This window comes from Zingiber officinale, chromosome 4B (assembly GCF_018446385.1).
Source record: "Zingiber officinale cultivar Zhangliang chromosome 4B, Zo_v1.1, whole genome shotgun sequence".
NCBI lineage: Eukaryota > Viridiplantae > Streptophyta > Magnoliopsida > Zingiberales > Zingiberaceae > Zingiber > Zingiber officinale.
In genome coordinates this window covers 41163583-41235671 of record NC_055993.1, presented here as the reverse complement: position 1 = coordinate 41235671, position 72089 = coordinate 41163583, and the positions used below count along the sequence as shown (strand labels likewise).

The 72089-nt window shown below is 41.3% G+C and overlaps 1 protein-coding gene and 1 long non-coding RNA gene across 5 annotated transcripts; one reads left to right on the top strand and one right to left on the bottom strand.

Annotated features, from left to right (window-relative positions):
• Positions 1–19823: 19823 nt before the first annotated feature.
• On the top strand, positions 19824–68971 carry LOC121974990. Of its 4 annotated transcripts, XM_042526319.1 has the most exons (6): positions 19824–20147; positions 54771–54872; positions 54973–55060; positions 55426–55588; positions 61276–61331; positions 61405–64632. In XM_042526319.1, the coding sequence occupies exons 2-6, from the start codon at positions 54786–54788 to the stop codon at positions 61428–61430; spliced, it is 420 nt and encodes a 139-aa protein (XP_042382253.1). In that variant the 5' UTR covers positions 19824–20147; positions 54771–54785; the 3' UTR covers positions 61431–64632. The 4 variants fall into 4 exon arrangements, with proteins under 4 accessions (XP_042382253.1, XP_042382252.1, XP_042382251.1 ...); XM_042526318.1 differs by lacking the exon at positions 61276–61331 and having other exon boundaries at positions 54976–55060; positions 61405–64644; XM_042526317.1 differs by lacking the exon at positions 61276–61331 and having other exon boundaries at positions 61405–64630.
• On the bottom strand, positions 68812–69372 carry LOC121974992. Its single transcript, XR_006110181.1, has 2 exons — positions 69331–69372; positions 68812–69226 (listed from the first exon to the last, which is right to left on the bottom strand). It is a non-coding gene; the product is annotated as an uncharacterized LOC121974992 (long non-coding RNA).
• Between the last annotated feature and the right edge of the window lie 2717 nt (positions 69373–72089).

Sequence of the window (72089 nt, the reverse complement as noted above, 5' to 3'; positions counted from 1 at the left end):
CTCTGAAGAAAGGGTCGATTGAGCCCTTAAGAAGTTATATTAACCGCTTTAATCAAGTGGCTCAGGACGTCCCCACTGCCACTTCAGAGATTCTGATGAGCGTCTTCTCTCATGGATTGGGAGAAGGAGAATTCTTCAGAGATCTCATCAAAAATCCTGCCTGGAATTTTGATGAGATGGTGGAAAAGGCTGCTTCCTATATCAAAGTGGAAGAAGCGCAAGCAGCTCGGAGGAAAGCTGAAAGACCACCTTCCTCTGCCAACAAGCAAAAAAGAAGGGTACCTCAACCACCTCCTCAACCTTTGTCGTGAGCCCGGGAGGCCAGACCTGCATTTCACCCCGGGCCGGAAATCCGACCCGCCCCTCGAGTTGCTGCTGTGCATGTTCCCCAACCAGGGCCATGGAATAATCGGTACTGTACCTATCATCGGTCACGTACGCATGATACTAACTGTTGCTTTCAGTTCGCTCGAGACTCCAAGCGGGCTGCCGAGATAGGTTTACCTCCGCCCGAGCTAGCTCCTCAATTGATCAAGATGATGGAGGAACAAAGGGGGGCGACTGGACAGGCCTGGCAATCTCGCCCTGACCTCGCAGGACCAAGTACTCATCAGCCTGGCCGGGGAAAAGAGCCAGAAGGATCACGGGAGGCTGAGAACAGAGGTAATGCTGCTGTCAGAGAGATCGGCATGATCTCTGGAGGGCCAATCGACGGAGATTCAGGGAGAGCACGCAAGTCTCATGTCCGTCGCTTGGAGGTTCATGCCTGATCCGGATGATAGGTGAGGGCATAGAAGGGATTAGGGAGAAGAGAGGGGGCAGAGGCGTCATTTCGAAGGGGGAGGGTTTTAGGGATTTTGGGAGCCGGTTCGTGGAGAGGAAAAAGGAGGGATTTTCTTCGAAAAAGAGCCCGCCGCCACCACCTGCGGTAGCAGGATGTCCTCCACCGCCATGGAGAGGAGCAGCCGGTCTTTCATCATCCATGGCCGCCTCCTTCGAGGATGGCTGCCGACGAGCCACTTCTTCCTCCCTCCTCTCCACTCGTCGACGCCGATGCCATGGAGGATCTATCGTCTCTAGCGGGCGTACCCGCTGCCGCCTTCTCCCGCAATCGTTGCCGCCTCCAGCAAGCGCCAGCTGATGGCATTGCCACCGGCGACCCTTGTCGTCGCCCCAGGCCACCTCCAGTGGCTGCGGATGTCACCGTCGTTGCCACCGGCGACCATTGACACCTCTCCTATACTGCCGGCAGTGAGTGCCTCCGCCGGCCCTGACTTCCAGCGGCCGTCAGCGCCTCCCCCTCCGGTGTCGCCTCTTCCAGCAGCAGCCGGCGTCTCCAGCAGCCGTCGACACCTCCGCCATTGCTGCCTGCACCTCCCGTGATGGGTGCCGGCGATCACGGCGAATACCACCTCCAAACCACAGCCATAGCTGCCTTTGGCAGCCCGCCGATGTGGATCCGGCCATCGTGCCGGTGTATTTCATTCTTCGCACCACTATTATGCTTGTTAGTCATTTGTATTATCCGGCCTGCGTGCCGTGTGCCGGCCTGTGAGCCGCTGTATTGGTCCGGACCGCTACGACTTGATTAGCGACACGACCAGCTCATCCATCCATCCATCCGAGGGCGCCCCCTGGGCCAGGGTACGTCATCGTGCTCGTTCTTATTGCATTTGTTGCACTCTTCTATTATTATTTGGATACTCATATATCTGTGGAATTCGCCTCGAGCACCGAGGTACCAGAGGCCGGGGCAAGCCGGTCGCTGGATACAAGTACAGCTGACCGAAGGAGGACTTTCGACGATCTGGTCAACGCAGCGGACAGCTCATCGACCGGGTCATGGGGATGCGGTCAACCTTCCAGACACGTCATACCGGCAGGTTCGTTTTCTCAGCTTCCAGACAGGATCAAAATGGCGCCGTCTGTGGGAACGCGCCTGATCTAGAACGTGAAGATGAACGACGCCGGATAGTTCTGCCATCCTCATGATCACAGTCAGTTTTTTTGTTATTTGTTCTGTCAGTTATATGATCTGTACTAGCCCCGAAGGCCCCCGAGCCGTTCGGCCGGGAGGTTTATATCCGAGCCACAGGCTCGAAGACGAAGGCCCCCGAGCCGTTCGGCCGGGAGGTTTATATCCGAGCCACAGGCTCGAAGTCGAAGGCCCCCGAGCCGTTCGGCCGGGAGGTTTATATCCGAGCCACGGGCTCGAAGACCGAAGGCCCCCGAGCCGATCGGCCGGGAGGTTATTATCCGAGCCAAGCGCCCGAGCCGTTCAGCCGGGAGGTTTATATCCGAGCCACGGGCTCGATCCCGAAGGCCCCCGAGCTGTTCGGCCGGGAGGTTTATATTCTAGCCACGGGCTCGAAGCCGAAGGCCCCCGAGCCGTTCGGCCGGGAGGTTTATATCCGAGCCACGGGCTCGACCCCGAAGACCCCGAGCCGTTTGGCCGGGCTGTGTATGGGATACGAGCGATGCTTGAAATAGAAGATCCCGAGCCGTTCGGTCGGGAAGGATATCCTGAAGACCCCAGGTCGCTCGGCCGGGCTGTGTATAGAATATAAGCAGCGTTCGAAATCGAAGACCCCGAACCACTAGGCAGGGCTGCTTAGGTGATACGGGCTAGACGCTTGAAATATGAGACCTCAACCATTCGGTTAGGTCAAAATTATCGTAAATATCCCCGAGCCGTTCGGCCGGGCTGCATACTATTATGGCAGGATGGGAAACCAAAACCCTGCGCTGTTCAGGATGATAGAGGGAGGTTATTGCCTTGTATTCTGAAGAGTGTCTTATGTTCTCCTAACTGCACGGGTGTTCGGGAGTAGGGAGCTAATGCAGATCTCCGTTGGTCGCTAGGGAGTGAAGGCCTGAGCCGCTCGGCCAAGTACATTTTAGCTGAGTACTTCCTCAGGGAGCGAAGGCCTGAGCCGCTCGGCCAGGTACATTTTAGCTGAGTACTACCTCAGGGAGCGAAGGCCTGAGCCGCTCGGCCAGGTACATTTTAGCCGAGTACTACCTCAGGAGCGGGCCCGAGCCGGCCAGGTACATTTTAGCTGAGTACTACCTCAGGGAGCGAAGGCCTGAGCCGCTCGGCCAGGTACATTATAGCTGAGTACTACCTCAGGGAGCGAAGGCCTGAGCCGCTCGGCCAGGTACATTTTAGCCGAGACTACCTCGGGGAGGATTATATACGAGCCAAGCGCTCGATGTTAAGGCCCGAGCCGGTCGGCCGGGTATATGGTTTTCCGAGCCAAGCGCTCGACGACGAAGGCCCGAGCCGTTCGGCCGGGTGTGTAGTCTCACTTGGAGACCGACGAGCACCGTCGTTAAAAATCGAGAGTCGGGCCGGCGACTATAAACCTCCCGGGCTGAAGACCTCTGCACGGACCAGCATATCATATATTCTATCTCCCCTGTTCGGGGTCGAGTTATCACCGAAGGCCCCCGAGCTGATCGGCCGGGAGGTTTATATCCGAGCCACAGGCTCGAGGACCGAAGGCCCCCGAGCCGTTCGGCCGGGAGGACCCGTATATCGAACCAGTATATCATACATCTCCCCCGTTTGGGGTCGAGTAGCCGTCGCGAGCATCTATCTCCCCCGTTCGGGGTCGAGCAGTCCTCGCGGCCCGGCATCTCTCTGATCGATCGACGTCACCACGGTCGAACGCGCGGTATCGTCCGCCCAGCATCTATCCGACCGATCGACATTCCGGTCGCACGCGCGGCATCATCCGCCCGGCATTTATCCGACCGATCGACATTCCGGTCGCATGCGCGGTATCGTCCGCCCAGCATCTATCCGACCGATCGACATTCCGGTCGCACGCGCGACATCATCCGCCCGGCATTTATCCGACCGATCGACATTCCGGTCGCACGCGCGGTATCGTTCGCCCAGCATCTATCCATCCGATCGGCATCATTTCGATCGCTCGCACGACAGCGTGTCTAGCATCTATCCATCCGATCAGCATCATTTCGGTTGCTCGCACGACAGCGTCTGTCTAGCATCTATCCATCCGATCGGCATCATTTCGATCGCTCGCACGACAGCGTTCGGCTAGCATCTATCCATCCGATCGATAGCACTTCGATCGTCCGGTCGGTATCTTCGTGGCTGCGCACCCGGCATTGGACCGATTACAAACTTGGTCCGCTTTGTATCGTTACCATCTTCTACGACACCATCATTATAGCGACCGCCCGAGCTACATTATATTATTGGTTTAGCGATTTGGCTTTGACATCGAGAGTGGTTCAACTCTTTGCAATAGACTGTCCAGTCAGTCGGACTCACGCCTCCTTCGACTAGACTTGAAGGGGAGGCTTGTGATCCGGATGATAGGTGAGGGCATAGAAGGGATTAGGGAGAAGAGAGGGGGCAGAGGCGTCATTTCGAAGGGGGAGGGTTTTAGGGATTTTGGGAGCCGGGTCGTGGAGAGGAAAAAGGAGGGATTTTCTTCGAAAAAGAGCCCGCCGCCACCACCTGCGGTAGCAGGATGTCCTCCACCGCCATGGAGAGGAGCAGCCGGTCTTTCATCATCCATGGCCGCCTCCTTCGAGGATGGCTGCCGACGAGCCACTTCTTCCTCCCTCCTCTCCACTCGTCGACGCCGATGCCATGGAGGATCTATCGTCTCTAGCGGGCGTACCCGCTGCCGCCTTCTCCCGCAATCGTTGCCGCCTCCAGCAGGCGCCAGCTGATGGCATTGCCACCGGCGACCCTTGTCGTCGCCCCAGGCCACCTCCAGTGGCTGCGGATGTCACCGCCGTTGCCACCGGCGACCATTGACACCTCTCCTATACTGCCGGCAGTGAGTGCCTCCGCCGGCCCTGACTTCCAGCGGCCGGCCGCCTCCGGCGATTGCCACAGTCGTCGCCGGCGTCTCCAGCAGCCGCCGACACCTCCGCCATTGCTGCCTGCACCTCCCGTGATGGGTGCCGGCGATCACGGCGAATACCACCTCCAAACCATCCATCCGAGGGCGCCCCCCTGGGCCAGGGTACGTCATCGTGCTCGTTCTTATTGCATTTGTTGCACTCTTCTATTATTATTTGGATACTCATATATCTGTGGAATTCGCCTCGAGCACCGAGGTACCAGAGGCCGGGGCAAGCCGGTCGCTGGATACAGGTACAGTTGACCGGAGGAGGACTTCCGACGATCTGGTCAACGCAGCGGACAGCTCATCGACCGGGTCATGGGGATGCGGTCAACCTTCCAGACACGTCATACCGGCAGGTTCGTTTTCTCAGCTTCCAGACAGGATCAATGCCGTTGGGTGCAGTCAGGAGCAAGCTGCTGGCCCTGTTATTAGCTTCGGGCCATTAGACCTGGAGGGCCTAGAGTTGCCTCATGACAATGCACTCATCATCAAGGCCATCATTGCCAATAGCCGAGTGGCTCCGATTTTCGTTGACACTGGGAGCTCGGTCAACATTCTATTCAGGACCGCATTCGAAGAAATGTAAATTGATGCTGTTGAACTCCAGCGGTGGCCACATCTTTATACGGATTTACAGGCAACGAAGTGAAGCCTATGGGTCAGATTAAGCTGGCCATATCTTTGGGCACTGAGCCGTTGGTGCGTACCAGGAGGAGCACTTTCATAGTAGTGGACTCCCCTTCTTCTTATAATGTCATTCTAGGAAGGCCCGCCCTGCACGAATTCAGGGCTGCTGTTTCAACCTTCCATCAAAAAATCAAATTTCCCGTGGGCGAGCAGGTCGGGGAAGTTAAAGGGGAACAGAGGGTTTCTCGCTGGTGCTATATCGACATGGTCCGAGTGGAGGCTCGGAAAAATCAAAGGATGCAAGATGGAGGTGTCCATGTCGTTCAAGAGGAGCCTTTGCCTATGGCCGAAGAACCCATCTCTTGGGAAGAAGTACAATTACATGCCGAGCGACCTGAAAGTTTGACCCAGGTGGCAAGCGAACTTCCCTCTCCCCTCAAAGAAGAGTTAATTCAGTGTCTGATCCGCAACCGGGATGTCTTTGCCTGGTCTACTGAGGAGCTTCCCGGGGTCAAGCCGGAAGTGGCTGAACACAAGCTGCATTTATTACCTGATACCCGGCCTGTAAAGCAAAAGAAAAGGAATTTCTCAGTCGACCAAAATAAAATAATAAGAGCCGAGGTGGATCAGCTCAGGAAGGCAGGACATGTTCGGGAGGTTCAGTTCCCATCCTAGCTCTCCAATGTAGTCTTGGTAAAGAAGCCCAACAATAAATGGAGAGTATGCATAGACTTCCGGGACCTCAACCGGGCAAGCCCTAAAGACTGCTATCCTCTGCCCCGGATTGATCAAATGATGGACTCCACGGCTGGCTGCGAGAGGATATGTATGCTGGACGCCTATCAGGGGTATCATCAGATACCTCTAGCAAGGGAAGATCAAGAAAAGGTTAACTTTATTACGGCTGACGGTACTTTCTGTTATACTGTCATGCCCTTTGGCCTCAGGAACGCCGGAGCCACATACCAACGAATGATGGATAAGATCTTCTGGGAGTAGATCGGGCGAAATATGGAGGTCTATGTAGATGATATACTCATCAAATCCCCGCTGGCCGTGAACTTGATCAAAGATGTGGAAGAAACATGCAGGACTCTCCGGCAATATGGGTTGAAGCTGAATCCCTTGAAATGCTTATTTAGAGCTAAAGGAGGAAAATTCTTGGGTTACCTGGTGACTGAGCGAGGAATAGAAGCCAATCCTGAAAAAGTTCAAGTGCTCAAGGATATGCAGCCTCCTCAAAATTTAAAAGAAGCTCAGAAGCTGGTCGGCAGAATAACAGCTCTTTCAAGATTTATTTCCCGATCTGCAGACCGATCTGCTCATTTCTTCAAGGTGCTAAAGAAGGCCTCCAAATTCCAATGGGATGAAGAATGCACCAGAGCTTTCGAAGAACTGAAGAAGTATCTGGAGACTCTCCCCTCTCTCTTTAAGCCAGTTGTAGGAGAACCCTTATGGGTCTACTTGTCGGCCACCCCTGAGGCTGTAGGGGTTGTGCTCATTAAAGAACATGATAATGTACAATGGCCAGTGTATTTCTTCAGCCATTTATTGAAAGGAGCCGAGTCTAGATACACAGCCCTCGAAAAGTTAGTTTACGGATTGGTCCTTATGGCTCGGTGGCTGAGACTGTATTTTTTATCGCAACCTATCACAGTCCTAACCAATAGCACCATGGGAAGAGCGCTAACTAATGTAGAAGTTGCGGGTCGGCTTATCAAATGGGCCACAGAGTTGGGAGAATATGACACACAGTATCAACCGCGCACTGCCATTAAGGCACAAGCCTTAACAGATTTCTTAACAGAAGTTCACCAGACCAACTCCGAAGAAACTTGGAAGATCTACGTGGATGGATCTGCTAATTATCAGGGAAGCGGAGTTGGGGTTTTGGTAATATCTCCTCAAGGGGATATACTCCAATTGGCAGTACGATTGAATTTCCGAGCTACAAACAATGAAGCAGAATACGAGGCTTTGTTAGCAGGATTGCAAGCAGCCCGACATGTAGGGGTAGCCCGGGTAATCATTTTCTCAGATTCCTAGTTGGTGACTCAGCAAGTAACCGACAATTTTATGATAAATTGTGATAAATTGCAAATGTATCGGGAAGCTTATGAGAAGATGAAGGAAGAATTTACAGAAGTCACTGTAACCAAGATACCCAAGTCGGAAAATGAAAGGGCAGATGAGTTAGCAAAGATGGTCAGTTCCTTAACTACTTGGGTGTTGGATCGGTCAATGGCACAAATATTTCTGATAGCTCAAATAGATCTGCAAAATAATAGAGAAGCGACTATTGATTAGAGGGCGCCTATGATCAACTATCTCAGGCAGAGTATCTTACCAACCGATCCAGAAGAGTCACAGCTGATCAGGAAGCATGCCCATGCTTATGTCATGATTGGGGATCAGCTTTACAAAAGGTCCTTCTCCCGACCCTTACTTAAATGCTCGAGTATGGAGGAGGCAGACCAGACCTTGCAAGAAATACATTTGGGATGTTGTGGCAATCATGTTGGCGGTCGGACATTATCTCGCAAGGTACTCCTGGCTGGGTATTTCTGGCCTACTTTACAGAGGGATGCTCACAAGTTGGTGAACACATGCTTATCCTGCCAGAAACATCAAAATTTGACACATCGACCTACGGCCTTGTTGAGAACTTCTATAGTTTCATGTCCTTTTGATCAATGGGGCATGGATATCGTGAGACCATTTCCGATGGCGCCCGGTCAGAGGCGTTTCTTATTGGTGGCAGTGGACTATTTTTCTAAGTGGGTAGAAGTAGAAGCCTTGGCTCGGATCACAGAAGATGTCGTTATCCAATTCCTATAGAAGAACATTCTTTGCAGATTTGGTATTCCGCACAAGCTGGTGTCTGACAATGGAAGGCAATTTCAAGGACAAAGAATCCAGGCCTAGTGCAAGGGATTTGGTATAACTCAAGTCTTCACTTCAGTAGCGTATCCTCAAAGCAATGGTCAGACCGAAGTAATCAACAGAGAAATAGTACGAGATCTGAAGGTGAAGCTGGATCATGTCAGAATAAATTGGGTGGAAGAGCTGCCAAACATTTTGTGGGCCTATCGTACAACACCTCGGGAAAGCACAGGTCTGACACCATTCCACCTGGTTTATGGCAATGAAGCAGTTGTACCCATAGAAATTGGAGTGTCATCAGTCAGAAGGACATTATATGATGAAGAAAACACAGAACGAAGGTTGGCTGAGCTAGATCTTATTAGTGAAACCCGGGACATAACAGTGGCTCGGCTGGAGGCCTATCGACAAAGAATGAGACAAAACTATAACAGAAGAGTGATTCCTCAGTTCTTTGGAGAAGGAGATCTAGTCTGGAAGTAAATCAAGCTAGTGGGGGATGTGACTAAGCTAGCACCTCAATGGGACGGGCCTTACAAAGTCATTAAAAAATTAGCATCCAGAGCTTATTATTTACAAGATGAACGGGGCAAGAGGCTAGATCGACCCTGGAGCGCTAATTACCTGCGACCTTACCGAGTTTGAAGAAACAGGCCGAGAAGTGTAAGCCGAGTGATAAGCCGGGTTGTCACTTATCTAACAAACCAAGTTAGCAGACCGAGGAAAAGTAGATCGGAGAAAGCAGAAGAAGATGTGAAAGCAGAACTTGTATGTCCTAATACTTTTTATGACAAAGCTAAGCAATTTTAGTAAAAGCGAGCCTTAGAAAGCAAATGAAGAAACAGGGAAGTACTTTACAAGAAATTCTCAAGTCATTATATACAAGTAGCCAAGAAATATCACTCGAAAGGAGCAAAAATTTCATCCGGGATCTCTTTAAGGATCCGGTCATGGTCTAAAAATTCAGGAGGCGGAAGTGACTTTAAGTAGTATTGTTCATGAAGTTGTTACAGAGCCCCGCCCACCCCATAGATAACGGACGTAGAGAAACGTTGTCCAACCTGTATACAGAATTCTGGAGAACGCAGATACATAGCACGGTTCTGTAGACAGCGATCATTCTCTCCATCTTTGTAAATAGCCAGAGCTGTTGATACGCCATCTATGGTGGCCCGAGCCTGAGCCAGTTCATTGCGGGCAGTGGCCAGTTCTGTGGCTTGGAAGGCAATTGGGCCTCTTGAGATTTCAAATGGGCCTCCTGAGATTTTAACTTCTGGTCTTGGTCCTGCGCCAGAGTCTCGGCAGCACGCAGCTTCTGAGCCAATTGGTCCATAGCCCATTGATGCTCTAAAGCTTGTTGATGTATACTCTGCTGGTGTACAATGTCAACCTGACTTTGCTTTTCCTGGAGATCTTTAAGTTCATGGTTGGCTCGCGCTAGGGATACTTCTAGACTGTTCTTCTTTTCGGTCAAATCTTTTATCTTCGCCCGCAAAGCATGGCTGGCCTGGGCAGGATCATTCAATTGCAATTCCAGTTCAGCAACCTGATCCCGCAACACCTTATTCTGATAATGAATAACATGGAAGGAATTGTTCACTGCTTGAGACTCCGCACAAGCCTGGCGCATATAGGAAATATCTGATAAGAGAGGGAAAAACAACAGTTTGAAAAGTTTCAAAGTTTACCTTGACATACAACTCTGCGAATTTGTCCATCTGGGCCAGGGGAGGCAAGGAGTCCATATACTGAATGCTTTCTTCCCATAAAGTGACTAGACGACCTTTCATCTTGAGGGAGCTGGTGGGAACATCTGTTCAGGACCATAACCTCCCCTCAGAAGGGACACTAGTACAGTAACTGTGATAAGTAACCGGGGATGGGTCTGAGGGACCCGCGGCTGAGCCAGGAGGAGCTGAGGGATCAACAGATGAGTCAGAAGGAGCTGAAGAAGGCCCCTGAGGATGTACTACAGGTGAGGTAGCTGAAGGGCGTTCTGAGGGGCCAGCTTCACCGCCCTGAGGTTGCTGCGATGTGGAAGGTTGAGCCAACGGGGGTTCGACCTGAGTATCGGACGAAATAGGGGGATCATTTACATGGCTCGGGATTGGAGGCGGAGTCACACTGGGAGGTGGAGGAAAGGCAGCTGCATTTGGGGGAGGAGAAGGGATAGACGACAGGCCTGAGGTGGATACCGGACGAGGGGCTCGGCGCCGACGTCTCTAAGCTAGCGGCTGGTCATCCGAATCAGAATCATCGGAGGGTGACCGAGCCCTGCGTCTAGAAGGAGAGGGGGCATCCTGGATCAGGCGGTCATTTGTTGCACGGGCCCGACGAGCTGCTTGAGAAGCCTCTCTGAAGGCGGGGCTGGCGAAGAAAACGTTGCCTGTTCCTCCACCAAGGCCCATACGTCTTCCACCAAGGCCCAGACCAGGGATATAAGTGGCTCTGGGAGGACTAACCGATTGGAGGGGTGTTGGGGTAGTAGGCCGAGGTGTACGAGCAGCCAGGGGGTGAGCAGGGGTGGTCGGCCGAGGTGGAAGAGCAGCCCGGGAGCGAGCAGGGGCGGCTGGTCGAGGTGGACGTGCAGTGCGTGGGCGAGTGGGACGAGCTAAGGGAGCAGGGCGGACACCAGAAGACCCTTGCCGAGCAAGTCGGGGCGGAGGATTGGCCCGGGAAGCCCCGCTGATCGAAGTCGAAGACGAGTGGGGGAGGGCTCTCCTCTGCAGGATAACTCGGCCACGCCTCATTATTTCCATATCGCTCAGAGGAAGGGGATGCACCTCTGAAGCATGGGTTAAGACTTCAGCTGCACAAGATAAAGTGGGAGATTAGTTGCCGTAGAAAAAACAAAGTACCCACGAAGTGATATCAGAAAGGAAAGAGAGGCTCACCCAAGGAGCGAGGCGTATCCAAGGTCAGATAACTCAGGCGAAAATAGGACAACAGTTCCTCCGAAGATAATAGTCGTGTCAAGTTTAGTTGTTAGCCGGACAAGCGAGACGAGGCTTCTGTGTAAGAGGAGTCAAGATGAAATTCCCCTAGTTCGGGAGGGGGAGGAAGTGACTGTTGCATCGCAAGGGCCACTCCACCTCGTGGGAAAAGATAATGAAGAAGAATTTGTTCCTCCAGCTCGGGTCAGAAGAAGGCAGGGATGAGAAAAAAGTAGTCCAGAGACGGGGCTAAAAACGGAATGTACCCTCTTCCTGGTGCCGAAGGGTGAAGAAGTAGTGGAATAAGTGGACGGACCAGGATAACTCACACACATCACACAGTACCACAAAGCCACAAAGGATCCTGATGGAGTTGGGTGTTAGTTGCCCCAGGGGAATTCGAAAGTAGTGGCATACGTCGGAGAAGAAAGGGTGGATAGGAAGACGAAGGCCCACTACAAATTGTTCTTTAAAGAAGGTGCTAGAGCTAGCAGGGGGATTGAAGAATTGATGTATTCCAGTGGGGATAATCACTTGCACGTCATCTTCCACTCTGTAGGTGTAGCGTAGGTCATCTCGGTCCAATTCATCGAAGGTGGATGAGCTAGGATAGTGTATCGCCGCCAAAGAAGAAAGAAAGGAGGGGGAGGCCATGGAAAAGAGAAACACAAAGAAGAAAGATCAAGCAGAAAGCTATCGATGTAGAAGCAAGAGGATCAGAAGTAAGGAGGGATTCAAGTAAAAGGAAGAAGAAAAGGACATGAAACGCTTGAAGTCGAAAGTGAGGAGAATATTTATAGTCGCCGAGCAAAAGGGTAATTTCATCAAACTATCATCCATCGGAGCAAAATAATAAGCGGGAACAGCGAGAGCCGAAAGATCTTCCTCGGAAATAACACCTAGGGGCATATTCGGAAAAGTACCGGCACGAAGTACGAAGAGGCGGATCTCGGGAAAAGATACAAACAGTTGTCTTAGAAAAGCGCCCACGCTTTCCCGAGCTGGACTTAATTCTTAAATTCCCCGATCTTCGTTTATACAGACCTGGATCAGGAGGGACCCCGGTCTGTGCATAACTCTTAATGTCCCGGTCTTCGGTTATACAGACCTGTAAACAAGACAAAGGACAGATTGAGGAGCAAGACCGAGGCAGGGGATCAGCAGAGGAGGATAAGGAAGCAGGTCGGGAAAATAGGAAGATCCACGACCAGGGGTAAATGAGACCTAAAATAAGGGGCCAATTTACACACAAGGTCTGGGGACATTTTAGACTGGTTCAGACGGGCAATATACCAGACTACCAATAATAGAGCAACACACTATCAAATGATTAATATGCTAAGAGAAAATCTAGAGCCCGCGATCAGGGAATATCATGAGAAGGATAAACATGCTAAAATGAAGATAAGTCAAGAAATAAGTTGAAAAAGAGTTGGTTAGCTACAGTTTTACATTAAAAAGTGCAATACATGATGCCATCCTAGGGATTATCATCCGCATGGGCAGGATTATCCTCAGCAGGGCCAGCAGGAGGCTCAGGGAGGCAGGAAGTAGAGTCGGCCGGAGGCTCGGGAAGAAGGAAGAAGTCGTCATCATTTTTAAAAGAAGGGAATAACCCATCAGGAATCTCGTTCATGATGCGACCTATATCTAGGAAATCTTCCGAGGGGGCAGCCCGAAGCAAATTCTGTTCAAGCATTTGGCGAGCTCCTCCACTCGTGCCACAACATACCATGAAACTCATCAGATCTCCCATCTTCTTCATGAAGAAAGGGGAGGTAACGTAGGCTCGCTTGTAGGCTCTCAGGCGATCCACTTCCCCCGCCAGGTAATCTTTCAGTGTAGTCTCGGCCTTCTCCTTGTCAACATGGACCAGAGTCAAGGCTTGTTGGCTTTGAGAAATGTCCTCTTGAACTTTCAGAAGGTCGGCCTGCATGGATTTAAGAGTTGCTTGACTGGCCTCCCATTGGCTTTGAAGGGTCCTCTCCCGGTCGGCGCTGGAAGCCAATTGACCCTGGACTTCTGTTATAGTCTTCTGAAGATTCTCCCGGGTTTCTTGCAGGCTCGCCAACTGGGCATCCTTTTTATCTAGCTCAGTTGCTAGTGCCTGACGCTTCTCCACTTCAGAAGCCAATTCCAACTTACTTGCTTGAAGAGCTGCTTCCAAAGCCCTTATCTTGTCAAAAGCCGCATGTGAAATATTACGGGTAGACTCGGCAGATTCCCCAATCAGGCGAAGATAATGTGCTAGGTCTCCAGGAGTCGGGTTGAGAGGATCACGGGGAGTTAGGGGCAGCTCTATTTCCTCCAGACGAGCCTTCAGCACTTCATTTTCCCTCTGTAAGCTGCAGGCATACTGAATGACACTTAGGTTGGCGGAGCAGACCTGCGTTAGATATAGGAAGAAAAATTATGAGAGATTTCAGCAATGGAAAAACTATGAAAGATTTTAGCAGAGGAACATAGAGATAAGAAGACTTACAGAAACCATCTGGCAAGCCGCTTGATCTAGCCCCATCAGCGGGGGATTCTTCCAAAATTTCCGATTACCAGAGCGCCAAGAAGTTGCTAAGTCACCCTCTAACTCAACTAGGGCAATCGAGGGAGGAGCCTCTTCTGCAGTTCCTTGGGCGGCACCAGGCTATGTGGAAGAAGGTAGGCGCCAAGAGTCAGTAAACGTATACTTCTTGCGGAACTTCCGTCGAGAGCGAGAAGTAGATGCCGGAGTGGTTATTGGGAGGTCAGCGGTTAAAGGGGCAGAACCCCCGGGCAGGGTAGTGGCTGGAATAGGGGCCTGCCTAGAAGAGGGAGCAGAGAGGAGGGTTTGCCCAGAAGCTTGATCCAGATCGGGGGTCAGAGCAGATATCCATGGCGACATAACAGGAACCTCTGGCCCCAGACAAAGCTCCTGGTCTGGAGAAGCAGCCCTGGTTTCCAGGGTTTCTAAAGAAGGTAGGGCAGTGGATGAGCGATGGCGGGAAGGGATAGGTGGAGGTGACGCTTGAATAGCTGGAGTCACTCTCTTCCTCTTGCGCTGAAGTTTTAGGCGTTTGGCCGGTCGGGGGGATACAGCTCGCCTTTCCTCAACCTGCTCTTCAGCGGCCTCCCCGACTTGTTCTTCAGTGTCTTCCTTGATCTGTTCTGCAATGGGCAGATCAACCTGTCCTACAGCGACCAGGTCTTCCACTGGAGCCACATCCAGGGGAATGACCGAAGAAGTTCCCTCCTGGGTCATCGCCGGCGGGATAGGTGTTGAAGCGGAAGGAGCGGACTGTGAAGCAGAAGGGTTATATCGGGAAGAAGCTGCCAAACCTTGCTTAAGCTCCTCTCTTAAAGTTTTCAAATAGGAGGTGGATCAGCGCTTCACATCGGAGGAGTACGCTCAGAACATGGCAGCCTCAACGATAAAAGAGAAAGATACCTCAGTTAGCAAAGAGTTGCGAAGAGGAAAACAGGGTCTTACCAAACGGAGCTCCGATGTCTGCCCGAACGGGGCTGAGTCCAAACAAATACAGAAGGCCTTCAAACAGTAATATAGAAAGGTTAACGCTCACGCCTTGTAGTGCTTCTGAGGCGGCGTTACAGGAGGGATGATGCTGATGTACAAGGAGGTTGGAAGGGATATCAGAACACCACCGGGAAGGCCCAACTAGGGGCTCGGGGGACCTAATAAAAAAGAAACGAGATTTCCACCCCTTATTGGAAAGGCATGTCCTTAAAAAATTTATAACCCGACCTCGCCTGTACCATGAACACTCCCGATTCCGAGCATTTAAAAGAGTAGAAATGGTGAAACAGTTGGACTGTCAGTGGAAGTCGGTACACACAACATAAAATGATAGTGCCGCAAACTGCTCTGAAAAAGTTGGGAGCAAATTGAGATATGCAGACGCCAAAATATTGGCTCAGGGCAGAAATAAAAGGATGGATAGGAAAACAGAGGCCCCCCGTCAGTTGATCCCGAAAAATGGTCATAAAGCCTTCCGGAGGAGACGAAGGATGCTCAGTGGGTGTGGGGATGCGAAGTATGTATTCTTTGCCAAACTCCAAGTCAGACCGAATCATGGATAGGTCGTGTTGGTCTATGTCGGAAAGGAAACACGAATACCAAAATGTAGCCTTACCATCAGCCATTATCAGAATAAAGAAGGTTACAGAAGAGATCAGTCCGGGGGGGGGGGGGGAGAAGAACACCAGATGGGAAGAGCCTAGAAGGGGAAGAGTGGAGAAGCCGGAGCAGTCGAAACAATAGAAAGAGGAAGGCAGTCGAAAGGCGCAAGGTAATGACTGCGGACTGCCTTTAGGGTTTTTAAAGGGGGTTCTCCTAGTGAATATCGAAAAGAGATGTCGAGTATCTTTTTGGGTGAAGCGCCTGAAGTCGTTCGATCGTCGAGGGACATATTTTTGTGGGGAAGCGTGTACAAAAAGGAGTGGCGTAGGCAGCGTCATCCTGTATAAGCAATAAAGGCATGGAACAAGTGTCGATCCCCTAAGAGCCGTATTAATGATGGACGTGATAAGGAAATCATTAGATAAAGCGGGAGTACGGAAATGCTTACCCAGCGATTTTCTCGGGAACCGTCAAAGAAAAGTAGCGGGAAAAGAATTCAAATGTAGCTAGGCCAAGGATGAGTAAGATTTTAATATGGTTATCCTCACAGCATCACTAATGATATATTTCTTGATGACAGACGAAGTCGAAGCTCTTCAAGCAATTCCTGGCCGGGAGATCGACCCCCAGGTCGGCAGTATATGTCCTGGTCGGGAGATTAACCCCCAGGTCGACAGCATATATCCTGGTCGGGAGATTGACCCTCGGGTCGGCAGCATATATCAAGATCAGGAGATCGAGACCCAGGTCAGCAACATCTATCTTGGCCAGGAGGTTACTCTCCAGGTTGGTAATATATATCTTGGTCGGGATGTATCTTCTCGGTCGGTTGTCCCAGACTCTCGCCCCAGCGCGAGTTATAAGTGAGCATGACTCACACCACGCTTCCAGACTCTCGCCCCAGCTGAGTTATAAGTGAGCATGACTCTTGACCAACGACCTTGGCCGACTCTCGTCGGCAGTGAGAGTTATAAGTATCCTGCACCTTCCCTCTCGGTGAGTTATAAGTGAGCAGACTCTCACGACCAACGATCTCGCCTCAGTACGAGTTATAAGTGAGCAAGGCTCTCACGCCCAACGACCTTCCCGATTCAAGTTATAAGTGAGCATGACTCTCACGCCCAACGACGACTCTCGCCCCAGCGCGAGTTATAAGTGAGCATGACTCTCACGCCCAATGACCTTCCCGGTCGGCTGTCCCAGACTCTCTCCCCAGTGCGAATTATAAGTGAGCATGACTCTCACGCTCAACGACCTTCCCGGTCGGCTGTCCCAGACTCTCTCCCCAGTGTGAGTTATAAGTGAGCATGACTCTCACGCCCAACGACCTTCCCGGTCGTCTATCCCAGACTCTCGCCTCAGTGCGAGTTATAAGTGAGCAAGGCTCTCACGCCCAACAACCTTCCGGGTCGGTTGTCTCAGACTCTCACGCTGGCAATAGATCATCTATTGAAGGGTTTTGATAAAAGTGAGAAGGTGTAAGCACAGTCGCAAGCCATAGACACATCTCAAGCGTTTCACTTGCCGCGTCTAAATACTCATAAGTTATGAGGTGACGTAAAAAGGGGTAAGCCCAATGTTTTTATTGTGTTGATTACTTTTTTAGAAATGTTATAGAAATGCAGGAGTTCTATAAAAATACAAGAACACATGAACAATGTAAGGGGGACAATAATGAAAGTGGAAAGCAGAAGACAAGTTTTTATTTCGGTAACATCAAAGGTACATTCAGTAAAGGTCTCAATTACTGTCAGATACAAAAGCTGGCCCCTTTTCTCTCAAAAAGGCCTCTGCTTGAGTCAGTTCTTCCTGGACACTTTCAAGAGCGTGCCTCAATTGGCAGATGGTCTCGTCCTTTAGCCGGCTCTCTTCCTTCAGCAAGGCCAGTTCATCCTCATGTTTTATCTTCAAATACATGATATAATGAATTTGACTCTGAAAATCCGCCTGAGCTTTCATCTTGAGGGCTATTTCAGCCCTGGTCTTGTATTTGGCGGCTTGCCAGAGCTCCTCCATTTCGCGGCGAAGGGGAGTATGTAGATCCTTACTCAGGGTCATGTCATACAGAGCTTTTTCCTTAAGAGCTAGTTGATGGCGCAAGGAAGATAGCTCAGTTGGCTCCATGGGTTATACAGGGATTGCAGGGAAATAGAAAAGATAGAGATAGGGGTGTTGTTGCAGAGAGGCAAACTTTTTATAAGGAAGGAGAAGGTGAAGGAGTTTCCTCGGAACTTGAGGCGGTGCTCGGAAAACAGCATAACATTTATGGGAAGAAAGTGCGCCCAGAAGTTGAGGAGTCCTTATGAGTTTAGAAGGAGATTGTTCCTCTCTCAAAATGCAAGGAAACTTTACAGCATAGAGATAAAAGACAGGTCGGCAAAGGAAGCGGGAACCAGGTCAGTTAACACAAAGAGTGGGGGTCTAGTCAGTCGGACCAGAGCCTCCTTCGACTAGACTTGAGGGGGAGGCTTGTGATACGGTGCATGTTTCGTGGGGTCGGTAGGATGATGTGGTTACGAGTCAAAGTCGCAAGAGGGTCAGAAGTCAAGCCTTCGTAGACGGTCAACAGTTAAGCTGACGTGGAGGGCAGGAAGGTCAGAAGTCAAGCCTTCGTGGTCGGTCAACAGTCAAATTGACGTGGAGGTCAGGAAGGTCAGAAATCAAGCTTACGTGGCCAAAGTCAAAGTCGCAGCTGACAAGGCAGTCGAAGGAGGGAGTTATAGGCTGGACAATCGGTCAAGGACCGGGCCCACGGGCCAGGTATAGCTAAGGACGGGGACTACAAACAAACAGGTCTGGTACAGACCCCGCGCGCAGGTCGGGACATCCAATCCAAGGATCACAGGTCTGGTTACAGACCACGCGTGCAGGTCGAGACATCCAATCCAAGGATCATAGGGATGGTTACAGACCCAGCGTGCAGGTCGGGACATTCAAGCCAAGGAGTAGAGGTCTGGTTACAGACCCCGCGTGCAGGTCGGGACATCCAATCCAAGGATCACAGGTCTGGTTATAGACCCTGCGTGCAGGTCAGGACATCCAAGCCAAGGATCACAGGTCAGGACATTCAAGGCAAGAATCACAGGTCTGGCTACCGACCTAAAGTGCAGGTCGGGACATCCAATCCAAGGATCACAAGTCTGGTTACAGACCTGGCGTGCAAGTCGGGACATCCAAGTCAAGGGGCAGAAGGTTAGACAGACCCAACATACAGGTCAGGACGTATAAGCTAAGGATAGCCGTGAGCAGGAGACGAGTCTGGATACGGACCCAGAGTGCAGATCGAGATATGCAGATCGGAGGTAGCAGATGACAAAGGCAGATCTGGATACGAGCTTAATACAGAACGGGACATGCAAGTCAAGGGCAACAGTATATAAAAAACAGGACGGGTCCAGATCTCGGATTACAGACTCGTTGCCCATACACTACCAGACAAACAAGCCAAGGAATCGTAACCACCTATCCGAGAATGTCAGAGAATAATCAGTGTCAGGGAATATGCTAACAGCCATGGAAGAGACGCGTGTCAATCACCACCAGACAAAGCCGTCCGACATTCTCTGATACCCGTTGGACCCAGAAACTTTCATTGCAGTATAAAAAGGGATGCCTTGTCCCTTATGCAGGTACGCCCACTCGTCATTTTTCACTAGTCCTTTACTTCTCGTCCTTTTTTCTGCGATTTCTGGAGAAAAAGTACCTGACTTGAGCGTCGGAGGGCCTGACCCGGGGACCTTTTCCCTGGTTTCTGGTCTCTAACGACAGGGGACTCGTCTGAGTGTGTGCAGAGCTACAATATCAGCGTTAGGGTCACCTCTCTCCGCCGGCCGCCCGTGCGAACCTTTCTAAGGGGGTACCAGGTAGATTCATCGCTTCAACGACTCTCCGTCAATTTTCTGCACAACAAGGCCCATCTTCATTCGACTCAGCTTTCGAACAAGATCAATACTAATAATCAGTAGTCATCTGTTATTTATCTCTTTATGTTAATTTAAAGACAGAGTAACGGAGACGTTGAACGAATGAATTTACTTTTTTTTAATCACATGAATAATTCTAGATGCCCCTATGAACCGGCGTATATAATTTATATAGGATATTGTTACATGTAAATTTGAAGTCGATTTTCACCTGATTTAAAATGTCATGTTTATTAAGATAATATGGCGCCGGAGGAACGTCAAAGTGACAGTTTATTTTTATTGATTTATTTTTACCCGAACTAAAATTCGCCAAACACTTTATTACCGTAGATCCCATCAAGCTTAAAGACTGTAGCAGGAGACACCTTCCTTTTAATAAGGTGCCTTTGCCGGTCAAATATTCCTACACGACTATAAAAATGATGATGGTATTCATGGGCACGTCAGGAATAGTCCAAAAAGGTTCAGGTGGGATCGGGACAACCAATTTCCCTTCCTTCACCTCTCTCTCTCTCTCTCTCTCTACTCGGAAGACGTCGCAAAACAAACTACACGAATTACAATCTTTAATGCAAAAAAAAAAAAAACAATTCAATTGTTAGGAGTCATCGTAGTATCTTGTGTATTTTGTTTTGGAAGAAGAGCTAAAGGCAGCTACAGCTCGGTCGGAGCGACGAGGCCTCGGAAGAGACACCAGCGCAGCGAGGAGAGAGAGCCAGAGCTAAGGAACGTCCGCCCTCGACGCCTGGTTCGACTACTCTCTGGAGAAAAAGAGGTACGGTTTCGATCAGCATTGTGTACTTTTTTACCCTGGCTTAGGAAGGAAGAAAGGAAGCGGAAGTGTGTTGAACTCGAGGCCTCTCTGAGTCTCTTGGATTGGGTCTGGTATATTTACCCTAAATTTTTTTAGTTTGGTCGAAAGGGAAGCTTCTTTTCCTTGATTTGTGATGGAAAAAAGTTAATTGTTCAAGCGAGAGCTGGATTGGATTATTTCTCGATTCTGTTTTCTTGATTAGGGTAGGGTTCTCATCATAGATAGCAGAACTTGAGAATATAAATCGGGGTTGAAACTTCAAAGCAACACTCAACAGCAGTAGATTAAAGTCCTTTTTTATACGTCTACATAGAACCTAGAGAATTTGTAACCATATTTCAAAGTTGGTTGTGCAGTGTAGTTCTTGACAAAAAGAAAAATATGCATTTTTTTTTAAAACACTATCAGATAAGGACGGTGTCATTTTTGAGAGATCAATTTGAATACGCAGGTAGACCCAGAGAAAATCATGTTTCTTTCTTATCCATGTCTGGACCACTTTGCTTGATCACAAAGATTAAAGGCCCTTGTTAAGCATTGGGCCCCAAAGCTACATTGTTTATTAATGTGAGAGATTTTTATGTTTAAATTTGCAATTAAAAAATTCAGAAGCTGGTAATGCTTTGCTAGGGAGTGTTCTGGTTTATGCCTCCTGCATTATAGGCACCAGTTTCTTAGATCTATACTGGTCTTTGTACTTCATTTTGAGTAGCACAGGCAAACAGTAGTTCTATATAATGGATGACAATGGCAGGGAAGATTCTCTTACATCGAAGTTAATAGGTATTGATTTTTTTTTCTTGCATCCTATTTTACCAATATAGAAATTTAGGTAAGTTTTTAAATAACACATGTAGCAAAAGAACATATCCCTCTCATGCTTCAAATAACAAGACTGCCAAAGTGACGAAACACCTCACAAAAGTAATCTTAGCCATAGAGGAAACGGTGCCCATACAACCCACTCTATAGATAAGAGTTTTTCCCTTAGCCACTAATCAAACCTTTAGCTGATCCACAATGCTTGTAGGAGATGTGTTTGTTCACTATGAATAACTGTTGAAATGCTCCTGTAAGGGTTTTACACTTGATGTGATCAAAAAGATATCTCGGAGATCAAGAGTTATGGCTTGGGGTTGTTGAATATGTGTGGTGATCTCTATGTCAGATAATACAACTGAAAGAGATTACTAATCACTTCATAAGTTCATAACATATACCCATGTATAGATCTCTAGCATGCGTTCAAGTCTCACAGCACGAAAAGAATCACAGGAAATGCCTGTGAGGGTCAATTAGCCACCAAAGAAGAGCAAGCAACTATGCGTTGATAGTTCCCATGAACCTTTGATAAGCTCTTTGATATCGGTAGCTCCATTTGTCTTAACCCATGAGTCAAACATGAATTATTGGACTCTACAAAGCATAATTCTTCCCATTAAATTTTTTTTGTGGTAATATATATGGATTGTGATTCAAGGAAGCAGTAGATCTAACATGTGATAACGTGGTTGATAACGACGAGTGCACACACTAGAAGAGCAAGGCCTAGATGTGGCAATTGGGTAAGGTTGTTTGCGACCTAGTGCGATTCGGTTTGGGTTGTGCCTGGCATGAATTGATAAGGGCTAGGCTATATGGAGCATGGCCTACCTTAGTCCACGAGTCGAGTAGAGGTGGCTATATGAGTCAATTTGGTAGTTCACTATAGATGTTCTTGCCCATGACCTTGAGTCGACTAAAGAGTAATTCAATTAGAGTGATTTGAGTTAAATGGGTAGTTGACTGTCAAAAACAACTCACTCTATGTTTGAATGAGTTGATTAAGGAAAGTATCTGTCGAAGGATAAGGTTGCAACAAGAGTCATATTTAGCTAACTGGCACGTGTTGATTTAAGTTGATTAAATATGACTGGAATCACAATCATTTGGAAGATAGCCATGCAATTTTATCCAATTGAGTCGACTATCAGGTGTTGAGTCGACTGGATAATTATTAAGTTGACTAAATACAATAGTTGGCCGATAGGTCTTTTGTGATCAATGCTTTAGTTGACAAGTGAGGTTCTAAATCAACTGGAATTAAATAGAATAGTTGCATGAAGCTTAGCCAAGCTCATTTTGCTCACTCTAAATAGAGGAGCAAAGAGATCTTGACTAACTATGATCAAGAGATGATTCTACCACCACTCCACTTCTCAAAAGATCTTTTGTTGTCTTTATTTATAGTATTGTTTTATAAGAGCTAAAGGCCTTTATTTTCAAGCTTTACAAGTTTTCTTATAGACATTCTTTACAATTTTTTTGCTTATGTGTAAGAAAAGATAACTTGTGTGAGGTTTCTCCGCCTCCCTCTAGAAGGAGAACAAATCAAGTAGGTCATGGGTATGACTAGGAAATTTGAACTACGTTAAATGATTTGTGTTAGAATTACTTGATATGTTTTTATTCATCATGTTTTCAATACTTATCTTTAATTTTGACTAACATAAATGTTCAATCCTTGCATTTGCAAGAACATCAAAAAGAATCTATGATTCACATGTCCGCACCGCGCCTATTCAATCCCCTTGTAGTTGTGCCACCAATTCTAACACAGGCTACATTGGTGGAATTTGTAGAAATAGGTATAATAGAAAGTCTATACATCATAATTAACATAATGATTTGAATGATCTAATTTAGGATGATATGATTTTTATTGACTTGATAAATCAAGCAAAAATTTATTGGTTTCTCTAACAATGAGTTTGTAAGAAATGAAGTCCAAAGGATGTGTTGGAATACATCTGAACTAACTAAGTTTCCAGATAATGTAATCTCAACTTGATCCATGAAAATCTCATATTTTGAGTTTAATGAGTGACAATACATCTAAAGCTAAACCAAGGTCCAAATTTACTGTCATCCGAAGATAATGCCACTTGGGTGATGATAGGATAAAGATAGGTTGAGCTAATTGTTGGTTCTTAAGTTGTGATTGAGCTTAATCATATACTTTAATTGACAATAAGTTTAACATAGATAGTGTTAGTATTAGCCCTAAGAGCTAATTATGAGACGATTAAGCTTATTGGGTTAATGACTAATCTAATATACTAATCCAACCCATTAAGAGGTTAATGAAGATTAATAGAGATTAATTTATCATTAATCACAGAAGACCAAGAGACACAAGAGGGTTAATGTCCATTAATAGAGATTAATGGATAATTAATCAAAGGAAGACTAAAATCCAAATGACTTTGGTATTCCTTGGATGAGTACAAAAGGTTTGTCTCATTCATTTTCGTGTAAGAGAATGTCTTCTTCCTCCTCCTTCCTCTTTGGCCGAACCACTCTTGCTTGCTAGCACAAGAAGGTGGTTCTTCTTCGAAGCCGTGTTCGTGTGACAGACAGAACGTGTTCGTGTGGATACCGTAGAGACACGAACGCTTGATCACGTTGAGATCTGCATCCAAAGAAAAGTTAATGTTGGGATTGCGAAGGGCACGCAATAAAGGTATAACTCCCTTTAACAAAATTAGTATATGGTTTTTCCTTCGCATGAATCTTCTGGAAAGGATCTAGTCAGTTTTTCCGCTGCCCTTTCTGCTTGTTTAGCGCTCTACATCCTTACAGATAGTTCAAACTAATTATTTTGTCATGGATTTGTAGTTATCATAGGTCATCAGATCAATGCAACTTGATTAAAGCATTTAAAAACAAGTGTGAAGTGACTTAGAGTTTCCATCTCTATAAAAGTGTCAAGCTTTATGTCAATAAGAAGATTTGTGTGTATTATAATTTTGCTTTTTGGGTAGATTGTTGCAAGAGTAGTGCTAAGCATCTAAATAGAGGTAGGTTGCCTAGGGAGCTTCATCATAAAGCAATTTGGCACCTATTAATGTGTTTGGGTGGAGTTCCATATTTTTTTCAAAGCAAGTATAGAAAATTACTTGCTTTTGGTGTATGGATTTCTAGATTGAGGCTCGAATAAATAGAATGCTAAACCATAAGGTGTCCTAGAATATGTAGGAGACTTAGATGTGTCAAAATGTCTTTTAGGTTTTTTAACGTGACCTATAAGCTTTGGCTGGTTGACCTAAGGGGCATACTTAGTTTTGGTGACTTGAGTTTGTTTTGCGTGACCACAGTTTACCTTGTATTCGAAGGATAGTTGAACAATCTGTTGGTCCCGGTGCGACCGGCAGGGGGGGGGGTGAATTGCCTAAAATTATAAAAACATCCTTCTCGGAACTTTCGTCTAAAGTTAATACAAACACTTTTAATAAACGAAACTAAAATGCATACAAAAAAGTATGAGACAAAAATATTTACTTGATTTGCAACTGGGGACATTACTAATCCAAGGCAAGTGAAGCTCAACTAACAGACTCCTTCGACACAAGTTGGAGGCGGAGAAGCCTCGTACAAGACGTTGAAAGCACAAAATTTGAAAAACAGAATAGAAATTCGATTACAGGGTTGTGTTGAATGAAGAAGACCAGTGCTCTTTTTATAGCTCACTGGTTGAAACTAGTCGTTTACTGACGTAACAACTCTGGGTGCTTGGACTCTCTCCGAGCGCTTAGCGAGGCAAACTCTATCATCACGTAATGACTTCGTGATTGAATTTTGTTCATGTCGGGCGCTTGGACCATATTCAGGTGCTCGGACCGTTGTTGACGTGAACCCGAAAGTGATCCACAGCAATGACACTGCGACGAGGTGCCTGGGAGGCGCCTTGGTGGTCCTGGCGCCGGGACGGTTGTAGCGCCCGGACGGTCCTGGCGCCTGGACGGTCTTAGCGCCCCGACGGTCCGGGCGCTCGGATGGTCCAAGCGCTCGGAGCAGTCAACCTCAGGCTGACCGTTCGGCACCTTCTCCAGTTGTTGGCTCCTTCTCTTGTCGCTTGGGTGATCCTCCAGCCTTCCAGAGTTGAGTTCATGCGAACCCAACTCCGACCTTCTCCTTGAGTCGTCTTTCACTGGCTTCTCGTCCCTTGCAAGTGCCGTGCATGTATTTCTCGCTCCACCGGTGTACTCTTTTGCAACTTCTAGTCTCTCAGATGCACCGAGCCAGTCGACTCAATTCTCGTGCCATCCTTTTCGTCCACTATGTCTTCCACTCGACTTCTAGTGTTCGTAAGCTCCTGCACACTTAGACACAAGGATTAAACACAACAGGACCTAACTTAACGGTTGACCACATCAAAACTAACCCGGAGTACTTACAATCTCCCCTTTTTGATGTGCATCAATCAAAGTTAAGTTAGGGTTAAACCAAAATAGTAAAGTAAATAAATATGCAAAAACTAAATGCAATAAATAAATATAGATGCAATGTAAATAAATCTTCCCCCTAGACTTAATCTATTATTTCTCCCCCTTTGAGCACATTAAAAATAGGGGTAAAAATATCAAACAATAAATTTTGAGATAAATTCTAAGGGTTGCAGATACATTTACTAAACTTAGAAAAATTTTGAGAATTATTTTTCGAAAAGTTGAATTTTTATGATTTTAAAACCAGTTTTAGAAGAAATAATTTTAAAATTATTTATAATCATTGAAAAATTCTGAAATTTTTTTCCATGATTAGGCATATTTAGCAAAAATAGTGACAAAATATTCATGAATAAGCAAAATTAATATAAGCAGTAGTAATTTATTTTATTCAGAGAGATATAATTTTTCAAAAAAAATTTGTTAAAAAATATATTTCGAGCTTAAAAAAACTTGTAACTTTTCCTATGTAAAGCAGAAAGTATATCTGTAGAAAAATTAAATTTTCGAAGAATATCTTTTTGTGAGTTTTTAATATTAAAAACTGATATTTTGGTAAAAAATTTGTAGAAAATTCATCAGGTCAAAATATTTTCAAAATTTTCCTATTGATAAGTAATAAAATTCTTTTTGACGAAAAAATTAAGATCTAATTAATTTCGAACAGAGAGGATATGAAACAATTTATTTGAAAATTTTGACAAATTTAAACATGCAAATAAAATATTAAGGCAAATAAAAATGAGCACATGCATGAAAATTTAACCTAAGCATGATTTTGGAACCAATATAGGTTTCTACCTACTGAATTAATTAGAAATTTTCTTGGTATATAATTTCTTGTTATTTTTCTAATTTGTCCCTTATAAAATCTATAATACCAATTTAGTCCTTGAAAATTTCTAAGTTTGTGGGAACCTGCATTATCCTTTTCCAATTGATCTAATTTTTCTTTTAACTTAGCATTTTCAATTTGTCAAAATCCTCTAATAAACATGATTTTGGTAAGATTATTTTATTTCTAAATTTTCCTTTTTCAATTTTTCATTTTTTGTTTTCAATTTACACATTGATTTAGACATGGACTTCATTCTAAAATATAATTGATCAGGAGGTAAGAGACATACCTCACTTATCATGTCGGATCTGAAACTAGATTCTCCCCCTGCATCGTTTGATTCATCTGATGTGACTCCCCCTTCATCGATGCTAGTTTTCGAGTTGCTTGGTTCTTCGTGACTAGCCATTAGTACCAGTTCAACATAGGCTTCTATTTCAAATTCGGATGAAGAACTTTCATCCCAAGTGGTCTTGAGATTTTTATGCTTGGTTCGTCGTGACCCTTTGTCTTTCTCCTTCTTGAGCTCTGGGCAGTCATCCTTTATGTGTCCTTCTTTCTGACAATTGTAGCATCGAACCTTTCTTTTGCTCCTTGGATTTTTCCTAGTCTGCATTTCTTTAAACTTATTAGATTTAAAAAACATTTTAAATATCCTTACCATATATGCTTCTTGGTTTGCATCAAGATATGAGTTCGACTCTGGCTCGTTCTTCTCATTGGCTTTTAGTGCTAGGTTCTGACTTAGCTCTTTTCTTGTACTTGCACATCTAGATTCATGTAATTCTAAAGTCGAAAAAAGTTCTTCTAAGGTTTACCTCCAAGTCCGTAGATATATAGTAGGCGTCTATTATTGAGGCCCACTTTGGAGTTCTGGGAAAGACGAACATATTGAGCAGTCTCGATGAATTATTTCTCCAATAACACTTATCATTGAATTGTTTTATCTTCACGTGTAGTTGAGCCATCGTCTCACCTTTTTCTAAGCGGAGGTTTGTTAACTTACTCTGAAGAATATCCTATCTTGCAAGCTTCGCTTCGGATGTGCCTTTATGAAGCTCCAGGAATTTCTCCCAGAGTTCTTTGGCCGAGGAGTATCTTCCGATGTGGTTGACTTCTTGAGGCGGTAATACACTTAACAAGTGGTATTCCGCTCTACTTTTGGCTACGAAGTCACTTTGTTTCTTATTCGTCAAAAGGTTTTCTTCTTTATCTTCTCCTTGTTGATCCTTGGGAACTACAAAACTATACTTGATTATTAAAATCATTTCAAAATCAGTTTTTAGGAATACCTCCATTCGGCGTTTTCCATGTGTGAACTCCTCAAATTTTGGCCGATTGAGGCTTGGTCCGACCATCGATTTCTTTATTTCAGTTGACGGTTAGTCTTTCTGAAGCGTCCTCGTTCTGATGCCAATTGTTGGTCACGGTGCGACCGACAAGAGGGGGTGAATTGTCTGAAATTACAAAAACACCCTTCTCAGAACTTTTGACTAAAGTTAATACAAACACTTTTAATTAATGAAACTAAAATGCATACAAATAAGTATAAGACAAAAGTGTTTACTTGGTTTGCAACCGGGGAGGTTGCTAATCTAAGGCAAGTGAAGCTCAACTAGCAGACTCCTTCTTCGACACAAGTCGGAGGTGGAGAAGCCTCATACAAGACGTTGAAAGTGCAGAACTTGAAGAATAGAATAGAAATTCAATTACAATAAGTGTTGTGTTGAATGAAAAAGACCAGGGCTCTATTTATAGCCCATCGGTCAAAACTAGTCGTTTGTTGACGTGGCAACTCCGGGCGCCCAGCGAGGCAAACTCTATCTCCACGCAACGACTTCGAGATTGAATTTTTTCATGTTCGGGCGCTTGGACCATGTCCGACCGCTCGGACCGTTGCTAACGTGAACCTGAAAGTGATCCACAGCAATGACACTGCGACGAGGCGCCTGGGAGGCGCCTTGGTGGTCCAGGTGCGCGGAGCAGTCAACCTTAGGTTGACCGTCCGACGACTTCTCCGGTCACTGGCTCCTTCTTCGATTGCTTGGGTGATCTTCCGGCCTTCTAAAGTTGAGCTCACCCGAATCCAACTTCGGTCTTCTCCTCAAGCAGCCTTCCGCTCCAACTTCTCATCCCTTGGAATCGTTGCGCGCGTCCTTCTCGCTTCACCAGTGTACTCTTCCACAACTTCTCGTCCCTCAGATGCATCGAGCCTGGCAACTTGATTCCCGCGCCATCCTTCTCGTCCGCTACGTATTCCACTTAATTTCTTGTGTTCCTAAGCTCTTGCACACTTAGACACAAGGATTAAACACAATATAACAGAATTTAACTTAACCTAGTTGACCACATAAAATTAACCCGGGACACTTACACAATCATCTTATGTTAGTCAACCAAATGTGATGCACTCAAAACCTTAGTATTGAAGTTTTCCTTTTGTTTGAAGGTGGGCCAACCAATATTTCTTCAACCAAATTTCTTCCAAAGAGAGGTTAGTGTTGGTTGCTACTCGGAAAATCTAATGGTTCCACTGTACAAAAATTTTGTACAAAGGTCTGAACCTTTTCCTAGCTACCATGTGTTCTTTTAAATTAAACTTGGATCGCCTGCGGAACTTAACACGTTTGATCCTAAGTTTAATTTATTTGTTCTTTTAGGTTTAGACTTGGACTCGATCTCTGCGGAACTTAACACGTTCGATCCAAATCACCTAGGTTATTAATTCCATTAAATATTAATTTCCAAAATTGGCTTCGAGGCTGCATGGCGAGGCACGACCTTCTTGGATATGCACCGCCTAAACAAAGCCTTTTAAGAAAGCTAATATTTAATTTCCTTAAATAACTTTAGTCAACCAAAAGAACAATCAAATCACAAGGAAAAGAAAACAAAAGAAAAACACGAAAACAAATTGAAATACTATGTCATGCTGCCTCTTGTATTTGGTATTTTTACATGGAGATAAAACTAACATGATGCGGAAAACTATATTAGTTATACCTTACTTAGTAGATAATGACCTCTTGATCTTCTACCGTATTCCTCTCCTGGACGTTGTGTGGCGGCGACCTTGAGATAAGAAACAGGCACCTTCTTCTTCAGTTTACTTCTCGATCAAACTTCTCCTAGGATGAAGAGGTTCCACCACCACTGCTCCAAGGGATGCTAGAAACCAAGCTTTCTTTCTCTCCTTCTTCTTCTTCTTCTAAACGATTCGTACCATGAATCTCATGAGAAGGATGAGGTTCGGCCGTGAAGAAGAGGGAGGATGGTACGCAAGGAAGAAGAAAAGAGAAAATAGAATAGAGTTCTTGTGAAGCCTTCTCTACTTTTATAATCCTTGATCTTGGCAAATAAGGAATTTTAATAAAAACTTCCTTAATTCCTTTGCCATGAAAAATAAATTTAATTGTTATAAAATCAATTTCTCTTTTATTAATCAACATGGCCGGCCATAATAATCTAAGCAAAGGAAATTTAATTGATCAAGAATTAAAACCTTCCTAATTTGTTTTCGGAAATTTTAAAATAAAATTTCTCAATAATTTTATCCCTTATTGGTTTATAAAAGGAAATTTAATAAATTAAAATCTTTCTTTTAGTATAAATAAAAGTTATCTCTAAAATTAAAATCTCTTTTAATCTAAATAAGGAAAGATATAAAATCTTTTCTTAATCTCTTGTAGAAACTTATAAAGAGAATATTTAATTTTAAACTCTCTTTAAATCATGAATATTGTTAAAAGGAAAGTTTTCTTAAAATTTAAAATCCACCTTTTTAATAATAAGGAAAGATTTAATTTTAAACTCTCTTTAAACATGTAGATGATTTCTGAATAAGGAAAGTTTTACCAAAATTAAACCTTTTAATCTCAAATAAGGAAGAGATTAATCTCTTCTCGTAATCTTTGTGAAAGCTATAAAAGAAATTTTAATTTTAAACTCTCTTTAAAACCATGATATCCATAAGAAATAATTTTAATAAAATCCTTTTAATATTCTAGTGGTAAGCACCTAAACTTGGGACCTGCTTTGGCGGCCACCAACTACTTCATTTCTGGGCCGACCACAGCTTGGGTTCCGAGTTAGCTTGGCAGCCACTATTGGATGGGGGAAGAATGGTATGTAGTGGGTATAAATCTACATATCTGAGGCTACGATAGGACCGAGAGGAGGAATTGGTTTTGGTCTCCGTGAAATTAAGCGTCCGGTGCTTGAACACTGACTTAATTTCATCGATAATAATTCATTCCATAAAGAATTTTATTGACTACCGCATCGATTCAATTACATTGGGCTCCTTATTGAGTGTGTTGAGTCTCCTTGTGTTTAAGATAACAATGCACTAATTAAGTAAATTCTTGACACCGTAATTAATAATTCTAGCTCTAATTGCTCAACTCTATTCTGTAGTATCGACTAAGTCCTATTGAACTGCAATAAACCTCTGGGAGGACTCGGACTGATTACTAGGACTCGGGTTCCTTACATATCACCAACCTATAAGTGATATCGTTTCCGACTTATCGGAGCTTATTGATTTATCGAACTAAATCTCACCCGTTGATAAATTAAAGAAATAAATATCGAATATATGTGCTTGTTATTTAGTAGGATTAAAGCACACACCGTAAGTAATAGCGGTCTTTTTCTTTTATAAAGTCGATATAAAAGCGACCTCTAATAGTCTACTCGATACACTCTAAGTGTCTAGTGTAATTATATAGTTAAGATAAACTAATACCTAATTACACTGCGACCTTCCGATGGTTTGTTCCTTTCCGTTTTTGTGTAGCTCACTAATTATAATAATAACTGCTCGTGATCCTGTGTGTGACACCACCGTATTATCTGATATAAATTAATTGAACAACTCATTTATCGTAAATGTAGACATTTGACGATGTGATTCTTATTTTTAGATAAATGTTTATACAGCTAGGCTTTTAGTATACATCTAATAATCTCATACTAAAGACTAGTTGTATCTGTTGCGCCATACATCGATTCGACCCTTGATGACGTATGTGAAAGCTCTTGCCTTAAGGACCTTAGTGAAAGGATCATAGGTCGTCACGATGCGATCTAAAGTGACAATGACTTTTCCTCGTTTATGATTTCTCGTTTTGGTGGTACTTGCACTCTATTATGTTTACTTGCCTTATAGACTTATGGTTTCTTGATTCATCCTATTATTATAATAATTTTTTTTGGGGCGAAAAGGATGAGTCTATCTATCTTAGTATCGGAGCCGTCTGACCCATGGCTACCTTCGAGGCTGCCGTATACTCGACACATGAGTCGGCACCTATGCTTATCAATCTTCCGTAGTTATGACTTTACCTCCAAAATAAACACGAAAACCCGAGGGTTGACTTCTATGTCCTATCAGGTTGGAAGTCGAAATCAACAACGGGTGACATCTAGCGTATAATCTATAGTGCCTAAGGTACTTGATGTATCTCTTTGATCGATGTCCATTGTCTAGGGTTACTTTGATGTCTGCTTATGCCCTGGAAAGCAATTTCGATCTCGTGCATGCATCATTAGGCTTCCGACAGTAAGCGTAAAGCTGCCATTCCTCTATCTTCTTTGATGTCTACGGCATTTCTTTAGATAAAGTTACTCCGTCTAAAAGGTAAGAAACCTTTCTTGGAGTTCTGCAAGCGAAGATTTTTTCGATATATGAAGCTTGGGATAAGTAAAATATTCTTTTCTTGCGATCCCTTATTACTTTGATCCCAAGAATATATACATTCTCCCAATTCCTTCATATCGAATTGTTTGAACAACCATACTTCTGACAACGTTTTGATATTGTTTCAACTACGAAAATGTTATCTCTACGTATAATCAAGAAATACCACACCGTTTCCATCACTTTTGTATACAAGACTTATCCGATTACTAAATAAATCCATAGGTGCGGATTATTTTGATAAAGCGGATGTTCCAAGACCTTGAAGCTTTGCCTCATCCATAGGCTGATTGAGCTTGCATACAGATGCTCTTTGCCCTTTGAATGAACTCTTACGGTTACTTTATATGGATGCTTTCTTGAGACTTCCATTAAGGAATCTTGTCTTGACATCCACTTGCGAATAGATAAGAGAATCCGGATAGACTTAAGCGTGACTACCGGTGAAAAAGTTTCCTTTTTCGTCAACCTTCTTTGAAAGTTTCCACCTTCACTGTCATCCGTCTTTTCCTATTGTAGACTATTTTTACCCATGACTTTTACACCATCGGTGGTTCTCTGACTTCCATTTTATTAGAATTCGATACGTCTGTTGCTCTTTGCCGGATCTTTGCGTCTTTATCTTGAAGTGCCGTTATATGTCAGGGATCGGACTCGTGTTCGTTTGGGATCAGTCAACTCTCGAGCAGAATCTTTTAGGTTTTGTAATGACCCTCCCTCTGATGAGCCCAGTTTGTGTGTATCGTTTATGATCGTGTTGCGATTCTTGTGATATTTCATCTTATACAGTTGGTACTAGATTAGACGTATCCTTTATTATTTCCTTAAGAACAATTTACTTATGAGCACGTGATTTATTCGTAGTCCTTTTTTAAAAATCGGTCATTGATACTCTTCTGATTTTAAGACTATAAACCTACTTTCGTTTCTCTAGGACAAACAAGTGAATTCTATCTAACTTATCATTGTCTCTCTTCTTGGTATGTCTGGACTACCGAATCCGAATATGCTTGAAATAGGCTTACGTCTATATAAGTAGAGAGTTCGACTTTGGAAGGTATTATGTTCACTTTCTTTTCGAGTATATCCTTAAAGCGAACTTGGTATTTTGAATAACTCATCATCAATCTAATTATTTATAAAGTCGTATACCTTCTTCTCTACACCGTTATTGGGGTGTACGAGTGCGATTAGTTGGGATTGAATCCTACTTTTGATAAGTAACTCTAAATTGTCCAAAGGTACTTGCCACTCTGATCTTACCATAGTGACTTGATACTTTTACTTTAACGTTTCTGCGTTAGTGTTGTTCTCTTTGAACTAAAAGCACTTAGTCTTGGCGAGTAAATGTATTTGTATCTTGAATATTTGATACTATTAAATAGTCATAATATTCATACAAATCAGAATGAACCAATTCAACGTATCTTTGGCTCCATACCCTTAGACTTAAAAGCTTCTTGGTTATTTTTCCTTCAAGACGACTATGAGGAAAGATTTCACTACTAATAAACCAGTTAAATTTCTCGATGAATCCTACTCGAGTTAATATAACCTAGCCTTAGATGCGAAGATATAATTGGTTCGTTTCAAGGTTGCTTTCTCTTAAAGTTAGAAGATGTATTTTGTTGCGTCGTGGGAGTTAATGGATTATAAATTGTCAACCAACGTACCGGAATAGATAACTTCCTATTTTCTTGATAACAACTTTATTATCAAAAGAGACACAATATCTATTCTATAATAGTTTAGAAGCTGAAATCGGGTTCTAAACTTAGTATGTAAAAACAATTTCTAAAATCCATATTTTATTCCTATTAGAATAAACCTCTCCCTCTGCAACAGCTGCTACTTATGTAGTGCCCGTGTGGACGGTGTTTTATTTTCATTTAGTTGTCGGGTTTCTGGAACGATGATGAATTATGATTAATGATACATGTATCTACATTTCGAGGTTACGGTAGATACACCTGGGCATAGTACATACATATTGTTCTTAGTTAAGAAGGCGATCTACCTTAATGTCAGTCTTATTTCAATCATTCTGATTGGACTACTAAGTCTACTAGTATAACAACTGGGGATTGTGAACATTTTAAATCTAAGTCAATATTTGGTCGAGATCGACTCTTAAAATTCCATGAATTTTGTATGCTACGATAGTGTGAGATGTATACAAAATCAAGAGGATATTTTATCCATTAATTTTATTATCTTCGTCTTTACTTTATGAATAAAATTAATAGTTGATTTGTCTTTGATCGAATATTTCAAAACTTTTAATTTAAAATAACATTGATTCCTCAAACAATATTATTTTAACACCTCAAACACAGTGAATTTTGCATGCCGCGATAGTGTGGACGTATTTAAACATTTGTAAGAGGAGGGTTTTACCCATTAATTATCTTGTCGATAAATCTCTTTATGATGAAATAAAATTACCTCGAACAAGTGAATTTTGTATGCCGCGATAGTGTGGACGATATCTAATCAAACATTTGTAAGAGGAGTTTTAATTTTATTATCTTGTCGACTATTTATGTTATGAATTATTGATTTTTTTCTTGATACACAAATAATATGATGACTCATGGGGAGGATCTTGTAGGCGTGCTAGTGTATACCGTTTGACACAAGTCCGTTAATAAGATTGTGCCCTTGGGTGGGGAAGATCACGCTCTTAATTAACTCATAGTCGTCGAAATGGAAGTTTAATCTAGTGATCATGAACAGCTCGTATGGAACTCGAAGGCACCGACGAATTGTTGCATCACTTAAACCCGGTAATGGAGCCAGTGGAATTTATTTAAAATAAATCCCTCTCACTTAGTTATTTAAAGTGAGGAATTTTGACTATCTAGCTCTAACATGCGTAACAGCAACCCTAACGGTAGAAAGCGATAAATAGAAAACTAATTTCAACTATTATGACTTACTATCTTGTTGTCCTCGTAGGTGTGCCCCTATTTGCCATCTTTAGCCCGCACTCATCTATTATCGCGTCCGTCTTGCTCCTTGTTCCATTGCGCCTCGATCCTCGAAAGGTTCCAGCCTTGAATTCGATCCATGACGTAAATAGAATTTTTTTTCGATCCTATATTCCTCGAAGGAATATACATGTATCTAGATCAAAAATAAAATCCTAATAAAACTAAATCGACTCTGTTGTAGTTTATAATCTGATCGTTGTCGCATGATAAAATGCCCTTATTGTATCCGATGGTCGATCGTACACAATATCTATAAGCCGTAATGGTTGGATCTGCGTCCAAATTGTTAGCACGTCTATTATCTTTAATGTATGGCGTATGCATGTAATTAAACTAATACCAATCTGTGCGAAGGAAACAGCTCAGCTCGATGCGATTGTTGGTTCTACTCGGAAAACCTAATGGTTCCACTGTACAAAAATTTTTGAACAAGTCCCTAGCTACCTGCGTTCTTTAAATTAAACTTGGATCGGCTGCGGAACTTAACACGTTTGATCTAAGTTTAATTTGTTCTTTAGGTTTAGACTTGGATCTCTGCGGAACTTAACACGTTCGATCCGAATCACCTAGGTTATTAATTCCATTAAATATTAATTTCCAAATTGGCTTCGGAATTGCGTGGCCAGGCACGACCTTCTTGGATATGGGAAACAACCACCACTAAGCAAGCCTTTTAAGGAAGCTAATATTTAATTTTCTTAAATAACTTTCGACCGACGAAAGACAATCAAATCAAGGAAAAGCAACCTCGAATGAAATACTAGAATCGCGTGCCTCTTGTATTTGGTATTTTACGTGGAGATAAAACTAACATGATGCGGAAACTATATTAGTTATACCTTACTTAGTAGATAATGACCTCTTGATCTTCTACGTATTCTCTTCTTACGGGCGTTGTGGGCGACCTTCGAGATAAAGAACAGGCACCCTTCTTCTGCTTTGCGAGTTTCGCCATGAAAACTTCTCCTAGGATGAAGAGTTCGCCCCACCACCGTGCTCGAGGGATGCTAGCAAGCTTTCTTTCTCTTCTTCTCTTAAACTTGGGCCACATGGAATCTCCCGAAGGATGAGGTTCGGCGTGAAGAAGAGGAGAGGATATGACCTGCAGGAAGAAAAGAGGAGAAAATAGAATAGAGTTCTTGTCGTGAAGGCCCCCTCTTTTATAATCCTTGGTCTTGCAAATGAAATTTTAATAAAACTTCCTTAATTCCTTTGCCATGAAAAATAAATTTAATTGTTATAAAATCGATTTCTCTTTTATTAATCAACGTGGTCGGCCACGATAATCTAAGCAAAGGAAATTTAATTGATCGAAATTAAAACCTTATTTGTTTCCGAAATTTTAAAAATAAAATTTCTCTAATAATTTTATCCCTTCATGATTGGTTTATAAAAATTTAATAAATTAAAATCTCTTTTAAACATGGATAAAGAAAGTTATTGTTGGGCCGATCTGGCAGGGTAGAAGGGGTTGAATAATACGAAAAATCAAACACAACCCTTTCCGTAATTAAGCTAACACATAAAAATAGATTAAGCGAAAATAAAGCATAAAAGCGAGGCCAAGATTTGACTTGTTACTGTTGGGAGGTTGTTAATCCGAGATGAAGATGTACTAAGAGCTCCTTGATGGAGAAGCCTCGTTTGATTACAGTGAAAGACTAATCTAAGCGGTGGAAGCACGAGTGTTGTTCTGATTTACGGCGATGAAGAGCTTACGGGTATATTTATAGCCTTGGTGAAGCGCTGGAAGGTTAAGGAGAAAAGTTTATCCCCAGCGTTGGATCAGCGTCGTCGCGATCTTGGTGATCGGTCAGCGGCATGTGCGAAAAAGTCTGGTTGACTTTTGTCGGGTTTCTCCAAGTTCAAGTCTCGGTCGGGTCTGCTGGGATCCGCTTGATAGGTGATCTCGACATGGAATAGGGCTATCTGGGAACCGTCTTCAGTCTCTCGCTGCTTCTCAGCTTCTCGTCCCTCGGAATACGTGTCCTTCTAGTCCACCCGTCCTCGTCATGAGACTTAGGTCCCTCGATCGCTTTGCACCGCTTGCCGACCTTATCTGCGTCTCTTGCTCCCGACGATCTTCCGCTCAGGCTTTCGTACCTCGGAACCGTGGGTGCGCCACTTCCTTCTCGTTCGTGGGTGTACTCTTAGTGGCGCCGCCTCGTCCCTCGGCGGACGTCTTGATCCTTCCATGATTGCGTCTTTCACCTCAGTACCCTGTGCTCTAAGCTCCCTTAGGCGAGGTTGAAAACAACATACCTAACCAACTTGATGCTGACCCCCTTGGGGTTCAACAATCTCCCCTTTTTGGTGTGATCCAAGTTAAGCTAGGGTTAACTAGATAAAAAATAAACTAACTAAATTTACAATTTAGTGCACAAAGATAGAAAAAAATAGTTTTAGGCTACCTCCCCCTAGACTTATACTTATTCTTCTCCCCCTTTGATCACAAAAAAATGAGGTTCCAAGAAAAAATCTAAGGGTTAAAGACTTAGAAAAAGTATTTTAAAAAAATCTAAGTTTTTAAGAAAGTTAGAAAATTTTTCTAAGTATATAAATAAAATCCAAAAAAAATTCTAAGTAGGTAAATTGAAATAAAATGTTTTGAATAACCTTTTTCAAGCACTAATTAATTCTTGTATTAATGCTTCATTAGTAAGTTAATTAAACATTTATTTCAATATTTTGGCTTCCAGGTCGTGGCGAGGCACTAGGCCTTCTTGGTTATTGGAGCAACAACCACTTCCTTAGACAAAGCCTCATAAAGAAATTCTTTATTTAATTTTCTCACTTAAAGCGCTAATTTTACTTTTAAAATTAATTTAAGCATGATTTAGGAACCCAATATAGGTTCCAACCTACTGGATTAACTAAAAAGTTTTTAGGGACATATTTTCTAGAGATATTTTTAATTTGTCCCTGGTGATATCTATAATACCAATTCAAATTATTGAACCTTCTAAAATTAGATGAGCAAGCAGAGTTTTTCAAGTTTTCTACTTGAATTTTTAAATTTTGAATTTCTAATTTTAATTTTTCATTTTCTAAATTTGATTTATCTAGCATTTCTAACGGACAAGATGTAGCTAATATTGCTTTTAAATCTTTATTTTCATTTTCTAATTTGCAGCAATCTTTTGTTAAAATTTTAATGAATTTAAACATTTTATTAGGAGGAAGATCGTACCTCGCTTACCTTGTCGATCTTGTCGGTTTCTCCTGAGCTGCTGCTCTCTTCGGACGTGGCTCCCCGCCGTTGATGCTTCGATGCTCGTTTCGGAAGAGCTTGATTCGCGATCGTCGTCTTGATGACTCGCCGTTATGACAGGAGAACTCCTTGACTTCTTGAAGACGACGTATCGTCCGCCGCTTTAGGGCCTTGCGATTTTGGATAGGCTTCTTACCCTTGTCCTTCCGTTGTTCTTGATTTAGGGCGATTGTCCGTGCCCTTCTTCTTATCGTATGATAGTAGCGGATGGTTCTTTTCTTTCTTCCTGCGGATGGTTAGATTTCCTAGATTTACAAATATTTTTAAATCGTCTTACCATCATTACCGTTTCATCGTCGAGAGAAGATTTTGACTCGGGTTCGTCTCTCGAAGCTTTAACGTTATTCTTGGGCTCTTGGACACCTCGCGTCTTGACTCATGCCACTTGAAAGTTGAAAATTGATCTAATGAAATTTTTCTAGATCTTTTGAAATGTAAAACGTCTACTAGTGATGCCCGTTTGAGTTCTAGGAAAGGAATTTAGGGCGTACCTTAGCGAATCTCGCTTACCTCTTCTCAGGATTAAGTGCAGTGATGAGTTCACAGATCCTCAGTGTAGATCAGATTGTTTCACCTTCTTGTCGGAGGTTTGTAAAGGTGATTCTGGTAAATCCGTCTTACGAGTTTGGCGGATGTTCCTTCGTGTAACTCGAGAATTTCTCCCAGCTCCTTTGTTGAGTTGTGAGGTACCGACTCGATTGACTTCTTGTGTTGGAAGTACACTTAGCGGATGAAATTCCTTTCTTGTTTGTCACGTGGTCAGACTGCTCCTTCTTTGACCATTGATTTCTTGCTTTGCCCTCTGGTGCTTCATGCCAAATTCCGTTGTTAGTAATAAATCATAATCTGTTTAGAAATACCTCCGTTCGCTTTTTCCAGCTAGCGAAGTCCCTTGAATTTTGGTGCGTGGATGTTGGATCCGGCCGTCTTGTTTTGCCGGTTAGGTTCGTAGTCCTCCTCACTCTCTGATTGTTGCGATCTTGGGGGTAGAGGGGTTGAATACTGAAAATCGACCACGCCTGATTAAGCTAACACGTAAAAATAGATTAAGCGGAAAATAAAGCGTAAAAGCGAGGCAGAATTTGACTTGGTTCTGTCCGGGAGGTTGTTAATCGAGATGAAGATATGTTAGAGCTCCTTGGTGGCCTCGTTCTGAGTGTAAGCGCGAGGCGCGAAGCTAATCTAAGCGGTGGAAGCTGAGTGTTGTTCTGATTTACAGGCGATGAAAGACGGACAGGTATATTTATAGCGGTGGAAGCGCTGAAGGGTTAAGGCCTTGTGGGATAAGTTTTATCCCCAGCGTTCGAATCCGTCGTCGCGATCTTGTGGTCAGGGGGGGCCCGATCGGCTGCGGTTGACTTTTTGTCGGGACCACTTCCGTTAAGTCCCGTCTCGGTCCTCTATGTACCTCGGATCCCTTGATTAGGTGATCTCGGCGTCAGGAATAGGGCTCTTAGAACCCGTCTCATCTTCGGCTTCCTTCGAACCTGGTCCCCGGGTGGTGTCCTAATCACCAGGCTCGTCCGTCGCGGACTTCCCCTCTGGCGTGCTTTTGGCTTCAGCCTTGCTTGCGTCTCTTGCTCCCGCGATCTTCGCTCGACTCACCTCGGAACCGTGGCGCGCTTCCTCGTCATGTATGTGCTTCATAGCCCTCCCTCGGATTGCACGTCTTGATCCTTCTCAAATTGCTGCGTCTTCGGCTCAGTACTGTGCTCTAGCTCCTGCGACTTAGGACAGGTTAGAAAACAGATGAACCTAACCAACTTGTTGATCGCTTTAAACCAACCTTGGGGTTCATAGTTATCTCAAATTAAAATCTCTTTTAATCTACAAAAGGAAAGATATAAAATCTTTTCTTAATCTCTTGTTTATAAAGAGAATATTTAATTTTAAACTCTCTTTAAATCATGAACATGAAAAAGAAAGTTTTTAAAATTTAAAATCCACCTTTTAATCAAATAAGGAAAGATTTGAATTTTAAACTCTCTTTTAAACATGTAGATGATTCTGAATAAGGAAAGTTTTTACTAAAAATTAAAACCGTCCTTTTAATCTAGGAAAGAGATTAATCTCTTCTCTTAATCTTTTGTAGAAAGCTAAAAGGAAATTTTAATTTTAAACTCTCTTTAAAACATGATATAAGAAATAATTTTAATAAAAATCCTTTTAATATTCTAGGTAGGCCACTAAACTTGGGAAGGCCCGACCCGACTCGTCCATTGGTCTTGGCCAGGCCTTAGCAGCTTGGAAGCTGGCTGGCCCGACCTGAATGGGTAGAAGGTGGGTATAGTGGGTATAAATCTCTATATACAGGCTACGATAGGGACCGAGGAGGAATTGGTTTTGGTCTCCCGATGAAATTAAGCGTCCGTGTTGCTTGGAACACACTACATATTAATTTCATCAATTCATTCACTAAAGAATTATTATTGAACTACCTGCAATTCCAATTACATTTGGGCTCTTGTATTGGTGTGTTAGTCTCCTTGTTTTTAAGATATGATGTCCACTAATTAAGTAAGTTTCTGACAACCCACTTAATATCTAGCTCAAGTACTACTCGACTTTATTGTCGACTAAGTCCACGAGGGTTCTTTGATCCTTATAAGCTCCTCTTGGGGACGTTCTCGAACCTAGATTACTAGGGACAGGTTTCTTCTATAATCAACAATCACTATAAGTGATATCGTTTCCCAACTTATCGGGCTTATTGATTTATTGAACTAAATCTCATCTATTGATAAATTAAAGAAATAAATATCAAATATATGTGCTTGTTATTATATTAGGATTAAGAGCACACATAATCGAGGTCTTTGTTTCTTTATAAAGTCGGTATAAAAGCGACCTCTAATGGTCCTACTCAATACACTCTAAGTGTACTAGTGTAATTATATAGTTAAGATAAACTAATAATTACACCTTCCAATGGTTTGTTCCTTTCCGTCTTGGTCGTGACTACTGTTTATAATTTATAGTGCGATAACATGATCCTCTGTGTGTGACACCACACATCATGTTATCTACAATATAAATTAATTGAACAACTATATTTATCATAAATGTAGACATTTGACCAATGTGATTCTTATTTCTAGATAAATGTTTATACCAAAAGCTAGGCTTTTAGTATACATCCTAACAGTTAGTCAATTATGGTCTCTTGGTTAGTCAACGAGATTTTGAATATTGGCTTGCAACAGTATTAATGATCAACTTTGGTTGATTATGATGCTTTTGTTGGTTGCTTAAGCGTTTGGTGTAACCATTTGAATTAGATTTTCAACCATATCCGAGGATGATTTTCCATATGATTTGTAGTTCTTAACACACTCTAACATCATTTGAATTTTATCATCATGGGAAATTCTTTGCGTCTCATAGATGTAAATCTTCAGATCAAGACTTCATTCTTGATTGATAAATCTTGTTTAGTAGCCTTTTTCTCACCTGCGTTTACTATTCTATTCTCTATGGTGAGATTGGGTTTATTCTCTCTTTGTACTTATTTCTCACTCTTTTAAAAGAGTTGTTAATTCTATAGATACTCTCAAAGAGTTCTCTTTGTTGTTAAGAGGTTCTTGAGGAATTTTCTAGATCTGCCCTCTCTAGGATGTTTTGTAGATGTTTACTCTATCGGCTTTTGAGGAGTGATTTTAGAAATTTTTATTCGGGGGAAGTCACACCATACGTGATGAGCCATGGAATAGGAATTCAAAGCTCTACATCATTTTAAATCTTTATGTTAGCTCTTTGTTGCATTTATTATTTCTTATTTATTTCTGCTGCTTATCATTACGATCTTGATAAATGATACACATATTTCTAACTATTTTGTAAGTTTGTATATTTGTGAGAAAAATACTTGATTGCATATTCACCCCCCTCCAGTAGCCATTAATCAATAATTGCTCTTAATAAACTTGAGACTTAAATGCTGAGTATCAGGATTGGTTTACCTATATAATTTTTAGAGTGAAACCATTCTAAGTGATTAATGGGATAAATACTAAACATCATGAAAGGATATGAATTATGAACATACAACCATATCATTGCCAGCATTTAATGATTTGATTTGAAGGATGTTCTTTGCATAAGTTGTCTCTAATGAGATATATGAAATAACTAGTTCAAAATTTAACTATTATGTTATTTTGTCTAACTTTGAGATGCCTTGGTAAATTATATATTCTAGTAATTAAAAAGATATCTACACTTATGCTAAATGTAGTTGGAACTTACCAAATGTCTCTAAGCATAATTTTATTACTGTTTTTGTTTAAAAAAGTCATGGAAGATTTTCATATAAAATGGTTTCTAAAAGACTTTCTACAAACGACAAAGAAGGAAGAAGGGAGCTCTAGTGGGAGTTTAGAGAATAAAGACATACAAGTAAAGCTACACCTATAAAGAGATTTTAAAATGGAGCTTTTTGGTTGAGCTACATGGTGGAACCATGTATGCCAGTTGCAAAGCATATGTGGGCTTATGTGCAATGCACATTAGTAGTGTGCATGGGCATAGAAGTGAAATTATACCCATAAAATAGTGAGTTAAAAAGGAAACCTATATGGTAAAGCCATATGGTGAAACAATGTGGGTTAGTGAAATTCACATTGGTTTGCTCAAGTGCAATGCCCATGAGCACTGTGCATGTGTGGGCTTATTTGCAACACATTGCTAAGTGCGAGTGCATGCAGAACGGATGCTCACATGTTGGCCACATGGGCACATGTGGATCACACGAGCACAATGTGATGTTTTATGAAATGGCACAACCCAACCAGTTTGAGCAAATCAGTGTAGTAACTGTTTAGTTGTGTTGATTACTTGATTGTATCTCAAGGCCAAATTAGACTCAAATGGGTGCAATCCAACAAAAACAACCTATTGAGGGTGAACCAAATTCTCTAATAGATCAAGGGTTAGGCTAAGTAGGCGCACTCAAATTAAGTAGATAAATCTTAGATTCTAGCAGCCTTCTCTCTCTTTCTGCAATCAGTCTTCTTCCTCCCTATTATCGTACTCCAACCATTAGATAGGCAAACTCTAAAGGGCAGATTCTGGTGATCTTGTTTTTGATCAGGTGGTTTGCTGACTCCTCGGTCAAGTAAGGACATCAATTTGTTTGTATCTTAGAAATTTCACTGGATTCAGTTATACCATTGCAAGGGACAAATCAAACCTTAAGGAGTGTGACTAGTGTCCAGATTGGTGATTAATATATTGTAACTACCTCTTATTCTGATCTACCGACAGTATCACATCCATTAAGCTAAGGTTATCATGATATATCCTATTGTAGATCGCAAATGAACATAGGATTAAATAATATGATTCTTGCTCAATTCAAATCTTAAGAATTTAGATCACTTCAGTCAATGTGGTTTGTAGGGTCATAAGTGTAGTGCCAGATTTTTTATTTATTTATTTTTTTTAATGTTATTTAATTGATTTTAAGGTCATCATAAATATATATATTAAAGGGGTCCGAACAACTAATATGTTAAGTAATGAATTAATGAACTTGACCCAATTAGCTAGCCAACTAACCTTTCCTACCCTTTTAAATATATTTCATTGAGAGAGGATATTTTTTTATTTCCCCTCTCATATTGTTGCCGCCGCCCCTTCCGCTTTCCCCCCTACCCTTAGCAACCCTAGCGGAAATTGAGGAAGAATAGTGTCGGATTGGCTCACGTCATTCTGCAATATATGGATCATATTATGTATGTTTTGATGTTTGATGCATGTTTTATTGTTAACTGTTAAGAAGAGAAATCAGTGTATTAGACACCACGGAATTATTGGCTTATATAGAGAAGGATATACAACATAATTACAATAATACCCCTAGTTATGTTACAATATTCCAACACTCCCCCTCAAGTTGGAGAATATAAATCATATGCACCAAGCTTATTACATATGTAGTCAATTCGGGGATCTCTTAGTGAATATATGTACCAAGCTTATTACATATGTAGTGAATATATCTGCTTGTTGATCATGTGAGTTGACAAAACTAATAGATATTTCTCTCGATATGACCTTCTCTCTAATAAAGTGACAGTCAACTTCAATATGCTTTGTCCTCTCATGAAAAACTGGGTTCGAGGCAATATGCATGGTGGCCTGGTTGTCAGACATTTGTGTAACCTCCCCAAACCTGAGTTCCTAAAGCAACCGTTTTAGCCATATAAGCTCTTGACTAGTTATGGTCATAGCTCAATACTCTATGCACTGGATCTTGCCACAACATTATGCTTTTTGCTTTTCCAAGAAACAAGGTTACCTCCGACAAATATACAAAACCCAGAAGTGGACCTTATCGGGAGATCCTCGCTACAACGTCTCGTGAGTCCTCACTGTATGTCCTTTTGCAGATCTAAAGATCCTTTCTGGTGCGCGCCCGATATATCGAATGAGTCACATCCCAATGTTCTTTGCGACGGAGAGTTGAGAAATTACTTACTACACTTCGCATGAATGAGATATCCGGACGAGTAATAGTAAGGTAGCTTAGTTTCCTACTAATTGCCCTATTCTTGGATCTTGAAGAGGCTCGATTGACATGAGCTTGCCATTATGATCCATAGGGTTGTCATTGTCTTTGAGTTTAACATTCTATTTTTCCAAAATATCCATTCGTATTTCCTTTGGGATATGATGATTCCTGTTTAAGTGTCTTACTCCTCGAGAAGTATTTGAGTTTACAGATCCTTTGTCGGAAATGTTTGAAAAGATGTTTCACTTGTGAAATCAAGATGATCATTACCGTGATGACAATATCATCAACATAAACCACTACGTAGATGACGACCCGTAGATGGAGTAGTGATAAAAGAAAGAATGGTCGAGGTCGTCATGCCTAACAGATACTGACTGATCGATTAAATCTACGAAACCACTACTGGGTGATTGCTCGAGGCTATATAAAGATTTCCGATGATACAAGAGACTTCCCCAAGCAACAACAACACTGGAGGTTGCTCGTGTAGACTTCTCTAGATCACCATTAAGAATGCATTTTTATGTCCAGTGATAAAGGCGAGGCAGCCACAACCGATGATACGCGTCAGGATATCTTCGCGTGTCCCCATAATCTAATCCGAAGATCTGAGTATAGCGTTTAGCGACGAGACGAGCCTTAAGTCTATCGATCATACCGTCTGGACCAACCTTCACTGTATACACCCATCAACAACCAACAACTGACTTCCCAGGTGGTAGAGGAACGAGGTCCCAAGTCTCACTACTCTGTAAAGCACAAATTTCATCGAGCATAGCCTGTTTCCATCCTGGATGGGAAAATGCATCACCTGCAGTCTTTGGAAGAGAAATAGACGACAAGAAAGAAAGACAAGAATAATAGGAAGGAGAAAAGACGATGATAACTCAAAGAAACATAGTGAGGAGAAGGATTACGAGTGGAACACATACCCTTTCGAAGTGCAATGGGAATATCAGAGTCAGGAGATGGGACCGGAGGAAACGGTGAAGGACTTGGCTCCAAAGATATGTCCACGGCAGTGCCAATGTTGGGCGGTGGCAAAGCAGGAGAAACCTCGGACTGGGACGTGGGAGGTCCAAAAAATGAAACCGAATCAAAGAATGTGACATCAGCAGAGATGAAGTACCGACGAAGAGTAGGGGAACAACACTTGTACCCTTTCTGAGACTGTGGGTACCTAAGGAAAACACACTTATGAGACCGGGGAGAGAGTTTATTAATGTCAGGATCAAGATCATGATCAAAACATATAGAACCAAAGACCTGAGGTGGTAAAGGATGAAGAGGATGATGAGGGTAAAGGATATGATGAGGTATTTTATCCTAGAAAGTGGAGGAAGGCATGCGAACGATGAGATAACACGCAGTAAGTACAACATCACCCCAAAACTGATGAGGAACATGAGAATGGAGAAGAGTCCGAGTGCTCTCAAGGAAATGATGATTCTTCCGTTCTGCAACCCCATTCTATTGAGGGGTATGGGGGCAAGACATGCGATGCAGCACACCATGAGATGCCAAGAAGGAACGAAACTGAGTAGAAAGATACTCACGTGCATTATCACTTTGCAAAGTTCGAAGAGAAATACTAAACTGAGTTTTGATTTCATGAAAAAAAGATTGAAAAATAGAAAACAATTCTGAACGTTTCTTCATCAGATATAACTATGTACAACGCGAATAATCGTCTATAAAAGTAATAAGATATCGTGATCCCAATGTAGAAGAAACACGACTCGGATCCCAAACATCAGAATGAACCAAAGCAAAGGGGGTCGTAGCCCAACTTACAATGCGAGGAGAAAAAGAACTACGAACATGCTTACCTAACTGACACGACTCACAAGACAAAGACTCTAAGTGAGAAAGACTAGGATGTAATTGTTTCAACTTATCAAGACCTGGATGTCCCAACTGAGCATGAATAAGAAGTGGAGATGCTGGTGCCGAACCAACAAGAGAGGATTGTTGAAGCCGATAAAGGCCATGAGACACATCCGAAGCCAATCATCCTCCCCGTACTCCGGTCCTATAAGGAAACAGACGCTCTAGTAAAAAAAATGACACAATTAAGAGACCGAGTAAGTTGACTTATTGACAATAAATTAAAGGGAGCTCCGGAAACATAAAGAACATTATGAATAGAAAGAGACGGAGAATGATGAACAATACCAATACCCTTGGACTGAGTTTGAGAACCATTGGCCATGGTGACAATTGGTAAATAACCAGAAGTAGTGAGAGAAGAAAATAGGGATTTATTACCAGTGATATGATCGATCGCCTCAGAATTAAGAACCCAAGGACCTGAAGAGCGAGATATGCCAGCAAAGGAATTACCGTGTGCAACAGTAGTGTAATCAGAAGCCTGACGATCCTCAAACCATTTCAGAAAGTTATTATAGGAAAATGGTGGGGTCGGATCCGGTGTTAACTATGAAATGGAAGCTGAAGAAGCAACAGAACTCTGAACGATCTGAGCAGCGCGAGGAGGTCGACCATGCAAACTCCAGCACTTATTAATCGTGTGGCCCGGGCGGTGGCAATGATCACACCAAGGATGACCTTTGCCACCCTTGCGAAGCGGAGGTCTGTTGTTGTGTTGAGAGACCAAAGCTGACGAGTCAACAGGAACGGAAGGAGGACCTTGGCTAGGACACGGAGGAGAGTCGCCCAAGTATTGCCCATGGTAGCTTTGGGGCTGCCCAGGATCTGATCACGAACATGAAAATAATCTGTGGGCAAACCATATAAAGCCAAGGACATAAAAAATTTCTTCCAATTTTCAAGCTCTTCAACAGGACTGGCAACAGGCGGTAACAGTTCATTGAAGTCACAAAGAAGGCTAGAGATCGAACCCAGGTAAGTTGACATTGAATCTTTAATCTGATGGGCACTGAGGATGGTCATGAGATCTTCATAAACTTAATAGAGTTGTCGAGAGGTGTTTGTAAAGAGTTGTTAAGCCTATGCCCAAACAACTTTGCAGGTTTTGTGAGTACGGAAGACATTCCTAAGAGATGGATGGATGGTAGCTCGGATAATACAACACAACTGAGGGTCAACCTTCTTCCATAGAGGACGATCGACGACTTGAACATCTTCTTTAGTTTGAGTGAGATGTGTCTTATAACTTTGTCCAACAAGCCAAAGCTTAATGTGAGATGCCCAAGAGATGTAATTTTTACCATCCAACTGTTCGGAAGAGAGGGGTGCAGTGATATGGTTAATGAAGATTGAGGTATCTGACTTTGGGACGCCGGATGTAGCCATTGATTAGTTTGGAAAGAACTATGAAGAAAGGCTCCCGACTGTCTAAGAAAATAGTGCCGGAGAAGACGAGGGTCATGGTTGCACCCGAGTCTCCGGTGAACAGGATGTGGCTAGTACGTGGATTCACGTCTTTAAGCCGCCTCGTGAGACACGAACACGCGCGCAAGAGGGAAAACTAGGAGGCGTGAAGTTGTCTTCTCGAGGAGGCCGAAGATGGGGTTGCAGGCAAAGGAGTGCTGGTACGGTAGAGCTCTGGAACCGAAGGTCCATCTTGAAGTCCTGGGCAATCTCATGGGCAAGACGCTGGAACGGGAGCTTGCGGATCAGAAGCTCTGTGCTCTTCTGGTACTTGCGAATCTCCCGCAGTGCCACCGTGCTAGGACAGGTTTGCTTTGTCCGAGCTATTGCGTTAGATTTCGAATCAGCAGGAGGAAGAGAGAACTAGGGTGTCGTCGATCCTCGGTGACGGTGGTGCGCGCAAGGACAACATAGCAGTGACGCCTGTTATGCGTGCGAGGAATAGCAGCTGCAGAACAGCGAAGGTGTGTCTGCGTGCGAAGAACGTTGGAGGAGGACTGCTACTTCGCGGCGAACGACATTGTGCGTGCGTGAGAGAGGAACGACGATGCAGGAAATTAGGGTTTTGGCTCTGATACCATGTTAAGAAGAGAAATCCGTATATTAGACACCACAGAGTTATTGACTTATATAGAGGAGGATATACAATATAATTACAATAATACCCCTAGTTATGTTACAATATTCCAACATTAACGAATACATTTTTCAATTGTTACGACGATTTGACGAAGTTCTAATGACTCTTTGTTGATGTTGGAATTTTCGAGATTTACTGCTGCCATGAGGACATTGGAAGGGGGTTTGAGGGGCTGAGGAGATGTGGTTATGTTGAGGGAAAATGTTGGTGTATGTAGCATTAAAAAAAACCCGGTTCACTTAAATGAACCAAGAGTTATGAGTTAAGCAATTAATATATTAATAGATGAGCAAACCCGGCCCGGGGCAAACCCGGAGGTGTGGCCTGTGGTCAGCTCGTTGGAGGAGGTGCATGGAAGAGTTGCAGTTTGTTTTGGTTCGGACATTTTCAGCAAGTTTCGGTGGCAGATGGCTGCAAAAACTCTAAATGGTTCTTTGTCGGTGTTGACCACAAAGTGCGCTAGTGAGGAGGGCTATCCTTGCTTTATTTGTGCAGCCGGTGCTTTGAGGAGTTGGCTGGACAATTTCAGTTTTTCTGACGGTCGACGTGGCGAAAGGAGGTGCCAGAGAAGACAAAGGAGAAGCTCCACCTTGGGGGCACTTGGGGAGGGAGCCAAGTTTGGAGGGGATTTCAAATTTTCAAATTTCAAAGGGAAAACAGTGGGCGGCAGATTTCAGATGGCTTCAAAATTCAAATGGTTCATTCAAATTTTGAATTTCAAAGCTTTGGGCAGTGATTCCAGTTCAAGGTGAATTTCAAATTCAAGTGGATTCAAAGTCAAACGTGGATTTAAATTCCAACATGGATTTCAAATTCAAAGTGGGCTTCAAATTCTACGTGGTTTCAAATTCAAGCTTTGGGCGGAAAATTCAACGTGAACTTCAACTTTACGGTGGATTCAAATTCAACTTGGATTTCAAATTTGAAAACTCCCCCTCTTTTGGTCCTTTGAGAGGGAAGCTCTAGTGATACCGGGTTTAGGTTGTGGAGCTCCACTTAAACCACAACCTATACCCACTAACCAAGGCTTACCTCATCACTGGTGGAGATCCTTGCTACACTCCGGCGCCGGCAGCAAAGCAGTTCCGGCGGTGGACTTCACAGCTTGGTGGACCAACAGATTGTCTTTCCCAGCTGGTGTGGAGAAATTGGAGGCCAAGCATGAAGCATAGGACCACCTTACGAGGATTGTATTTGCCCAACATAGTGGTGGCAGCGAGCTGGGGTGGCCGACCACCAAAGGGGCACGGTGGTGGAGGGGAGGTGGCGGAAGGAGGGGACTGCAGGTAGGAGTCGATGCGGTGGCTGCAAGGGGCTGTTTGAACCAATTTTCCTTCGTTGCATCACAAGGGGTCTCAATGGACAATCGTTGGAGATCCGTCGTGACCGAAGGAGGAGTCGCATGAAGGGTCGGAGCGTGGATGGAATGCCGGAGTTCCGTGGAATCACATAGCAGTGAGAGAACTTAGATTTGGAACGCACGTTGGATCCCCATACTGATTTGGCATCGAGGATTGACACCAAATCGTCGTGGATGGTTGGAGACATGGGCGGATGCACGGATTGTGGACTGCGGTTGTGAGACGCCTTGACTGACGATAGCACGGACAATGACAGAGTACATTGATGTGAGAGGTTGTCATGAGAAATGTATGATTATGATTGTATGTGTGATAGTCGAGATTGTGATAGTGTTGACAGTGATGTAGGTTGGTGTATTCGCGCGTACACCAACCTTATACGGTACTCGAGTTCCCGCAACTGATCCAGCATTTGCCTGGAAGTGACGTATTGGGATCGTTCGTACCTTCGGCGTGTACGCGCTTTTTTTCGATGATCTATTTACCTATTCATCAAAAAAAGTGAAAGAGCTCTCAATTGTCCTCTCGGGACGGTGCGGTGGTTAAAATATGGGGTGTTGCCACATGAGGTCTTAGGTTCGAAACTCGGCCCGTCCGACCATGCCTCCCCCATGTCTTGGCCACTTGTACTAATGACTAGTAGCCACCCGTGATTTACCTCCTCCGTGTTGGCCTAGGGACGAGTTGACGGAGGCATTGGGTTGAGTGAATTGCCTTTTGCCACACGTGAAAGAGCTCTCAATCTGTCAATCCTTGCTATATATATCTAAACCTGGTAAGTTTCCCCGTGTTGAGTCAAATTAAGCCGCAGGCTCCACTCCTGGTGGTGCCCTTCCGTCAATTCCTTTAAGTTTCAGCCTTGCGACCATACTCCCCCCGGAACCCAAAGACTTTGATTTCTCATAAGGTGCCGGCGGAGTCCTAAGAGCAACATCCGCCGATCCCTGGTCGGCATCGTTTATGGTTGAGACTAGGACGATATCTGATCATTTTCGAGCCCCTAACTTTCGTTCTTGATTAATGAAAACATTGTTGGTGCGGGAAGCATCCGACGATCGAACCTAGGTTTTGATTATGTCAAAGGGTCCAAAGTTAAGTTGTCTTGTTATCTAACAAGGTTGATTGAGCTTGCAAGAAAAGTCCTAAGTGTTCTTAGGCAAAAGTTCTAGTGGATTCTAGGCAAGTGGAAAACCCTAGGGCGTGGTAACCCTAGGTCCTAGGGGGCGGTAACTTAGGTGAGGAAAAGTCTTAGCTGCGGTTAAGCAGGTGGAAAACCCTAGGGGATGGTAACCCTAGGTCCTAGGGGGTGGTAACCCTAGGTGGAAAGTCTTGGTGGGTCGAGTGCTTCAGGCAAAATCCTAGAGTCGGGGACTCTAGGTTGAAATCCTGGTGGTAGCGAACCGGGTGGAAGTCTGGGCGGGTCGTGGAGCGGACGTCTAGCATGAAGACCGGAAGCATCAGACGCTGAGCAAAAGTCTAGTCGGTCTGGAGGACCGGTCTGGCAACAGGTAACTTCTCCTGAGAGGAGTAGGTGAGGACGCGCTCCCTTGTGAGGGAAGCACCGGTTCGACCTAGGGTTTCCGGAGGAAATCCGAAGTCAGAACTGGACAGTCCGAAGGCTGTCAAAGTTATTTATTTACATATTATCTGCTATGTGTTAACTCTGTTTTGCAGGAAGACTAATGATTCTGCAGGTTGATGTTCAGCTTGGATCGGTCGACCGAACCTCCAAGCAAACATAGCAGAGTTCCACTAGTGGACCAGGTTCGACCGAGGGATCGGTCGACCGAACCGGGGATAAGCGGTGACATGGCCGAGCCGAATTGATCGGACCAGATGTGCTGGGGATCGATCGACCGAACGGCGGGATCGGTCGATCGAACGAAGAAAGTATATCCGAACAGAAGAACTAGAAGGCCGACCGATTCAGGCGAGATCGGTTGACCGATTCAGGCGAGATCGGTTGACCGATCAGGAGGATCGATCAACCGATCGACAGCGAGTCAAACTTGATCCCGAGATCAAGCTTGGCTATAAAAGGAGGGCTCGACCAAGTGCTTCGACAACAATTCTTGAAGAACAACTTGAGCTCTTGCATGCACTCTGAAAACGTCTAAACGCTGCTCCGACGACGATCAAGCTAGAAGTTCTATTTCTCCAAGACGTTGGTAATAAGTTTAATTTTGTGCAATACTTGTAAGCTGCATATTTGTACTTGTACTCAATTTTCAAATCTATAGTGATCGCTCAACGAAAGTGATCAACAATCGCGGGCCTTGGAGTAGAAGTCGCCACAGGCTCCGAACCAAGTAAAAGAAAGCTTGTTAGCGTTGCTTGTCTTTTCATTGTTTATTCCGTTGCATTTTCTGTGTGTTTTCCAAAATCAAAATGAGTGAAAAAGCAATGCGTAATATTCAAACCCCCCCCGATCCTACAAACATCCTTAGCAAATGCTTTTGCAGTTGTTCGTCTTTCATAAATCTAAAAATTTCACCTGACTATGAAATAAGAATGCCCCCGATTGCCCCTCTTAATCATTACTCCAATTCCCAAGGCCAATACAATAGGAACGAAATCCTGTGATGTTATCCCATGCTAATATATCCAGAGCGTAGATTTGCTTTGAGCACTCTAATTTCTTCAAATTAATAGCGCCACAGGCACGACCCGATCAACTAAGGCTAGGCACGCATCATTGGCAGAAGGGATGAGACGACCAATGCACACAACAAGGTGGATTGATCGACTCAACCCAAGGTCCAACTACGAGCTTTTTAATTGTAACAACTTAAATATACGCTATTAGAGTTGGAATTACCGCAGCTGCTGGCACCAAACTTGCCCTCCAATGGATCCTCGTTAAGGGATTTAGATTGTACTCATTCCAATTACCAAACTTAAAGAGCTCGATATTATTATTTATTGTCACTACCTCCCCGTGTCAGGATTAGGTAATTTGCGTGTATGCTACCTTCCTTAGATGTGGTAGCTGTTTCTCAGGCTCCCTCTCCGGAATTGAACCCCTAATTCTCCGTTACCCGTCACCACCATGGTAGGCAACTATCCTACCATCGAAAGTTGATAGGGTAGATATTTGAATGATGCATCGCCAGCACGAGGGTCGGTGCGATCTGTCGAGTTTACCATGGTTGCGTTGTTTTGACTAAAGTTCTATCGACTTTGAAATTTCGGAAATTTGCTACAGCCTTGAGAATCCTGGAAGGGGTTGAGGGGCTGATTGGGAGTGCTACCAGGTCGCGGAATAAGGGGCTAGAGTTGAGGGAGGAAGGAGGGTGGATAGTGCGTTGGAGGGGGGTGTAGGGGCTAGGAAGATGGGTGAGGAGGTGTGACAGTGTTCCTTAAAACAACATCTGTATTTATAGTATTTTTGTTTAATATTTATGTCTAAGCACCTTTAATTCTTTTATCATAACTTTTAGTAAGTTTTTCGATGCATGAAAAATTAACGGTATGTTTTAGCATACAAAGTAAAATTATCATATTTTTTATATGACTATCAATGCATGAAAGGTAAGCTATTTTTCTTGTTGATGAATGTGGCAATGTGACGAGTAAAGGAGTTCGGCTGGAGAATACCATAATCCTTCATCAAATCAGAGGAAAAAAGGGGATGTGGGATCCAACTTAGAGGATGCTAGAATCCTTACCCAAGGCAAGTGGAACCTGACTTAGAGGATACCGGGAAACCCTACCAAACCTAGTATTATGGTAAGGATCCGGCTTAGAGGATACCTGAAACCTTACCAAAGCTTGTGGAACCGGGCTTAGAGGATACCGAGGAACGCTATCAAGCCTAGTACTAGGGTAAAAGTTTGGCCAAATGAACAGATGTTGAGGAAAAGAAAAAAAGGGACTACATTCAATGATATAAACTCACTTAAATATTTTGATGTTGAAAGTTAAAGTTTGATATTATTTTATTAAAGTTGGAAGGTCCATGGTACTAAAGGTCAGTGAGATGTTTGAACTTGCTAGACTCACTAGATCCATATGATATAGGTAACGAGGAAATAAAGGGTCTTGATGGATGAGCTAGCTCGCACCAAGCAATGCACACTCGAGGGTCTTGTCCTTTCTTCTATTTGTTTATATTATTGTTTTTTCTTCATAGTTGGGATGTTGAGGTTCCTTTTCTGAGTCGATGATGTAATTGCTGGTAGATATATGAGATTCCTTATTTTGGTTGGTTGAACATTCGAGTCTTTAAGTTTTTTTTTATTCACACTGTTGATTCTGATGTCCAAATAGTTTTAACTACTTTCTAGTTGAACATATTTGAGATGCACTACATCGGAGTGGATTTATTTAAATAAGTTTTAGGAGAAAGGTTCTGTACAACATGTTTTGAAAGCTATAAGGGGATAAAGTTTTAGGTCATTTCAATAAGAACAAGGTCTAAAGGATAACATTGACAACTAATAAGAACGGCAAGACTTGTCAAACTTGTGGGATTATTCAAAGTTGATCCCTCTCTCTCTCTCTCTCTCTCTCACTCACAATCCTAACTGTTGTCGCCCCCACGGGCTGGATCAGCTGGAAGGGTGCCTGACGCTTGCAACAATCCTAACTGTTGTCAGCATCATAGTGATTTCCTGTTGAATCCGTTTTCGTCATTTCTATGCAGAACTAGATCATAACAATGGATAAAGTGGGCATTGCAATTGTGGATGTTGAATCTCTCAAGCAACCACCTGATGTTGGTTGCTCTGGAAGTTCAAAGATGACTGTAAGTGGATTAATTGATATTAGTGTTTGCAGCCTCTGCAGGTTAATTTATGAAACTTATTCTAGCCGAAGTATGAGATTTGGGTCTTTTCTATTCATAGAAGTCTCTCTCTCGCAAGGGTTCAATGGATGTGGAGAGATGTATTGATGAGGAGCTAGATGCTGATGAATCGTTGCTAGTTGTTAAAGGTATGGGATATTTTATTTTCCTGTTGTCATCATTTAAGTTTTGGACATGTATGATAACCACAATTATGTGGCTGCTTCAACAGTTGCCTTTTATGGATTAAACAAAAATTCTGACAAAAAGGAAACTGTTTGTCAAGATTACTTTCTTTCTCATAAAACTATTTGTTAAGCTTACATGTAGTTTGACCAGTGGTTATTAATGATATAAAGTTGAGTTTTACCATGTTTGCGGTAGTAATTCTGAGATTTAAGCCGTTGTAGCCTGCTTCCATGCATGTTGTTTCTTTCTCATAAAACTTGATTTTCTTCTTCAGTAAATTTATTTGCATTTGACTTTGTTATTTTTGTATATGTACCCTCTCTAGTGGAGAACTTGAGGCGTTCCCTTGTGCCATTCAAAACTCTTCATGCTGTGTTGCCAACACCTAATAATACCGTCTTTCAAAATTTGGGAGAAGGAAGGAACAAAAGATTAAATCGCCTACGCTTCATCCACCCAAGGAAGGTTCTTCTATTCTTTGCAGCCATGTAAGTGCTAATGAAGCCGCTTGTTGTTTCATCCCATTTTGAATCTTATCAGAATATTAAAGCTTTTTTCCAACTTTCAGCAAAGGCAGGGAAAAGAATTATCATACTCTACAATTCAATCTACTTAAAGTCATTGCTTTCATTTCGAAGATTGTAGACTAAGATTTTGTATCTACAAATATTCATTTATTTAGTAAATAAGATAAACACTTCTAACCATGGATTGAGGTGCCAAGCTGTGGCAGTCGACGTGGAATTTATTGTTCCCCTTGCCAATTGACACGAAGAAGCTTCGACATCAACATCGGAGCAATGACTCGTGGAAATAGAGAGGAAGAGAGGCTTGTAGTGGAAACAAAAAGAGCAAGAGAAGAGTACCGAGGGAGAGAAAGTACTTGGTAAAAATGGGCGGTGAGTATGACAGACTATAACACGCAATGGGTGCACAACAACTTGCATAGTGGTGCGAGATAGATGCAATTGCTGGCAATGGGAGCAACGGTAAGTGTGGCAATAGGTAGGATAGGTTGTGAGGGGGAGGAAGGTCACGAGGAGAGGTGAGTGCTAGGAGAGAAAAGAAAATTAAATATAATTTGCAATTTTTAAAAGTACCTATTATTCAAATTAAATAACATTAGAGGGGCCTATTCTATTCATAAACTAAACTTTGTTGAATTGTAAACAAGCTAAAGTAAACACAAATCGAGTTTGGTTTAAACCCATAATTACCATGAGCTCAACCTAACTCGAAATTGACTTGCACTTGACCCTAAAGCTCAAAATATTAATTTTATTTAATTTAATTAGTTATCTAAGAATTTTTTTAAAAAATAAAATGCAAAAATTTAACTAGGGTAATTTTTGATGTCTAACAAATGAATATATTTTTTTTCATGCTCTAGTTTCTATGATGTCAAGAGAGATGGAGAGATTGTGTGAGCAAGCAAAAGAAAATTAGGATTAGATAAGATTGTGTCGAGGTTCTCCTCCAATTGCTTTGTGTTTCTCTCAACTTTAGTTTGAGAGTCAAGAAACAATTATGGTTCAATATAACATTTTGATTAAATGAAAATTTCTTAATTTAGTTAAAAAGGTAATTTATTTATTATTTTACTTATTTCTTTCATTGTATTGAAATATAATTGAAAATACAATATAATTGTAATAGTGTGGATTGAATCATATCAAATTAATTTTTTTCAATAAAAAATATTAGTTTAATTTGAAAGGATGAAACCTTTTCAAATTTGAATTAATTTTATCAAAATAATCTATATTCCAAAATTTTTATCAAACAAAATACAATAAATAAAGTGATATTTAACATATTAATTTTATAAAATGCCTATGAATACACTTATAAAAACTAAGAAAACATATCCATTAATTAAAAAAATACATTCTTAATAATGAAAGTCTCACATCTTTAAATTTAAAATTGTTTTAATGCTTCAAAATTCAAAAACAAAGCATGCAACTTATAAAAAATTATACATTAATTTTAAACAAATTTACATTCCTAATAATGAATGTCTTTTGCATCTTTAAATTTGAAATTGCTTCAATGTTGTAGAATTCGAAAACAAAGCATGCTTTAGTTTATAGAAAATTTGAGAAAAATCTCATTTTCTAATTGCTTTATTCCAATATTTCACCTACAAAAATTGAATAGGTTATAAATGTAAATCATTATAAAATAAAGAAAGGTTACAATTTACTAAAGCTAAAAATTAAATTTAAATTGGTTGCAAACTTTTTAATTCTAAAGATCGAGATGATCAAATTAATTAACAAATATACATTATGCATTATTAATATGTAAATAATTAATTATATATATAAAAAAAGACAGCCTGGTGCACGAAGCTCCCGCCATGCGAGGTCTCGGGGAAGGATCCATTGTACGCAGCCTTACCCTGCTCTTTGCAAGAGGCTGTTTCCAGAATTCGAACCCGTGACCAAAATTTATTAAAATTATAACTTGTAAGATTAATTATGTTATTATTAATAATTCAACTAAATAAGTACCAAAACTTTATCGACATAGCACGATATGTATAACATAAAATACATTATTCCTACGAAAAATTAAAACTGTGACACGACTCGAGAATTAAAACTTTGCTTCCTACAATAGTGTCATATGTTCTATGTATAACCTAGGGGTAAACTAAACTTTATAAACTTCTCCATTATGAGAAAAATCTTTTATTTGTTTGTATTATCGGTTTAGTAGATATTGTGGAAACTATTTTTGGATTCATAACCTATGCTCAATGGGTCGGTTACCCATTGACTCGATTACACTAGCCTAAATTTGAATCGTCCCAGTTGGAGCCGAGCCAGTTCAAGCCCAAAATAACCATGGACCAATGGTTTGGATCGTCGATTCAATGTGTGTTTTTTTTTAATTTTTTAGTTTAACATTGGAATCGACTATTCCAACTGTTGTTTTTTTTAAATGATTGAGATTATTTGATTAACTACGATTTAGTGTTCATTATTCTCCAAATTCTAAAGATAGGCAGTTCATTTCATTATTTCCACGCCATCTTATTTACTCTCTTCTCTAAATTATGAAATCTCGATTGTTTTCAACTTCAATTCTCCAATTCTAAAAGAAGGAGTTTCATCATCTTGGTCTTGGAAGGACAAGAAAATAAATCCAAATGTGGATTTCGACGACATTCAATTTATCAATGATGAGCTAGAGCAAGTTCTGACACTCAAGACACAAGGAAGTATAGATACTTCTAAGGTTCAAGATACTCCATTTTTAAAATTGTCTATTTTTACTAAACATTTTGAGAAAGTCACTCTTCGTTTGGAGAATTGTGTGTAAAATGTAAGTATTGCAAAGCCTCCTACAAATTCCAATGAGCAGCGACAATGGGTCATTGAAGTGACATGTCAAAATGAAGCACCCGATGAAATTTGAAATCGTTCTCAAAAGCAATCGTCCAAATTTTCCTCAACTAGTGGAGGTACTAATTCAAATTTATTTAAATATTATGATAATAAATTAAGATAATCATTAGTATTTATTTATGTAGAACAAGTTTCTTTTAGTTTTAGATCAAAATGCACATTTGAAGATTTTTTGTCAAGAATCACTATTCCCATTTGCTAAACGTGTTCCTCAATCTACACTTGTACAATTAAAAAATTAGTAAGGGAAGGAAAAAAAGATTTAATTGAAGAATTTAGTAATTAAAGAATAATTTTTTAGATATGATATTTGGAGTGATCATTGGAAAACTCATTCATATGTGAGTGTGACTTGCCATTATATGGATAACTGATGAATAATTCGAAAAAATTTATTAGCCTATAGAGTTTCTTTTTTATGAAGTACACATTGCTCACAACATATCTTAATATGCTTAATTTTAGAAGAATATGTATTAACTTCTAAAATATTTTCAATATGATTTGATAATACTAGTTCTAATATTGCAAGTATTGATGAACTTTTATTAGTGGTTTATTTTTTTATATTCGTTGCATATGCTATATTTTAAATTTATGTGTTCAAGATGGATTAAAAATTTTAAAAATCAAATTAGCCAATTAAAATTATAATTCTTATTTATGGTCGCATTCTACTATAGTGAAACAATGAAGTAGATTTTATAAAGTTAATGGAATAAGTTCTAAAAAATTTCATATGATGTACCAACACGTTGAAATTTAGCATATCAATTTTACCATTTTCATTTGAATATAGAGAATTATTATATTCATTTTTTTTACAAAATACGAATAATACCAATGTATATTTATTTTCACACCGATATAATATATGTAGTAGTATTTGTGAAATTTTAAAAATATTTAATGATGCAATCAAACAACTCTCTAGTGTTTATTATTTTACTTCTTATTTAGTTATGGTGAATTTTTATAGTATAGTTTTAATTTTAAATGAATATACTACGAATGAATTTTTATCTCCTTGCGTATTAGTAATGAAAGAAAAATGGAAAATATATTTTTATTATATTTTTTATATTTATTTAGTTGTATTTTCTTTAGATCCTAGATTTAATTAGATATTTTACACAAAATATTAATTTCGGATTATGATGCATTAATTCCATTTAAAGATTTTTCTTCTTATGATCCTGCTAATATTATACAAAATATTAGAAATAATTTATATGAAATTTATAAAGATTAGAGTTTAAAAAATGGATTAGAAATATTTGAAACACAATATCAGTAGCAGTAGTAATTTAAAACTTACAAAATCATAACTTTAATTAAGAGAACGAACGAACGTCCACGAGTTTCCTCAACTTCAAGACAGGAATTTGAGAATTATTTTATGATTTTTTTTTAAATTTTAATGAATCAAAAAGCCAGTCATATTTTAATATTCTTCGATGGTGGTTGCAAAAGGCTCAAAATTTTTCCATCCTCGGTCATCGCAAAAGAAATTCTAGCTTGTTCTATATCAATTGTTGTCATAGAAGAGACGTTTAGTTTCAGAGGTAATATATTGGATGAACGATTTACTTTGTCTCCCGACTTTTTGGTAGCACAAGCATTACTTGATGATTGGATGAGAGCTGCAAAAAGAATACAAGGAATGCAACATACAGATGATGAAGTAGAAGACTTTGATATCGAAGGAACTAACACTATGGGAATGAGAAATGGAAATGAATAATAACTCCACTTCCTAAGATAAAAAGGGTAAAATGATAACCGAACTACATGGATTTTGATTCCCCTATATCCTAAGAGAATGTGTAGGCAATTTAAATAAATGCAAGCTCTTTTTTATTTTTATTTTTAAAAGATAATAATAATAATCTTGAACCATTGCAAACCATGAACCGAACCATAACTGACGAACTGTCTTGGACAATTAAGGTTGACATTCCATGAGCTGTTGGTTCCGAACCATGGTCGGGTTTATATGTACCATCTTACTTTGTAGAGACCATAAAAAAAGTGTGTTGAAGCTATAATTTCCATTGTATTCATGTATATTTATCATTCACATCAACTGCAATTTAATTCAAAATATAATCATCTTCATAAATTTCTCCAGCAGGAGAAAGATCTTTGATTTTCTTGTATTATTAGTTTAATAGAGATCATCCTTGTGGAAAAATATTTTTGGATTCACAGCCAAAGTACCATCTCACTTTCAAGAGACCACAGAAAGGAGTGTGTTGGAAGTAATATTTTCTATTGTATTCATGGATATTTATCATTCACATTAACAACTATAATGTAATTTGCAATATAATCATCCCTTATAAGTATCCACTTCCACAAGATAATCATCTGATGCCATATTTTCTCTATCTGTAAGCTTAATGTAATATAGTCTATCAATGTGCATCACAATAACCTAACGTAAAATACATCAAATAGAGTCCAAAAGGGTAATGACAAACACTACATCACAATAGCCTAGATGACAAGAATAAAACTGCACCATCAACCAAAGTCACCACACATGAGTCAACATATATATAAGGATAATGACAACAGTTAATAACAACACATAATTAACATGCTAGTACATCTCAAATAACTAGCACATGTATCAACATATGAAACCATCTAACATGAAGCTCATCCAACAAAAACAATTATTGTCCAAAAGGGTAATATGAACGATACAAGCAAAAGCGATAACAAGGTAATATTTGCTCCTTTGGGATATACAGATGGTGGACGTGGACATTCTTATGGCAACCGACCAGTTCATGCACCTCAATCCATGGTTAGGCTGTAAGATAACAAGACAGAGCTTCTTGGTGTCTTTCATTTATGATCTTCATTCTATTGTCATTCAGACACCTTTATGGGAGGGACATACTGATTTTGGAGGAGGTATTATGGAGCCTTGGCTACTCATCGAGGATTTCAACTCAATATTATCCATTAATGACAAATAAGGAGGGGTGCCCGTCACAAACTATGAAATGCAAGATTTCCAACAATTTGTACAAGCATGTGGACTTGTGGACCTACGGTCTATTGGATGTCGGTTAACTTGAACCAATGGTACGACTTCGAGTAAATTGGATAGGGCTTTGGTAAACTCACATTGGTTAATGGTAGATTATGATGCTTACGTGGAGTTCAGTCCCCGGATGTCTTTCGGACCATGCTTATGATATTGTGCATACCTTAATCTGAGATCGAGTCCCCCAATCGACCCTTCAAGTTTTTCAACATGTGGATACTACATGGGGATTTCCAAAGAGTGGTGGCAGAATCGTGGGCAGCTCCGGTTATAGGAAGTGCACAGTTTGTGCTCAAGAAGAAGCTTACTCGGTTAAAGGGCCGGTTGAAGGAGCTGAATAAGAACTTTGAGCACATTTCGAAAAAGGCGGGACAGGCAAAAACAGATTTGGAAAAAAAATGCAACAAGGTATTCTCGCAGGGGAAGCTATCCGTACGGACTATGGCCACATAAGGAGGCAAGCTACTTTCCTTGTAGAGGCGGAAAAGCAATTCTATCCATAAAGAGCGAAGAATGTCTATCTTAAGAACTTGATAGATGCACCAGATTTTTTCATAATGTGGTGAAGAGGAACAACAAAAGGAATGTCATAGTGACACTTACCAAGTAGAGTGGTGAACAAACAACAAGCCTTGAGGAGGTGGCCGAAGAGTTTGTGGGGTTTTTTCATACCTTGATGGGGCAATCGGTACCATGCAGATTTATAGACAGCAATCAAATTCCAGGGCCAAGACTAAGTGGGAGTCAAGCAGAGGGCCTAATCAAGCTAATTGGGGTGGAAGAGATCCAGGCTACTGTAATGGACATTGGAAGCTTTAGGGTCCCAGGGCCGGATAGGTACGGTGCCAAGTTCTTCACTGCTACATGGGACATGATTGGAGTGGATTTCCTTGCAGCGGTTCAGGAGTCCTTTCGATCCGGAAACCTGCTTAAAGAATGGAATCACTCCTTGATTGCCTTGGTTCCCAAGATGGACCATGCACCCGGGGTAGAGGAATGTAGGCCGATCTTGTTGCAATGTTTTCTACAAGGTAATAACCAAGGTCTTGGTTGAGCAGTTAGCTACAATTATGGGCAGTTTGTCGGATCCGGCTCAAGCAACTTTCGTGCAGGGGAGTTCTATAAGAGATAATATCAACCTTGCACAAGGATTGCTTAGAAAGTATGCTCGCAAAAGAATTTCGCAAAGGTGTATGATTAAGGTGGACCTTCGGAAGGCTTTTGACATAAAGTCGGCGCTTGTTGGTTTTGGATTTCCCCAACAATTCTAAGGATGGATTCGGGAGTGTGTCACCATGGTCTCCTATTCCGTCTCCGTGAATGCAGGTATACATGGTTTCTTTAGTGGAAGATGGGACTTAAGGCAAGGTGATCCGCTATCCCCCTTATTGCTCGGTTTGTGTCTTGAGGTGTTATCAAGAAGGATTAAGGCGGCTTCCTCATTGCCATCATTTCATTTCCACCCAATGTGTAAAGATACTTAGATTATGCATCTTGCATATGCTGGTGACCTATTATTGTTTGCAAAGGCGGATAAAACCTCAATCTCTGTTTTATCGAACTGTTTGAAGCAATTTGGTGATGAAGCGGGGCTGAAGGCCAATCCTTTGAAATCAAATATGTATATGGCAGGTGTAGAGGGCAGCCAAAAGCGTAATTGCTCCAGATTTGGTTTTCAAGAAGGTAATTTTCCATTTCGGTATTTGGGTATCCCTCTCGCTATGGAGAAGTTGCGGATTGCTAATTATGAGACATTACTTGATGCAATCACAAGGAAGATCAGTGGTTGGCCGAAACATACATTGTCCTACGCAGGACGCTTAGAATTAGTTCAATCGGTCCTTCAAGGGGTTGAATGTTATTGTCTCTTGATACTTCCCATACCAAGTGGGGTGATTGAGAAGATTTACACCATATGTCGGATGCTCATTTGGTCCTCTAAACACCCTCCGATATCATGGGCTAAGATTGTCTCTACAAGCAAGAAGGGGGATATGGACTCCGGGATCTCTAAGCATGGAACAATGCTCTACTGAGTCGGACACTTTGGCACATTCAATTGAAGATGGACTCACTTGGGTAAGATGGGTTCATCGCCATTACCTCAAGGGGACTTATTTCTTGTAATGGAGGGTAAAGGCTACGGATTCTCCTTTGATTAAGCGACTTGTGGACATCTGAGATTAGATGGTTCAGAGGTTACGTGGACAAGGAGCAGCAAACATGGCACTATTGGAATGGTTTGCAGCGAAGAAAAATGGGAAGGCAAATGCATATGGCTTCTTCAAGCCAAGGGGGTCGGAGGTTCCATGGGCATTCGACGGTTTGGAGGCCTGGCATCATGCCCAAGCATTGTTTCATTATGTGGTTGCTTGCGCATGAGAGGTTGAGGACGTCGGACAAATTTCCATGAGTCATACAAAAGTTGTGTCTTGTGCCGACAACAAGAGGAATCAAACGTGCACATATTTTTCGAATGCCCCATCACCTGAGCACTATGGAGCAAGGTAAAATGATGGGTAGACATCATATATGAGATCCGAACAATTGAAGAACTGTTCCAGATCTTTGGGCGGCATTATAAGAGTGGCAAGCACACCATGAAGGCAAGACACCTTGCGGTCTCGAGCATGATTTATGGTTTGTGGGAAGCCCGTAATAGATGTCGTTTTGAGGGATTCATTCTAATGTTGATAGGATGTTTCACAAGCTTCAGATACATGTTTATCAATTCGTGGATTTCACTGAATTCATGCTTTTGATTGTGATTGTATACTCTTGATGTACGTTTGAAGACATCTATATATATTTACCTTAACAAAAAAAAAACAAAGAAGATAATATCAGGATCCCTTATGAAGTTTGCTACTGTGGTACACTAAGACATGATTAACCTCCCCCACAATTCTTCTTGACTTGCTGAATAAAATAAAAGAGGGCAACCTACCTGAACATGATGTGATTTGTCAAGAGAAAGGTTGCTGTAGGTGATGGAAAACACTTCCATATAACTACAAATGATTCTCATTCACCCGGGATTACTGGAAATAGAGAACAGTTTAGAAAGCATCTTTTTAAAATTGTAACACACATATAGAGGGAGAGGCGAGGAAGGAGGGGGTTCATGACTCTGGGAAGTGAAGACTCCCACACTACTGGAAGAGAGGAAGAAGAGGAACAATGACAGGATGCACGGCAATGGGATGCTATAGGCGAAGTTGATTCTTGTTGCTAACAACTTGCTGCTGAGCAGATAATGGTGGAATATTATGGTGACAGGCAATGGCTAGCGTGTGGCTTTTTGACGTGGCATGGGCACATGGAGGTGGTGGCAAGGTTTTGCATGCATGAGAATAAAAAGCAGGGCTTAGTCAACCAATTCACCGGACTAGTTTAAATTAGTTCAACTATAACTCCAAAACAAATCAGATTCAAGTCCATTTAAACCCATAGTGAATTTAAATGGAATCTCATCTGGCCTGATCCTTAAATAGATTATCTAACAGTAAACCCATATTGGTCCTAAAAGCCACTAGCCACTAGGTCATCATTTAACATCTTGGTTCAGTTGTAAAACCTTTATAACAGTTTACCCCTAATTAACCCCTCTAAACCCTAAATAAGCTTCTGAATATAACAAAAGCATCAATTAAGTATGTGGAACAATTCACTTCATTAATACCCACTGCACATAAGTCCTTTCCACAAATTTGACCCTTGTAGAGTACAGACTTGCTTGCATCAAATACAAGTTTAAAACAATGCTTCTTAAGCAAGTTATTAGATACCAAATTCCTCCTTCCATTGTGAACATACAAGATATCATTCAATTTAGAATCTTTCCCATTGAGAACTCAAATTCCATTGTGCCTCTTCCTTGTTTGGAATATTTTCCAAGTTTCCGATGTCGATAATGCCATCTTCTATTGACTCTAATTTCTTAGTCCTTGCACACATGTCTTGTGACCCAGAGTCCTCAACAAGATGAAGCATCTATGACTATATCTGCCACAAAGATTATTACAGTGAGTTCTCTTCGGAAGAGTTGAAGGTTTTCCATTTTTCTTGGATTGACACTCTTAAAGTGACTTTCTTTTTCACAAAAGATAGAAATGCTCATTCTCTTATTATTTGGACCTTCCTTAGAGGATGGTCCATCCTCTTCTTGCTTTCATCAGGAGCTTTGAGCACATTTTCCTCTCCATTACAACTACCTTAGATTTGTCTTACTTTCAACCTCTAATATTCCTCTTTGATTTGTGGGGTATTACCCCTCTTTAAAAAAATTCATTCTTTTTGTTTTTAAAAAATATTTTAAAATATTTCAAAGGTGGAAGTTTGTCAATAATGGATGTCACTATAGAGGGTTCATCCGATCTTATTTTATTCTCTTTTTGTCATTCAAGAATCCTTTGCAACTTGTGGAATTGTTACATGACACTTCGTTTATCAACCATATTGAAAATTTTTATTTTACTAATAAGGAACTTTTTTTTTACTTCGCCTATTCTTGGATATGAACTTTACTAGAGCATCCTTAATGTTCCTTAAGTCTCCATTAGGATGATTTCTTTCATCTCCTTGATTGTCAAGAGGACCAGCTTCTATAGCAAAAGATTAAACCTTAGATTGTTAGAATTATGGTTGCCATTGGTTGGAATAATGACTCGTCAACTTGTAGCTATTGATTATCTCAAAACATGTAGTCACTTTTCCTAAGGTTCAATTCACTTCAATTGTCTAAGGTCCAAAAAGTTCCTCTTGGATAGAAGTGATTGTCTCATTTTGGATAGAAGTGATTGTATGCTTTTCTACAACTTGCACTACTAAGGAAGGTCCCATGATCCACTTGAGTCTGAAACAAAGTGGTCAAAATTTCTACTTCACTCTGAAACAAAAGTGGTCAAAATTTGCTTATTGAAGCGTTAATTCAGTGATTGGTGCTCCGTCTGCAAAGTGCATCAAGGAAATGCCACATTATGCTACATCAACATGGTATGGTACATGTGCTAACGGGCAAAATGTGGGAACCACATAAGCATTTGTCACACACGACCATGCATCCACGTGATGCAGCGCACTGCACCGCTTATATGCATAGCATATAACTCCTTTTGACATTACCTAACCATGTGCTTTAGGTCCATTAATTCCACCTTTTTCAAGACATAACCTTAATCTTATGGTTAAATCTTTATTTAAATGTATGAAACGCTTTCGAAATCTAGATGTGAGACTAAAATTTTCTTTAGCTTCAAAGTTTATTTTTTCCTTCTCCATGTTTTGACATTGAATTGTTAGTTTGTTTGAATGTAACTTAGTAACTAGGTGTTCATTCTTTTTGTGTTTTTGGATTATGGCTTTCTAAATTGACATCAATATTAAGACTAGATGGTTAAAGAAAACTTAAATAGTGGTCTCTTGTCTACCAATATGATCAATATTAAGACTAGAAACTATATTGATATGACATAATACAATATGGAAATTATATTGTTCTGGTCAAGGATCGGACCGAAACTCTAGCATGACTTGAAATTTAAAATTACTTAAATCTCAATCAACAATAATTTTCCTTAATCAGACCTATGACACTTGGACCGATGACACTTGGAGCTATGGTGCTTGATCTAGTTAGTGGCTATTAAACAATAGTGTAAGGTTGGACAATCCTTATTGGGACAATTTTAGCAAGAGGAGGTTGAGAAATTTAAGTTAGAATCCAAATGATCCCCGTTCTGGTGCATGCGATATGATTCAAGCTAGGATCTACGAAAAGTTTACTAAATCCACGAGTTCTCCAAATCTACCTAATTTGACCCAATTTCAACTAAGCTCATCCATTTTCACTCTTGACTCCACCTATTTCTAGGCAATTTCTCTATATCTAAGTTTTTAAAACTTCACCAGCAATCTTAGTGAGATAGCCAAATTCGTGGGAATATCACTTCAACTCAAGTAGTCCCTATTGCTATTAGTGGGTCTTGACAACCATATTCTGGATGACTTTGGAGATAACTAATGGGGCATTAATGGCACTTATTTCTCTTCTACTACATAAACTGGAGATAACTACTGGAATATCACTCCAATAACAAAGCATAAATCTGGTCTAGTTGCAGGGAGGTACATAAGATTCCTAAATAGTTTGTAGGAACAATTGACATGTCAATAGTTTGTAGCCAAATACTATATTTTCTTCTTGTATAAATCTTGTTTATATTTCCTCAGAAGAACAGTCTGTTAGGAATTCTAGGCTATATAATGTCTCCTAGGAAAGTACAAGTCTCAAATCTGCAATAACAAATTGAGCTTCAAAATTTTTATTCACTTCCATAATTTTCTACTACATCACTACAGTAAATAAAATATTATTCGCTTACACAATGAGAATGACTGTCACACAATATGTTTTCTGCATAATTATGGCATGATTACAACGTGGCTGTAATGAAGTCCACCTGGTTTTGGAACCTCTCATCATGCACATACCATCAAGGTTTCTGAATATAGACATCCTCAATCAAACTACCTTGTAAGAAGCATTTTTGAATATCCATCTAGATAATCTGCAAACTAGTCAAACACGAGAAAAGAGAATGCAAATGTAAATGGCTTGAGCCACAGGTCGAAGAATCACAGTATCATCTATGCTATAAGTTTGATTGAAGTCCTTATATATTGTGAGCAATTTTATTAGTGCTCCCTTACAAGATTCATATGATTTTTCCATTGACTTATGCTTAATAATCAGGTTTTTATAATTGTTTTATTTGTATTTTCTAAAGGTTTCTCTCCATAACTAAATGATCAATTATCGTTGTAACCTAAACAAAATTCCGTCTCTTGCAACAATGAACAGGTCAAGCCTTGGGACAATAGTTCTCATATATTTCACGCTGGCAATCAACCAAAGAGGCAAAGATTAATTTCAGACCTGTTTGCAGAGGCGGATTTACATGGGGACTTGGGGGGGCCACGGCCCCCCCCAGTCCATGTGTAAATCCTGGATCAACCTTGCTTTTAGCTCTCTTCTAACGAGCAAAATTTGAAGAGACTCAAGCAGAGATATCTCTTCGAAATTGCCGTCCGGAGAAACCAGAAGTTGGTGGATCATGGTGAAGGTTTATCCGAACACTGAAGCATATTGCATAGCCAGTGGCATTGAGGTTGCTAATGACGAGAAAGATAAAAGTAGGGTGCTGATAGTGTGGAGGAAGTCTCTACTCTTCAGTTGCAGACTTGACAGACTCCATATCTTCTAGACTGGAGTGTTCCAAAGAATAAGATACAATGAATATTCAACAAAGGATAAACTAAACCAAAGAAAAACATTGACAGACTCTAGATCTGCTATTACAAAATTCAAGGAATGGAAATAGTGTATATATTGATGATAGGATGCCAAATAGAGGCATTTTGCGATCAACAAAGAGACCCCCTGAAAAACATCGAGCTCTGTTGGTCAACAGTGAAGAATTTATTGGGCTCTACAGGTGAAGTTGAGTAGGTGAAAGCTATATATATTTTTGTTTGATGGCAAATAGAGTAATAGATAAGGAGTACCTGCATATGAAGAATGCCACGAATGTGAGAGGAAAGCAATTCGAATACTCAGACGCTTCAACTTGATGTAGTAATTAGAGTACCTAATCAATTAATAAACCAATATTATGAATAGCAATAATGAAATGCAAAGCAATAGATGCTGAATAGATGTGAATGATCAAAAGGATGGCAAATTGAATTCTACCCTAACAAGTTCGCATGTAGCTCCGATGTGAAACAAGGACCGACTAGAAAATTTAGGTCACGGAGTTTTCTAAATATGTAATGAATTCTAAATTCTCCCACACAATCGACAATGAATATAGCGACACAAGTTTTGGCCCCCTCAATATTCAAATCCTGGATCCGCCCCTGCCTGTTTGCAACCTCAGTTTTATTGTTTGAAGGGGCCAGCAAGATAACACATGAAGCCATTTATTCCCACAGGGATGCTCATAAACGTGCGCTCACTTCTTTTCATCTTGTTGGTTGCATTGATCATTGAAGTTGAAGGAAAAGTAAACACACTGCAACATTGTATAGATATTTGTGTGAGAGATCTGTCTGCTAGAATTCTTACTGTAGTGATCATTCTGAATTCAGTTTTTAGAGGTCGTGTGGATTTGTAAATGTTAAATCAGTAGGATCACTGGTGATGTCAGTTCTAGTACAGGCTTTTGCTACTCGTGTACTTCAAAAATTGTGTCTATTTAGTAAACTCTCAATCTTCTTTTATGGTTTCCAGCACTATATCCTCATGTTAGCACATGGTTCCTTTCTTATTTATTTTCACTATATATTTGACATTGTTGATCCCACAAGTACATCTTTCCACTAATCTTTGTATTGAATTTGCATTCGTGCAAGGATTTGATAAGAATTTGGGGTTATCTATCTATGTTAGTGATTGTGCCATAAAGTAGTATGATTGTAAAGGGATCACTATAAAATGTAATTGCTTAATGAAAGTATATTTTATCCATAATTTAACAAAAGTTCCTAATAGTATTGTTGTTTCGGAGTAGAATAAAGATAGATGTGAGATGCTCCTAAAACTAAAAGGTGATATTATTGAAATAATTACTAGTCTTGAAAACATGCTATATTTTGAATATGGTAACATTAGATGCTCTCAAGCATATAGACACTGGGATCATTAGACTAGCATGCAAGTAGATTGTCATAGATTACTTCTACACAATGTTCACTAGGATCCATTTAATTGTTCATATAGATTAGGGGTGAGAAAAAATAATAAAAATTTAATATATTGTATATACCATATCGAAATATGATTTAATGGTATATTAAAAATTTTGGTATGGTATTATATTGTATTGAATTTTTAGTATCGGTATTAGATTTATATCAAAATTTATAGTATACCATACCAATATCGAAATTTTACTATAATCGATATGAAATTTATACCATACTAAAAATTTAGTATATCGAATTTTTAATACGATATTAATATGAATTTTTTTAATATCAAAATTTTCGGTACGATATATAATATATGGTTTAGGATTTGGTATAATGTATCAAACTACTCTTAATATAGACAAAGTGTAATTAATCCCTATGCTGGTCGTGATGCATATTAATTAGGGGTACTGACTACTGAGTGGGTAAGTGTAAGTTACTTAACAAAGTATTATAGGTTGCAATAATAGAAGTTCCAAGAACTTAGGGGTAACCATATGCTTGATAAGCAGAAATCTTAGGCCAATGTCAAGATTGATTAAATATTTGACATATGATCTGAAAGTAAATTTAGTAATGCAAAGTTCCAGAAAAAGATAGTCTTGGTAGTTTTTATTCATATAAAAATGAGTATGAGAGCATTTGTATAAATGGGGTTTACCATGTACTACATTAGGCATGGACTAAATCTTGAAATTGACTTGGTCAATAATAATAATCAACCGTTGAAGCTTGAGCCAATTGGTCAATTAACTTTGGATTAATGAAAAGGGAATAAAATATTTATGTTTGTCTTTAGTTGTAATCTAGTCGACCAGTTAGTTAAATATTAACAAGTCAATTTAAGAAATAATTTTGTTGTCACAACAGAACAATTAATTTGTTAATATGGTTGATGATTTTAAAACTTTTATAGAATAGTCAACTGATAACATTGAATCAATTGATGATGCAGTTTTGCAATTGCAATAGAACAGTTAAATGTTACAATTGTATCAATCCAAAAGCTTTAGAAAAATCAGTTGATTGGTGACAGATGTAGTTGACTAATGTGTCTGGTAAAGTCAACCTGCATTAAACAATAGTCGATTGGAAACTCAAATAGTTGATTGTACTAACATAGAAAAGATATTTCGAATGCTAGATGAAGGCTTGATCAAGAGCCTTATATAAAGGGGTTAAGTGGCTAAAACTATTTAAAGTGTTTATACATGGTTATTTTTCTCAAGTTTCACTCTATTCTTTTAACTTCTCTCTTGTGTCATTTTGTTTTTTTTTTGGTAAGAACATATTTTGTAGGAGGTTTTTCCATCCGTAGAGGGTATCCGAAGAATAACATGAGTAGAATTTTGTGAAGTGACTCGGTAGAAAGTCAAAAGTTGTAGAATAGGAGCTAGGAGCTATCGAACATAATTCTTTGTTAGCATTGCTTTTATACTTGTCTTTATATTTGTTTTTATGTTGTCTATGTTAGAATGTATACTAAAAGTCTAGCTTTTGGTATAAACATTTATCTAGAAATAAGAATCACATTGGTCAAATGTCTACATTTATGATAAATGTAGATGTTAAATTAATTTATATTGTAGATAACATAGTGTGTGGTGTCACACACAGAAGATCATGTTATCAGTACCTTAAAAATTATAAACAGTAGCTCACGACCAAGATGGAAAGGAACAAACCATTGGAAGGTCGTAGTGTAATTAGGTATTAGTTTATCTTAACTATATAATTACACTAGTACACTTAGAGTGT

Coding starts and splice junctions, on each gene's coding strand:
- LOC121974990 (XM_042526317.1), top strand. CDS start 54,786: ATGGATAAAGTGGGCATTGCAATTGTGGATGTTGAATCTCTCAAGCAA. Junction 55,061..55,425: donor ATCGTTGCTAGTTGTTAAAG/GTATGGGATATT, acceptor TACCCTCTCTAG/TGGAGAACTTGAGGCGTTCC. Junction 55,589..61,404: donor CTTCTATTCTTTGCAGCCAT/GTAAGTGCTAAT, acceptor ATTGTCATTCAG/ACACCTTTATGGGAGGGACA.